Here is a 72,089-nt window from a genome sequence, read left to right as displayed (position 1 = left end):
GTAATCAGATTGCTTTGTCAAATGGGTTTCATGGGTAAAATATGCTTTAACCATAAACTTTAATCTGAAGTGAAAATGATCCAAAAATTAAACTTTCTGAATGAAAAAAAAAAAAATCCTATTTATAAAATCTTGAGAGACGACGATTTGAAAATATTAAATATACATCCCACTCAAATCTTGAGAATGGACAATGATAGGATTTGAATATTATAAGAACTAGATATTGTCCCGTGCCATACACGGCCATATATAATAGAGTTGCATTATATTATGAATAAATCTTACATATTGTTCATGACATCATATAAAAACATACATAATTTTAAAAAATAGAATAATATAAAAATAGTTAAATTATACTAATCATGTAATCTAAATTAGATAAACATGTACATTGAGTAACAAACGTAATGTTTGAATTAAAAAAAAAAAAAAAAAAAAAAAAAAAAAAAAAAACTAAGCAATACTAAAAATCTTTTTGTAAACAACATTAGTATATGAAAGCTTTAAATATTGAAGTTATTTTATAATACTAAAATTAGTATTGTAAATAAATTTCATGTGTAAATATGATATGAAAGCTTTATTCATTTATAAATTTTTTTTATGTAATAACTCTGTTGAATAGTTACGATAATATATATATATATATATATATATATATATATATATATATATATATATGAAATTCAATTAAAGATTGAGATTTCACTTGACTAATTAGTTAAAATAATAAACATTATTAAGACTTGAGTAAAATTTATTTAAAAATATAAATTATTAAAAACTTCTTGGTAAATCACATTAGTAGGAAATATAAATTCAATCCAAGTCACTACAAATCAATATTTTAAGACCCCCATATTTTAAGACCCTCGGAATTGTTAACTCTAGATGTAGCAACATATAATTGATCATGGACAAAAACCGATTTCTTCAATAATAATCCAATATTTGAGAGTGTTTGTCATTAACTCTCGTTGATAGTCATTGCATATGAAATCATTAATAACTGGAATTGTTTTCTTTGAAATTTGAAATATTTAAATTATGCTATGTAATTAAAAATTATTAATGTTATTAAATTTCTTATATAAAAATAAGATATGACATTTATTTTTTTCCGAATCCCCAACCCAAATAGCCCACACCCTACCTAATAGAGTATTTGAAAGAGAATGTAAATCACAGTGACTCAATAGTCCAACTGAGATTTATCCAAAGGACAAGTATATATACTGGAGAAAGATAACTACCTTCCATGTGTATTACTATGTTAATGGGCAAGTGGCGGTAATTAAGGATCATGCATGCAAGGTGGAGAGTTATCATGCGGACAAGAAATAGTCCATCACATGAAATTAGGAGATGAAAACCATAAGCTAAAAAATAAAATGTGAGGTCAACATTGGAAATGAAAGCATTCTTCTATTAATGTTTTCCAACAATCCCCCACACATTTATAGAGAAAGCTTAAACAACTTCGTCTGAGCAACACACAAAGTTGGTCTTAATGTCAGTGATTTAAAATCTTGAACTGACACGCAGTGACACTGAGTAATTTTCCTCCCGAGAGTGAACCAAGTCTTGAACTCTTCGTTTGGACAAATTTTGAACTCAAATGCACACACCAATTTTTATTTTAATACACGAGGATCAACGCCTTGACCACCGAACTTTATTCTGTCAAGTCTACCTCAGTATAGACCACTCTTTTAGAGCTACAGAATGAACAGGACTATCATTTCATTTATGTGAGTCTTTCCATGACCTCGTCATGAATTCCTCACCTCACCGAACTCAAGCCCATTTCCTTTGACGTCTCAAGAATGGCTTTTCGGTTTAGTCCTTTTGTGAGAGGATCTGCAATATTCTTCTCAGACTTTACATATTCCATCGTAATTACCCCGGTCGTAATTAACTGTCGTACAGACTCATGTCTGACCCTTATATGCATTCTTTTCCCATTGTAGGCACTATTCTTTGCAACACAAATGGCCGTTTGTGAATCACAATGCAACGGCACAGAAGGCGTCGGACACCCCCACAATGGTATGTCTGCCAACAAGTTCCTTAGCCATTCTGCTTCTTGACTTGCTAGATCAAGAGCTATGAACTCAGCTTCCATAGTTGATCTAGCTATGCATGACTGTTTAGTTGACTTCCATGACACTGCTGCTCCGCACATAGTGAACACGTAACCACTAGTGGAGCTAGCATCGTCACCTTCATTTACCCAGTTCGCATCACAGAACCCTTCCATCACTGCTGGGAATCCTACATAGTCAAGACCCCAGTCCATGGAGCCTCTGAGGTATTGCAATACCCTATTGAGTGCATCCCAATGTGAGTTACCTGGGTTGTGAGTATAACGACTGAGTCTATTCACTGCAAAGGCAATATCAGGCCTAGTATAATTCATTAGGAACATTAAACTTCCAATGATTTTGGCATATTCTCCATGAGATATACTTTCTTCCTTGTTTTTAAACAGTTTGATACTCGGATCATAAGGGGTTTTGGCCGGGGTCACATCAAAGCTATTGAACTTCTTTAATAGTTTTTCAGTGTAATGGCTTTGAGCCAGATGATAACCTTTAGTGGTTTTTGTAACTTTTACCCCAAGAATCACGTCGGCTTCCCCTAGATCCTTCATATCAAATTTAGTACTCAAGGTCCTTTTAGTCTCAATGATTGTGTCAATATTTGAACTAAATATCAACATATCATCTACATAGAAACATATAATCACAACTGTAGACTTAATCTCCTTCGAATATAAACAAGCATCTGACCGGTTAGCAGAGTAACCTAGGTCTAATAAGGTATTGTGAAACTTTTCGTACCACTGTTTAGGAGCTTGCTTCAACCCGTATAAAGACTTTTTGAGTCTACATACCTTTCCTTCTTGACCAGGTTCGGCACACCCAGGAGGTTGCTCCATGTAAATTTCTTCTTCCAAGTCACCATTAAGGAATGCAGTTTTGACGTCCATCTGGTGGACTAGCAACCTGTGCATTGAGGCTAACGCAAACAAAACACGAATGGTTGCTATTTTTGTTACTGGTGAATAGGTATCAAAGTAATCTTCACCAAACCTCTGAGTATAGCCTTTGGCTACAAGTCTGGCTTTAAACCTTTCAATAGACCCATCTGGTCTTAACTTCCTTTTAAAGATCCACTTGCAACCCACTGGTTTACACCCTTTTGGGAGATCTACTAATTCCCAAGTGAGATTTGACTTAATTGAGTCTAACTCACTTTTGATTGCTTCTTTCCACAGTGTGCAATCAATAGATCTCATGGCTTCGTCAACATTTTTCGGCTCTTCTTCTAAAACTAACTGACAAATAAAATGATCACAGATTTCATTTATATCTTGCACGTCAGTCATGTAAGTAATGAAATCTGAACCAAAGCTTTTCTCAGTTCTTGACCTTTTGCTTCTTCTAGGTTCACAAGAATCATCTAAAGCATTAGTAAAAGGAAACCATGCAGGTTCACCAAGTTGATGGCTATTTTCCGTTAGGCTGAGAGCATTTTTCAACGGAAATATGTTCTCGAAAAACACAGCATCTCGAGATTCACATATAGAACGGTCCTTTAAACACAGAAATCTATAGGCGGCGCTGTTTTCAGCATAGCCTACAAGGATGGCATCTAAAGTTTTAGACCCTATGTTGGGTCTTTTGAAGGATGGAAATCCCACTTTGGCTAGGCACCCCCACACTTTGAGATATTTTAAGTTGGGGGCATGCCCTTTCCACAACTCATAATGGGTTTTCTCAAACCCTTTATGAGGAACCCTGTTCAGAATGTGATTAGCTGTTAACACAGCTTCCCCCCACAGGGAGTCTGGAGCACCTGCACTGATTAGCATTGCATTGAGCATTTCTTTCAGAGTTCTATTTTTTCTTTCTGCTATTCCATTTTGTTGTGGGGTGTATGGAGCAGTTACTTCATGAATAATTCCAGACTTTTCACACAAGTTTTTCAAAAAATTTGTTTCATATTCACCTCCCCTATCAGAACGAAACCTTTTGATTTTCTTGTCTAATTGATTTTCTACTTCTGATTTCAAAATCTTGAATTTTTGTTCTGCTTCGTCTTTTGTTCTTAACAAAAAAACTTTTGTAAAGCGAGAAAAATCATCAATGAAAGTTATATAATACTGCTTGCCGCCTCTACTTTCAGTACTTTTAAAGTCAGCCAGATCAGAATGTATCAATTCTAAAACTGAAGTAGAACGTGAGTTTACAGCAGAAAAAGATTTTCTAGTAAACTTAGCTTCAACACATACTTCACATTGGGAATATGAATCAGTACATACATTTGGCAATAAATTCATACTTTTTAGTCTATTTAAGCAGTTTAAGCCAATATGACCTAGTCTACCATGCCAAACATTTACTGAAACAGACAAGTAAGCAGAAGAAACATTATTATTATTTGGGCCATGCCAATTAACAACATCATGATTCGGTTCAGACTTAACTACGTTTACATCCAACACAAAGAGGCCATTACGTAGATATCCCTTCCCAAGGTATTTTCCCCCTCGAGTCATAACCAAACGATTAGACTCAAAAACTAACTTAATCCCAGCCTTATTCAACAAGGCTCCAGAGATTAAATTTCTACGAAGGGTAGGAACAAATAACACATTTTGTAAGAGCAGTTTCTTCCCAGAGAATAACATAAATTCTACTGTTCCACTACCCCTTACCTCAGAAACGCTGGAGTTTCCCATGAAAACTTGTTCTCCTTCAGTTGACACGAACTCCTTGAACATGTCTTTGTTGGTGCAGAAGTGACGGGAGGCGCCAGTGTCTACCACCCATTCTTCTTGATTTTGCACTATGTTGGCTTCGGTGATTACAGCTGCAATTACCTCGGTATCTTCGGCGTTCTCGAGTAAATTAACTTGATTTCTTGGTTCAGCATTATTCGCCTTTTGTGAACTCTGATTTTGAATTCCTTTGCAACGATAGCATTGTGCTGCACGATGGCCCTGTTTCCCGCAAACGAAACATCCACCACTTCCTTTTTTCTGGATTTTGTCATTTTTGAAGCGGTGATCATTGTTGCTGGGCTTATTGTTCTTTCTATTATTATTATTTTTTTTTTTGACCTTCGTGTTTCACCCTGTTCTGATTGAAACTAGATTCAACAATATTAGCTTTAAAGTTTCCAGGATAGGTAACCGACCTGTTTTCGCGAATTGAGGCTTCAATATTAATTGATTTCACCAATTCCTCCAACGTAGTTGATTTTGAGCTATGCCTCATCTTGTTTTGGAAACTTTCCCAAGATTCAGGTAATTTCTCTATTAAAGCATCACACAGAAATGTATCATTTACCTGGGTACCTTCTGAGAGCATATCTGTGATCAAATTTTCATATTCATGGACCTGCTCCAACATTGGCTTTGAGTCTGTCATTTTGAAGTTGAGCCAACGTGCAACAGCATATTTGCGACGCCCGGCATCTTCCGAACCATATTTGTTTTGTAGGAGGTCCCAAATGATTTTTGCGTACCTTTGTTTGGAGTAAAGATCAAAAATGGAGTCTACCATGTTTTGCAGTATTGTTGCACGAACATATTTGTTATCCTTGTCATATTTCATGCGAGTTTCTTCGGTGATTGCCGCTTCTTCTGTAGAGGATGCGACAGTAGTAGTGCTATTATCCAAAGCAGCGGTTTCTGACTCTGAAGGCTTAAGAGGAGTAGACGCGGACTGCTTTGTTGAAGCTGATGAAGTCTGGACGAGATATGGCGCAGGATCTTGGAGCAGCACGTAGTCCATTTCAGTCTGCTCGAAATGCATGAAAATCTTTGCTGACCATCTGCGAAAGTTGAGGCCATTGAGAGGCTCAAGCTTGGTGAGATCAACAACAGGTTTGGTTATAAGTGAAGACATTGCCATCGGGTATTGCTTTTAACTGTTGTATTTTGGATATGAACAATGTCTGCAACCGGGAATTCTAGCTGTTGGGTCTTTTGGTAGATATAGGTGAACGAATATTGCACTGTGTCGTGTTCGTACGAACACTGCCTTAAAAGCAATTCCCGACTTCCCACCGGTGCTTTCGACCGGTAGCACAGGCACGCTCAGTTTGCACTCAACAAACTAGTAACAAAGCTCAGACGTATAGCTATGGCAGCAAATAGGGATCAGAATTTTGGTGTGTTATTTGCTGTCCAAAGGACAAGTATATATATTGGAGAAAGATAACTACCTTCCATGTGTATTACTATGTTAATGGGCAAGTGGCGGTAATTAAGGATCATGCATGCAAGGTGGAGACCTATCATGCGGACAAGAAATAGTCCATCACATGAAATTAGGAGATGAAAACCACAAGCTAAAAAATAAAATGTGCGGTCACCCCGCCATCCTCTGGCCCTGCACCCACCACCCCATCTGTCCCTTCCGTAGATTCTCCGCCGCCGCCTAGCACCGCCGCACCTTCTATGGCTATTGCGGCCTTGCCACTCACTTTTTTGTCGGTTGCCTTAGCTTTCTTTTATTAGATTAGACCATTTCTAAGGTTTACAATTTATGACTTTTTTGTGAGATTCAATATTTTACATGAGTATATATTTTCCCACTATATACAGATTTGATTTGATTTGTAATAAACATTTTTTCGGCCATGAATTGTTTTTGTCTCCATAGTACATAAGCAAATAATTATCCTTATTGAATTCATAATTCATTGTAATCAGATTGCTTTGTCAAATGGGTTTCATGGGTAAAATATACTTTAACCATAAACTTTAATCTGAAGTGAAAATGATCCAAAAATTAAACTTTCTGAATGAAAAAAAAAAAAATCCTATTTATAAAATCTTGAGAGACGACGATTTGAAAATATTAAATATACATCCCACTCAAATCTTGAGAATGGACAATGATAGGATTTGAATATTATAAGAACTAGATATTGTCCCGTGCCATACACGGCCATATATAATAGAGTTGCATTATATTATGAATAAATCTTACATATTGTTCATGACATCATATAAAAACATACATAATTTTAAAAAATAGAATAATATAAAAATAGTTAAATTATACTAATCATGTAATCTAAATTAGATAAACATGTACATTGAGTAACAAACGTAATGTTTGAATTAAAAAAAAAAAAAAAAAAAAAAAAAAAAAAAAAAAAAAAAAAAAAAACTAAGCAATACTAAAAATCTTTTTGTAAACAACATTAGTATGCCTCCCGTGCAATGCACGGACTAAAGATTATAAATATTAAAGTTATTTTATAATACTAAAATTAGTATTGTAAATAAATTTCATGTGTAAATATGATATGAAAGCTTTATTCATTTATATTTTTTATTTTATTTTTTTTAAGTAAAGTGTAATAATCATTAGTGTAAACACGTGCCGTTAGCCCTCTCTAGATTCTCTCTAGGGATTTTGTGTTTCCTACTAGGGTTTTCCTAGGTTTTCAACGGTGATCGTTTTCTTCTGTCCGGACGATGGCCAGAGACGTTGCTATGGATGACGAATTGATTGAGCGTGGGGAGGAGACATGCGCTGCAGATATGCGGACCGGTGGAGGGCAGTCGGATGGACCTGGTTTGTGCCGAACGGGGGAGGGGATGTGGCGAGCTGGCGTAGGGAGTTCGGCTGGGAGGAACATCGGTTGTAGCGAAGGGATTTTTATGGAGAAAATGCAGCTTGGGGAAGAAGGAGGGGGTAAGGGCGGTGGGCGAGTTAGGCAGGACGCACTAGTTGGAGAAGTTGGTAGAGTGGCGGGTGATGATGTAGGCAGTTTAGGTGGAAGGGGGACGGGCAGTAGGCAGCGAGGGAGGGAGGAGGGGGCGGCAGTACGACAGCCGAGGGTGGGGCGGGTGTGGCGGAGTTGATGGATAGGTGGGCGGATTGGGCACTGCTGGAGGAGGAGGGTGCAGTGTTTATGCCGGGAGGGGAGGAGGATGGGGCTGAGGGAGGCGGGAAAGGTGAGGAAGAGACATGGAGGGTGGTCGGACGCTTTTTGACTCAAAAGTTAATTAAACTAGATTTTATGAGGCAGGTGTTAGCGTCAGTTTGGCAGCCAGTGCGTGGGGTACAGGTAACGGAGATTCAGAGGGGCTTGTTCTTGTTTGTTTTTTTCCACAAAACGGATATGGACTATGTGCTGAATGGGGGCCCCTGGGCTTTTGAGAATAATGCTCTTATGTGTCGGGAGGTGTTGGACGGGGTGAATCCTGTGGATGTGAAGCTGGACATGATTGATATGTGGGTACAGCTGCATGACATGCCTAAGGGGTACACATCTCACGCAATTCTGGAACAGGCAGGGAATTTTCTGGGCTCTTTTGTTAAGCATGATGAGCGATTTGAAGGGGCACCGTGGTTAAATTTTCATCGTATTTGGGTGTCAATTCCGGTTGATAGGCCTCTTTGGAGGAGGATGAGATTAATGAAGAGAGACAAGACTACAACGTGGGTTAATTTCAGGTACGAGCGGTTGCATAAGTTTTGCTACTTTTGTGGGTATATGGGTCACTTGCATACTTTCTGCCTCCAGGCTAGGGAGGCGGAAATTCCAGTGGAAAGGTACCTGTACGGTCCGGATATGCGGGCTGGTGAGTCCCGGAGCGCTCCTAGAGCAGTTGGGGATAGCTGGCTCGTGCCGGTAGGCGAGAAACCACATCCATTGGTAGCAAAGCCACGAATGATTGAGGCAGTAGACGGGGGTCGGGGAGGTGGGGGAGTCACACCCACGAGTATGTCTGAGGATGAGGTGGTGGTGGCTACAGCAAAGCGTCGTAGGCATGGGACGGTGGGATGGTGGGAATGATGAGGTAACAAACACTGCTGGTTCAAAAAACTTGTCCATGGCGGGAGCTGGTGTCTAGCCCCGCCCATCATCATGAGTACGATAAGCTGGAACTGTCGTGGCTTGCGCAATCCATGCATAGTTCGAGAAGTAGTGGACTTGGTGTCCCGTAAGAAGCCAGAGTTTGTGTTTTTTATGGAAACTAAGGTGGCACGGAGTCATGCGGAGAGAGTCCATGTTAGGCTTGGTTATGAGGGTTTGTTTTATGTCAATAATGAAGGCCTGAGTGGGGGTATGGCACTCCTTTGGAAGAGGAACAACACGGCTAAATTGTTGAGTTACTCGCTCAACCATATTGATATTGAGGTTATTATGATTGGAAAGTTATGGCGTATGACATGTTTATATGGATGTCCGGATCGAAATAGAAGACAGGAAATCTGGGAGCTGCTGAGTATGTTGAAGAGTATATCTGGGTTACCCTGGATACATGAGAGGCTTGATAAGGTGCTTATTATGGAGGAGTGGGGTGGTATGAATGAGAATGCATGGGTGGAGAATTTGCAGACTAGAGAGTCAGATCACTCGGCTCTGTTTCTCAATATAAATGCTCTCAGTATACGTAGAGTAAGAGGACCGAGGGGGTTTAGATTTGAAAATGCATGGTTATTGGATGAGGGGTGCAAGGATGTGGTGGAGACAGGTTTATATGGATGTCCGGATCGAAATAGAAGACAGGAAATCTAGGAGCTGCTGAGTATGTTGAAGAGTAGATCTGGGTTACCCTGGGTGGTGATAGGGGATTTTAATAATCTTCTCTATCAACATGAAAAGAGGGGGGGGGGGGGGGGGAACCCATACCCGAATAGCCTCTTACGAGGGTTTGGGGAAACCATTGATGAGTGTGGTTTGGTGCAAATGCCGATGCGGGGACGTCAGTTTACATGGGATAAGAGTAAAGGCACAGTGAACTGGATACAGGAGATGCTTGATAAGGTGCTTATTACGGAGGAGTGGGGTGGTATGAATGAGAATGCATGGGTGGAGAATTTGCAGACTAGAGAGTCAGATCACTCGGCTCTGTTTCTCAATATAAATGCTCTCAGTATACGTAGAGTAAGAGGACCGAGGGGGTTTAGATTTGAAAATGCATGGTTATTGGATGAGGGGTGCAAGGATGTGGTGGAGACAGCCTGGCAGGAAGGGAGGTCGGAGGGCTTGTTGCACTGTCAGCACTTTTGTGGTATGAAGTTGATGAGATGGGGGGGGGGGGGGGGGGGGGGGGGGGGGGGGGACCAATTCCATAAATTTGGCCACCGAATAGGGCAGTTGCGGAAGCAGCAAGAGAGGTTCTGTGATATAACGAATCCGGTCGCATTGGCCAAATTCCAACAGAATGAGAATCAGTTAAAACAATTGGAGGCCCAGGAGGATGTATTTTGGAGACAGCGTGCGAAACAACACTGGCTCAGGGGTGCAGATGCTAACACCAAGTTCTATCACAGGTATGCTTCTGCCCGTAGAAAGAAGAATTTTATTGCTAATATTAAGAATGAGGGTGGGGATTGGGTGGAGGATACAGATATGCATTCGGTGATTCTGGATTATTTTAAGAGAATATTTGCTTCTAATAATTTGAGCTATAATGATCCCCTCTTTAATGATTTTGCCCCCCGTGTGTCGAATGAGAATAATGAGATGTTGATCAGCCTTTTTCGAAAGAAGAGGTAAAAACCGCACTCTTTTCTATGTTCCCGGATAAAGCACCAGGCCCAGATGGAATGAATCCGGGTTTCTATCAGCACTTTTGGTCTATTGTGGGGGATGATGTGTCTGATTTTATATTGCATGCTTTGAACTCTGGGGTGTTTCCAGAAGGTCTGAATGATGCTAACCTAGTATTGATTCCTAAAAAAGAGGTCCCGGAGACTGTTGCGGATTTGAGACCGATTGCGTTAAGTAATGTCATATATAGGATAATGGCAAAGATGTTGGCAAACAGAATGAAAGTTTTGATGGGAGATATCATCTCGGAATCCCAAAGTGCATTTATTCCTGACAGGTTGATTACAGATAATATCTTGGTGGCTGCTGAGGTGGGTCACTACTTGAACAGGAAGCAGTGTGGTGTAGTAGGCTGGAGTGCACTGAAGTTGGACATGTCAAAAGCATACGATAGAATGGAATGGGGTTTTCTGGAAAAGATGTTGACGGTGCTAGGTTTTAGTGATAAATGGGTGAATCTAATAATGTTGTGTGTGACAACAGTGAGCTATACTGTAATGGTGAATGGAGAGGTGGGGGGACAAGTCAAACCGACTCGTGGACTCAGACAGGGAGATCCTCTTTCTCCTTATTATTCATTATCTGTGCTGAGGCACTTTCGGTGTTGTTGCAGAAGGAACAGATGGCAGGATCTATACATGGATGTAGAGTGGGCAGGGGTGCTCCCCCGGTGTCTCATTTATTCTTTGCAGATGACAGCCTGCTTTTCTTTAAAGCGAATATTCATGAGGCTACGATGATTAAAGAATGTTTGATGAGGTATGAGAAACTATCTGGACAGGTGGTGAATTATAACAAGTCAAATATATGTTTTAGCCGAAATACCCACCACATGGTCAGAACGCAGGTGGCAGACTGTCTTGCGGTAGTGCAGGCAAGTAATTTTGGGAAATATCTGGGCCTCCCATCCTTTGTGGGCAGAAATAAAAGAGCAGTTTTTTCCTATGTGGAGGAAAAGATCAGGCAGAGGATTGGATCGTGGAGCACAAAATTATTATCTCAGGCTGGTAAGGAAGTTTTATTGAAAAGTGTGGCTCAATCTATGCCAACTTTTTCAATGAGTGTTTTTTTGTTGCCTGAAACAGTTTGTCAATCCATTGAGAGAGCCATGAATAGATACTGGTGGGGAAGTGGCAGAGATAAGGGGATTCACTGGAAGGCATGGGATAAGTTATGTATCCCGAAGAAGTTTGGTGGTTTGGGTTTCAAGGAATTAAGGGCTTTTAATCTAGCTAGGCTGGGCAAGCAGGCATGGCGTTTTTTGACAAACCCAGAGTCTCTGGTGGCAAGAATATATAAAGCCAGGTATTACCCCATTCTAGTTTTGTTGATGCTACTATTGGTAATTGCCCAAGTTTTTGTTGGAGAAGTATAATTGGCAGCACATCCAATAGTGGTAGCTGGGATAAGACGCAGGATTGGAAATGGTGAGACAACTCTAATTTGGGGACACCCATGGCTACAGGATAACCCAAGTCCATTGGTACAAACAATTATGCCTGAGGAGTTAAGAGAGGCACGAGTAGCAGGTTTGATTGACCCACAAACACAAACATGGGATCCACATATTTTATCTGATTTATTTATCCCTGAGGATGTGAGCAGAATAGTTATGATTCCTGTTAGCCCTGATTATGATGACTCATGGTACTGGATAGGTGACCCAAAAGGAATTTATTCAGTAAAGAATGCTTACAGGCATATTGTTGGTGATTATGAGAATAACCCAGGTGATTTTGATAAATGGGTTAAGATGTGGAAATTGAAAGTACCACCAAAATGGAAGATTTTTTTTATGGAGAGCAGTATGTGATATTTTACCCACTACCACGAATCTAATTAATAAGAGGGTGGAGATTGACCCGACATGTCCTATGTGCAGATTTAATAATGAAGATGTGTTGCATGCATTAATTTATTGTGAATATTCTGCATTAGTTTGGAATATAACACAATTACCTGTCACGAATATTATTACAGATTCGTTTGCAGCATGGTTAACTGGGGCGATGGCGATTCTAATCGAGGAACAAAAACAGCTTTTGGTGGGAGTTCTATACAATATTTGGAGAAGCCGCAATGCGGCCGTGTGGGAAGGGGCCATGTCACGGCCGCAGGCTGTTGTGAAGGGGGCGGCAACATTATTGAAAGCCTATGGTGCGGTACACGGCCGTTCTACGCGAGAAGATGTGCAGCCACAATCCGAACCAGTGTTGTCCAACAATCACATGCGATGCTATATAGATGCGGGGTATCGGCAGGAAACCGGGGAGGCTACGTATGGAATTGTGTTAGTAGAGCCCGGTGGCTCGTTTGTGGCAGCTAAGAATGGCAGATCACCCGTTTGTTTTTCACCACTCATGGCGGAGGCTATGGCTTTTAAAGAGGCACTGTCCTGGTTAGTTGAAAGGAGTATTAATTCGGCCAATCTGCTCACGGATTGTATGGTTCTACGATCCACCATACATCACCAAAATACACTCATTCACTCGTATGCTGGGTTGATAATTGACCAGTGCAAGACAATGATGTCTTTATTTAATTTTATTTCGTTAAGCTATGTGCCTAGACAGATTAATTTACATGCTCATACTTTAGCTTCGTTAGCTTTTACTCAGGAACATTCTATATATTGGGATTCTATCCCTCCTGACGCTATTATAGCTTTCATCCATTAATACAATCGACAGATTGATTTTTCAAAAAATATTTGTTTTTATGTAATAACTATGTTGAATAGTTACGATAATATATATATATATATATATATATATATATATATATATATATATATATATATATATATATATATATATATATATATATATAGAGAGAGAGAGAGAGAGAGAGAGAGAGAGAGAGATATGAAATTCAATTAGGCTAATTAGTTAAAATAATAAACATTATTAAGACTTGATTAAAACTTATTTAAAAATAAAAATTATTAAAAACTTCTTGGTAAATCACATTAGTATGCGTAGTTGAAATATAAATCCAATCCAAGTCACTACAAATCAATATTTTAAGACCCCCATATTTTAAGGCCCTCGGACAAAAATTGATTTCTTCAATAATAATCCAACATTTGAGAGTGTTTGTCATTAACTCTCGTTGATAGTCATTGCATATGAAAGCATTAATAACTGGAATTGTTTTCTTTGAAATTTGAAATATTTAAATTATGCTATGTAATTAAAAATTATTAATGTTATTAAATTTCATATATAAAAGGAGATATGAGATTTATTTTTTTCCCAAACAGTCGAATCCCCAACCCAAATAGCCCTCACACACTACCTAATAGAGTATTTGAGAGAATGTAAATCACAGTGACTCAATAGTCTAACTGAGATTTATCCATTCTTATATATAGTTTTGTTATGTAATAAGTATGTTGATTTGATACCAGGATTGTGTGGTCTATTGGTACCCAGGTTGGACTTTCATTTCGAAGGTTGTGAGTTTGAGCCTCAGTAGAGGTGTATGAACAGATACTACAATGTAATAGAGCTAGTAGCATTCAAAAAATATGAATATAGATATTTACAATTAAATAAGAATTACTATTTAAAATGGGTAATTAGCTAAAATAATAAATTTTTAATACAATGTATTTAAAATTAAAAATTATTAAAAGCATCTTATACAATCTTAAAAATTAGTTAAAATTGTCTAAATAATATTAAAAACATCTTATACAATCCCGGTCTTATGAGGCTCGGGATCAAGGACACACCGATCATCCTGACTGGTCGCCCATCGGCATTGTCTCCTAGGGCCCGCTTGGGGACGCGCCGGCTGGCAGGCCGACTGCTTGATAAGTGCATAGTAGACTTCGGGGACGTCTGTTATCATGACCGGGAGGTTCTTAGTAGTCTCCTCTTTCCCTCTCAGTCAGCTCCGGCTCGGCTCCCTTATCTGGTCTCCTGCCCAGGCGGCTAATTTGGGGTATCTATCACCAGTCCCTCACTATTTTAGGTTTTAGGTGAGCCGTTAACCTGAAAAAGTAAATAATAGAAAGCACAAGTTCCCCAAAGATGTCTTAGCCGCCTAGCTTATCAGTCTGTCTGAATTTTGTTGATCGCCTAGGCGAGTCCCAAGCTGGTACAGTCGCTATAGGCGTAATGATGGCTATTCTGCTAATTCCACCGGTGCTTGCCTTCTCGCAGCCGTCATCTCAAGTGTCACGTCAACGATCACGTCCTTCCGGCTAGAGACAGGTGTCACGCTCTCTTCGCCTCTTCGTCCTTATAAATACTCCCGATCTTTCTTGCTCTCCTCACTCTCACGCCTCCTTTTCTCCGGCTCATCCCATGGCAGCCGGTATTCCTTGCTCTCCCGCGTTAGGGTGCCGTCCCCTCCGGCGAGCTGACTGCCTGCGCGCCTCTGATGATCCTCATAAACTGTCGAGTCCCTCAGTGGGCAAGGTTGGCTGCCTACGAGTCCTGCCCTTTCGGCCGTTGTGGTGCGACCATCGCTGCGCCACGATGCGGTCTCATATGCTAGTGTAGAGTCTGAGGGGCGCTCCTCTAATGGAACCAGCGCCGGCCCGAGAGGGGGTGCTCCTCCTTTTGTAGAAGATCCACCGTCTCTCCCTAGCAACGGGGTAGGCCGGAAAGTATATCGGACTCTGGCAACCCCTCTGCCGTTATCCATGTAACAACCCAAAATTTTATTTTTATAAATCCAATTTTAAGAAATTCCAAAATAGCCATTTTCACTCCATTAAAATTTTTTGCTATCAATTGGTGCTTGAATAAATTATTTTAGTCACATTTTAAATTAATTCAACACCAAAACTTATTCTATTTCAAAATCCTAAATTTTCGGGTACTTTGTGTACCAAGTTTCAAATTGAGAAACCAATCTGAGTGAAACTGGGGGAATTCAAAGAGACTTTAAACAAGGGTTCATCTAGAAAATTTTTTGAGGAAATTCATTTTCAACCCCAAAGTATTTAAAATAGCATTTCTAGCCCATGGTACATGAAGCATGGTAGACCACAAACCATCCAAAACTTGTGTGATTCCATCTTCTAGCCTAACTATTTACCCTTTTGCCCTCCACCAATCATGAGCATTTCTCCTAAGGTTTTGGAACCCATATAACACCACTTTTGCTTTGTGTTTTTCTTGATCTCCTCCCTCACCTCTCCATTCTTGACCTCTGTTGAAAGATAGAAGCAAACACAGTAAGTTTTAGCATTCATTTCCTCCATTCATTTTCCATCCTAAGGTTCCCTTTCCTGTTACATATCAACCTCTGAGTTTTTAGGCATGGCTTGTGTTGTTGTTTGAGGTGTCTATGTGGTGAATGGATTGGTGTATGAGTAGAGAGGAGGCTTAGATTCAAGCAAGAAGAATAAGCTACAAGAGGTATAACCCCATGGACTCCCTCTTTGATTTTGGCTCTGTGAAGCCTTGTTATTGAGTAGAAATTAAGAGATTTTGTTGTGTTTATGCTTAGAAGTGATCTAGTATTTGCCTTTGAGTTGTTGAGAATGTTTTGGACTTGTTAGGTTTGAAATTGCAGATGAAAATGCCATCTGGTGCACACACAGAGTGCACTAGATCAGACCAGCGGCCTTTGCCGCGGCCCATCAGGAAGGCCGCCGGCTAGAGCCGGGGTTACACGGGACTAGGGCACGGCCCTAGAAGAGGGTCGCCGCCTAGTCCCAGTGTTGTAACGGGGCACATGGGGCGGCTCATGAGGAGTCCCTCCCCAGGTCCCTGAGTATTGATCTGGGAAGAAATTGTGCAGTGGCCGGGCCCTTGTGGCTCGGCACTTCGGGATCGTCTCGACGCACATTTTGGCTTTGATTTCGTTGTTTTTGGATAAAAAATGAGTATGATATGAAGGATTTATTGAAGAATTGCTACACAGTTCATATAATTGTTAGTTCACTGTGTATGAGAAATGCTTGACTATGTGATCTGATGATATTTTTTTATTGAGTAGAAAAGCATGATTCTTTGAGAATATGATTTATTATGAAAGCATGACTAGATTGTGATATTTGATCAATGAGAAATGAAGCATATTTTGTTGATAGAATGTATAGAATTTGCTATGTTGTAAACCGAGCATGATATTATATTCTTGAATATTTCATGGTTTTTTTACATGGTTTAGAAGCATGTTATATAGTATTTTGGCATCTCACATATGTCATATTTCAAAAATGCATAAGGGGCCAACGTGAGCCCAAGTATTACTTTCAAAAAGCCATAAGCATGTGATATGTCATTCTTTGATGCATTGAGAAACAGTAGAGTTGTTGCATGCATGAGATTGATGCATGAGAGATATATCTATTTATTATCTATATCGGTGAGGTTTAGGAGGATACAGTTTGGACTATGTCCTCTCGAGAGATATTTATGGACATTGCGGTCCCAGTACATGTAACGCGGCGTATTCTCACGTTACGAGGTTGGAAACTGCTCGCCAGGCTTGGAATCCTGGTTAGGGGGTGTGCACACTTAAAGTTCGATACCTGATTCCACAGCGCGAGAACCACGAGATTGGTTCCGTAGACGGTAGGAGATATTGGGTCGGATTTACTCCGTTCCCGATGGGGCAATGCACGCTTCGGTGAAACCCTGAGCCGTCTACGAGCGAGAAGAAAAGAAAGTGAGTCAATAGAGACTCAAGAGAAAAGAAAGTGAGTCAATAGAGACTCAAGAGAAAAGAAAGTGAGTCAAGAGAGACTCAAGAGAAAAGAAAGCGAGTCATTTATGACTTAAAGAAACCTCCACAGAACATGCTCTATTTTTACAACGAGTGTACATGAGTATATATGTCTATAGTATTGCACGAGATTGCATATGAGCATGAGTATAGCATTGCACGAGATTGCGTATGAGTATGACTTTAGTATTGCACGAGATTGCATATGAGTATGAGTATAGTATTTCACGAGATTGCATATGAGTATGATATATAGTATTGCACGAGATTACATATGAGTATGAGTATAGTATTGCACGAGATTGCATATGAGTATGAGTATAGTATTGCACAAGATTGCATATGAGTATGACTTTAGTATTGCACGAGATTGCATATGAGTATGATGTATAGTATTGCACAAGATTGCATATGAGCATGAGTATAGTATTGCACAAGATTGCATATGAGTATGACTTTAGTATTGCACGAGATTGCATATGAGTATGAGTATAGTATTGCACAAGATTGCATATGAGTATGACTTTAGTATTGCACAAGATTGCATATGAGTATGATGTATAGTATTGCATGAGATTGCATATGAGTATGACTTTAGTATTGCACGAGATTGCATGCGATTATAGTATTGCACAAGATTGCATTTGAGTAGAATGTTGTATGTGATTGTATAATGAAAATGTTGATTTAAGATGGTACATCTAGCATGATCGAATAGTTATATTTGAAGCCTTGTATATTCAGTTCATGTGATGAGAAGTTGACAGCATGAGAATACCTATTGTATAGATTATTAGCATGTTATTACTTGTAAGCATGAGTTGCTTGTTAAGTTTATTCTGATGTATTCATGTTGAAGTATCTAGATTTGTAAAGTCATATGTTTTGAAGTATGTTTGTTGATTTTATAGGTTGCAAGCATCTAGAAAGTATATGATAGATCTAAAGATGTTTATGAGATGAGTTTGTTGTTTACAAGAGAAATCAAATGTTTTCAAAGTATATGCTACAATACTTTACATGGTTGTACTTAGCTTCGTGCTAACGAGTGTTTTCCTATTTGTCTATGTGTTGCTTGCAAAACTCCTTTCAGGTGGACCCAGCAGTGAGAAGTGATCGAGCTAGATTAGTCTCGTAGTTTGAGATGTATAAACTCTTATGTTATGTTGATGACTTTGTTATTCATGTTTTAGACTTATGATGAATTTTAGACGATGATGATGTAGACTTTTGGGGTGACCTTTTTCCCCCTTATGATATCAGTTTATTTTATGGATGTTAGATATTTATTTTGTTTCTAGTTCTACCCCTTAGCCTGTGCAATTACCACAGAGTGGTGGTTGTGGCGGTGACATTCCCACTAGTTATCTTTTAACTTTTAATTTCGCTGCTTAGTTTATGATAATTGTGGTTTAGATTTGTGATTAAGAGATAGAAAAGTTGGGTGTTACAATCCGTCACGGAGAGGGTGGATGTCCCCCCAGTTTTCGTCCGGCCACGCGAGCTTGCAGGAAAACGCGAACAGAATGTGTGCCTTTGTCACGTTACTCATATTGAAGCTCGAGCTCATTAGGAAGACGTTCCCGTCAGACTAGCTTGGGGGGGGGGGGGTTAACTTAGAATAGACTAGCTGTTCATCTCTCATTTTCTCAATTTTTAAAATGTAGTCTGTTCTTCAGGGCCCCTTTGAATGCATTTCTCGCCCGCCGGGCTTTTGTTCACCAATTGCTTTCTTTATCTTCTGGCCTATTTATTATGTGTGCGCGCACTGCTCGCCGTCCATCAACCTCAAACAATCATTCGAGAATTCGCTAAGTCTCTCAGCGGGCGAGGTCGGCTACCTACGAGCCCCCAAGGAACCTCTCATCTGCCAAGTCCCTCAGTGGGTGAGGCTGGCTGCCTACGAGCCGCCGAGGAACCTCCAATCTGCCAAGTCCCTCAGTGGGCGAGGTTGACTGCCTGCGAGCCCCCAAGGAACCTCTCAAAACTGCAAAGTCCCTCAGTAGGCAAGGCTGGCTGCCTATGAGCCCCCGAGGAACCTCCAAACTGCCAAGTCCCTCAGTGGGCAAGGATGGCTACCTACAAGCCCCCCAGGAACCTTCCCGTGGCGTGGGCGCCTTCGCCTGAGCAGACGGTATCAGCCATCCTCGCAGAGAGGAGGTGATCTTCCTCGCAGTGTGGCCGCCTTCGTCTGAGCAGGCGGTATCAGTCATCCTCGCAGAGAGGATGTGATCTTTCTCGCGGCGTGGCCGCTTTTGCCTGAGCAGGTGGTATCAGCCATCCTCGCAGGGAGGAGTGATCTTCCTTGCGGTGTGGCTGCCTTCGCCTGAGCCGGCGGTATCAGTCATCCTCGCAGAGAGGAGGTGATCTTCCTCGCGGCGTGGCCGCCATCGCCTGAGCAAATGGTATCAACCATCCTCGCAGAGAGGAGGAGATCTTCCGCATGCTGTTGCTGCTATCGCCTGAGCAGGCGGTATCAACCATCCTCGCAGAGAGGATGTGATCTTCTTCGCAACGTGGTCACCTTCGCCTAAGCAGGCGGTATCAGTCATCCTCGCAGAGAGGAAGTGATCTTCCTCGCGGCGTGGCCGCCTTCGCCTGAGCAGGCAGTATCAGCCGTCCTAGCAGAGAGGACGTGATCTTCCTCGCGGCGTGGGCGCCTTCGCCTGAGCAGGTAGTATCAGCCAATCTCGCAGAGAGGACGTGATCTTCCTCGCGACGTGGCCGCCTTCGCCTGAGCAGGCGGTATCAGCCGTCCTCGCAGAGAGGAGGTGATCTTCCTCGCGATGTGGCAGACATCCTCGTAGAGAGGAGATGATCTTCCTCGCGGCGTGGCTGCCCTCGCCTGAGCAGGCGGTATCAGCTATTGTCACAAAGAGGAGGTGATCTTCCTCGCGATGTGGCAGACATCCTCGTAGAGAGGAGGTGATCTTCCTCGCGGCGTGGCTGCCCTCGCCTGAGCAGGCGGTATCAGCTATTGTCACAAAGAGGAGGTGATCTTCCTCGCGGCGTGGCCGCCTTCGCCTGAGCAGGCGGTACAGCCATCCTCGCAGAGAGTGGGAGATCTTCCTCATGCCGTGGCCGCCATCGCCTGAGCAGGCGGTATCAGCCATCCTCGCAGAGAGGAGATGATCTTACTCGCGTCTTGGCCGCCTTCGCCTGAGCAGACGGTATCAGCCGTCCTCCCAGAGAGGAGGTGATCTTTCTCGCGGCGTGGCCGCCTTCGCCTGAGTAGGCGGTATCATCCATCCTCGTAGAGAGGATGTGATCTTCCTCGCGGCATGGTCGCCTTCGCCTGAGCAGGAAGAATCAGCCGTCCTCGCAGAGAGAAGGTGATCATCCTCGCGGCGTGGCCGCCTTCGCCTGAGCAGGCGGTATCAACCATCATCGCAGAGAGGAGGTGATATTCCTCGCGACATGGCCGCCTTCGCCTGAGCAGGCGGTATCAGCTATCCTCGTAGAGAGTAGATGATCTTACTCGCGGTGTGGCCGCCTTCGCCTGAGCAGGCGGTATCAGCCATCCTGGCAGAGAGGTGGAGATCTTCCTCACCGCGTGGCTACCTTCGCCTGAGCAAGCGGTATCAGCCGTCCTCGCAGAGAGGAGGTGATCTTCCTCGCGGCGTGGCCGCCTTCGCTTGAGCAGGCGGTATCAGCCATACTCGTAGAGAGGAGGTGATCTTCCTCGCATCCATGTAGGGCTGATAAAGAACTTCTCTCCTTTCCGCATCAATAGTCATTTTGAGCACCAATAATAACGTTAATGACCTGATTGTCCCCAAGAATCATGAATAAAGTCAGATAGCTCCCTCAACTCGTTGATCGTAATGACCTGATTGTCCCCAAGAATAAAGTCAGATAACTCCCACCCCTTTCAATTTGAGCACCAATAATAACGTTAACACATAAAGTACATTATTCTAACTTATAAAATACATTATTCTAACACAAAAGGTACATTATTCTAACTCATAAAATACAATACATTATCTTACCCCAGAAATTTTGTTATTCTAACACATATAAAGTACATTATTCTAACTCATAAATATATGATTTTATCCCAAAATGTTCATTGTTCTAAACAATCACTATACCATAAACCATGATTTATCATGTAAGGTGAACCATTGACCTAATGTACATTTTTAATGATGTAAATGTTCAATTTTTGAATGTTCATTATTTGAGTACTAAAGAATCATTATTTGGTGTCAAATAATAAATCTTTATTATTTGATCAAACTGAATATTTTTCTTTTTGATGTTATTTTCATTGAATACCCAACACAAAATAATTTGAAAAATGACTTTCGGGAATCATTTTTCTAGTTTCTAAACAAACACTAAACTGACGCTCCACAATTAGCCCTTTCAATTTGAGCACCAATAATGGGGTTAACATATAAAGTATATTATTCTAACACATAAAGTACATTATTCTAACTCATAAAATATATTATCTAACCCAAAAATTTTATTATTCTAACACGTGTATGAAACAAAAATTTTATATTTAAACACCAAAACAACGTCGTTTGAACCGTGTTCCACACAATTGTAATAATTTTGCCATTTCAGCACATATCCAATTTCGAATGAGTTTGTTGGGCTATTGACTAAGGACTTAGTCAATGGTTCTTGGCTCAAAGGTCAAAGGGGTTACTGGGATTCGCAACAGTAGAAGGCTTCACGCGGATGCGGCGGTCAAAAGTTCTCGATATCTCAATCACAGCCAATCAGGGCCCTCCAACCCCTTTCACATTAACCCTTTCAACGCTTTGATCAGATTGGTAAGCACACCACGCCTGACTCTCGCAATTCAATTATTTTTGTTTAATTTACAGTTTTTTTTTTTTTTTTTTTTGAGAAGCCAGTTCAAGATTTTTTAACAGGACACCTAGAAATGGCACGTCCTCTACTGTATAAATACAAACTTTAGTTCATGACATTGCCACCACCACCATCATCTTCACCACACCTCTTCTTTATCACTTCACATAAAGAATCAAGAATCAAACACACACACATATATATATATATAAAGAGAGAGAAGAGAGAGCTCATCAGAGATTCAGAGAGAGAGAGAGAGAGACCTGCGACCATATTTTTGAAAATTAAACACAATTTGGTGGCAGAAATGGCAAACAAGTTGAGCATGGCTTTGGTTATAACATTGGTTGCAACTGCTGCCATGTTGCATGGATCATCTGCACAAACCACCCATGTTGTGGGTGATACCACCGGCTGGACTATTCCCACCAACGGCGGCGCCTCCACATACTCCACCTGGGCTAGCCGGAACACCTTCACCGTCGGCGATATTCTTGGTAAGCAAGAACACAACAAACTAATTTTCATCTAGCTAGCTTTCAGTTGCTTTTGACGACTAAACTTCTCTTGTTTCACATGCAGTTTTTAGATTCCCCACAGGAGCCCATGACGTGACTCAAGTATCGAGGGCTGGTTTTGATGGATGCAATGCCACAAACCCAATTTCTCAGAACACTAATGGCCCAGCAAATATAACCCTCACAACTGCTGGCCAGCACTATTACATCTGCTCCTTTCCAGGCCACTGTGGAATTGGCCAAAAGTTGGCTATAAATGTCTCCGCCGCCGCTTCAACTGCTCCGGCAACTCAGCCATCCGCCGCCGCCTCTCCACCGCGTGCCACCCCCGCACCGGTGCCTTCTCCTAGGGCTCCAGCATCAACCCCAGCGGCCACTCCTGCCTCCCCGCCATCCTCTGGCCCTGCACCCACCACCCCATCTGTCCCTTCCGTAGATTCTCCGCCGCCGCCTAGCACCGCCGCACCTTCTATGGCTATTGCGGCCTTGCCACTCACTTTTTTGTCGGTTGCCTTAGCTTTCTTTTATTAGATTAGACCATTTCTAAGGTTTACAATTTATGACTTTTTTGTGAGATTCAATATTTTACATGAGTATATATTTTCCCACTATATACAGATTTGATTTGATTTGTAATAAACATTTTTTCGGCCATGAATTGTTTTTGTCTCCATAGTACATAAGCAAATAATTATCCTTATTGAATTCATAATTCATTGTAATCAGATTGCTTTGTCAAATGGGTTTCATGGGTAAAATATGCTTTAACCATAAACTTTAATCTGAAGTGAAAATGATCCAAAAATTAAACTTTCTGAATGAAAAAAAAAAAAATCCTATTTATAAAATCTTGAGAGACGACGATTTGAAAATATTAAATATACATCCCACTCAAATCTTGAGAATGGACAATGATAGGATTTGAATATTATAAGAACTAGATATTGTCCCGTGCCATACACGGCCATATATAATAGAGTTGCATTATATTATGAATAAATCTTACATATTGTTCATGACATCATATAAAAACATACATAATTTTAAAAAATAGAATAATATAAAAATAGTTAAATTATACTAATCATGTAATCTAAATTAGATAAACATGTACATTGAGTAACAAACGTAATGTTTGAATTAAAAAAAAAAAAAAAAAAAAAAAAAAAAAAAAAAAAAAAACTAAGCAATACTAAAAATCTTTTTGTAAACAACATTAGTATATGAAAGCTTTAAATATTGAAGTTATTTTATAATACTAAAATTAGTATTGTAAATAAATTTCATGTGTAAATATGATATGAAAGCTTTATTCATTTATAAATTTTTTTTATGTAATAACTCTGTTGAATAGTTACGATAATATATATATATATATATATATATATATATATATATATATATGAAATTCAATTAAAGATTGAGATTTCACTTGACTAATTAGTTAAAATAATAAACATTATTAAGACTTGAGTAAAATTTATTTAAAAATATAAATTATTAAAAACTTCTTGGTAAATCACATTAGTAGGAAATATAAATCCAATCCAAGTCACTACAAATCAATATTTTAAGACCCCCATATTTTAAGACCCTCGGAATTGTTAACTCTAGATGTAGCAACATATAATTGATCATGGACAAAAACCGATTTCTTCAATAATAATCCAATATTTGAGAGTGTTTGTCATTAACTCTCGTTGATAGTCATTGCATATGAAATCATTAATAACTGGAATTGTTTTCTTTGAAATTTGAAATATTTAAATTATGCTATGTAATTAAAAATTATTAATGTTATTAAATTTCATATATAAAAAGAAGATATGACATTTATTTTTTTCCGAATCCCCAACCCAAATAGCCCCCACACCCTACCTAATAGAGTATTTGAAAGAGAATGTAAATCACAGTGACTCAATAGTCCAACTGAGATTTATCCATTCTTATATATAGTTTTGTTATTTAATAAGTATGTTGATTTGATATTAAAAAAATATGAATATAGATATTTACAATTAAATAAGAATTACTATTTAAAATGGGTAATTAGCTAAAATAATAAATTTTTAATACAATGTATTTAAAATTAAAAATTATTAAAAACATCTTATACAATCTTCAATTGTCTAAATTCATCTAAAAAATAAAAAAATAAAAAAATCTCATCTATACCATCTTCAACACAATAAAATTAAAAAGAATATGATAATTGTTAATTCGTCCAATGTAAACTCATCAATACAATTTTCTTATTCCAAAGGGCCACTTTCTTCACTAAACATACACCCAAGATCCTTCACTTTAAAAACTCAAACAAAAAAAATAATAAACATTATTCTTAAAAATGGGTTAACATGGTAAATTCATAACTTACTCATGCACTGACAAAACTATTCAAAACTTACTCATGCAACAAAACTAAGGCAAGTAATTAATAAATATAAGAGTGAATCCATTTTTGGTCTTACTGTTATAGGAACGTTTTCAATTTTAGTCCACCTTAATTTTTTTTGCCACTTTATAACCACTATTATTGAATGTGTTCCATTTTTAGTCCCACCGTTAGTATTTTCATCAAGAGGCTGTGTAATCTAGGGGTATTTTGATCTTTCTTCTCATCCAAGACTATGTTTGACTAAATAAATGAGAACATTAAATATAAAACCTAAGAAACCTCGCCGGCCCATGTTGGAACGAACGAAACGATGTAGCTTTGGCTTCCCATTCTCGTTGTTCGAAGAGCCATCTTCGAATATCGGAGGAGGAGGACGAAGCGCCTGGATTAAAAGAGAAGAGACAAACATAAAAAGACCAAAATACCCTTTGATTATACGGCCTCTTCACGAAAATATTAACGGTGGACTAAAAGTGGAACACATTCAATAACAGTGGTTGTAAAGTGGCAAAAAAATTAAAGTGGACTGAAATTGGAAACGCCCCTATAACAGTAGGACCAAAAATGGAATTCACTCTAAATATAATATACAAACAACTTGTTATAGGAGTTTTGAATCCAATTAAACTCTCTCTCTCTCTCTCTCTCTCTCTCTCTCTCTCTCTATATATATATATATATATATATATATATATATATATATATATATATATATATATATATATATATATTTTTTTTGAAGATGCCAAATGAGCCAAGGATCATGTTTTCAATACTGGAGATTGATTCACCGGATTAGCCTTTCTGCATATTCATCATTTTGCATGTTCTTGTATCCACCAAGTCAAGATTTTGTAATACAATACAAGTTGTTCTAGGGGTTACTACTATTTGCAAATTTTAAAATGGCATCATGCAAGTTCTCATCTACAATGATTGGCAACCATGGTTGAAACCCTTCAAGGTTGACAAAAGAGATAGAGACAAACATCGAAACAAATAATGATAAAAACATCAATCACAAACAATAAAATTAAAAAAGCAACATAAAATTATATTTTACAATAAAGATATATACCTTTTCACCTTCAAAATGGATCAAATAGCATAGTGATTCTCTATGGTACTACACAGCAAAGGAAAAATCTTTACTCACAGAGATTGAACTATTTAAGAATACCAGTTTTAAAGGAAAAAATCTTTATTCACAAAGATTGAACTATAATACTACTGGTTATATTAGAGTTTTACAATATTCCTTAATAGCATTTTGGAAAGAATGAAATCATTAGGGGTACCAAAGAAGAAATATATACCACTATTCATTTTGATATCAGACAGCATACTACCGGTCTCCAAAGCCTTGCAAGCAGATGCCACAGCGCGGTTTATATCTTCCGCTTCACCCTCTGCTACATTGCATGTGCAATACATTCTTCAGTTCTGGGATCCAAGGTTGGGAATGTTTTCCTAGTCACCAAAACAGAAAAATGAATTGTTTTGTCCTGAACAGAGAGTAATTAAAGAACCATGGTCTTAAGTGTTACCAGAAGCTGAATCCACAAATTTGCCATTGATTATATGCTGAGTGTATTTAACTTCCACAGCCGGAGAAACCATCTCCTCAACGGCGGCTGCAGTGCTCATCCCTGCCCTATACCTTCGGATCTTCTCTCTTTCCGTTGCAAATGGCCTCATGCTCAGCGTCAGCAACCTCTGATCCTCTTATCTCCCGCTCTCCACCTGCTAACTCGTCTCTGTTCTCTTTCTCTCTGCCATTATCGCGAGGCAAAGAACCCTTCATTAATATCAAATTTCTTCCAATTAAAGAAAAAAAATAAAATCAAATATCAACCACATCCAAGGAAGTCAAATCAACATATTCCTTAACAGCCTTGGGCAGTTCAATATAAATATGGCAAAAAAAGAACCCCAAAGAAAAAAAAAAAAAAAGATTAACTCAGAATGTAAAAGAACAAACCTGATCAAGTATGCATTATCTCTCTTCTCTATTTTGTTTAATTCTTCCTCTAGCTCACGACCAAAACGCCTCTCAGTCCTCACTGTAGCCTACACATATAGCAGTGCTGCATAGCTAAGCTTCCTCGTAATTGCCATTCAAATTCCTGTGAAAATGTTTGCCGTTTAAATTCCTGTGAAAATGTTGTTGTCGGAGCTCCAGCCGTCGACGGTCCGTCCCTATGTTTTGGTGGCTCCTGAATCAAATAGTACGATGGCAGGAATGGTGTGCACGAGGAAGGTTCCGGTGACTACGTCGTTGTCTCCGACTCGGGCTCTACTCATGACAAGGATCCTTCCCTGGGTGATTTTCGCCCCCTCCTCTGGGACCTGCGCCATTGTCTTCTCCCGACCTTAGGGTGGGGTGGCCCTGGCAACCTTTAATCTCTGTGGAGGGGTTGCGTGGCTTCCCTCGAGTTTTCTTTTGTGTCCCTCGTGTGTCCCCCGTGGATTGCGTAGTACCTGTTAGAGCTTGTTTGCCTTAGCATAGGCTTTCTCGAGTGTGTTTGGCTTGTTCGTAGTCAAGGCCTTTCGGCTTTCGAAGTTGAGCCCGGAAATGAACCTTTCCACTCTGAAGGCTTTTGTAGGGACCAACTCGCTGGCGAAGCGGGTCAGCTCGGAGGAACTTCTTATGGTATTCCTCTACTGTGGCGTTTTCCTGTCTCAGGTGTAGGAATTCTTTGCTTTTGGCCGTACGGATGCGTTGTGGATAGAAATGTTCTCTCAGTTTGGTTTGCAAGGCCGGCCAGCTCATGCCTGGTTCTGTCTGTGCCCACCATACGTCGGCATCATGCCGAAGGTAGAATGAAGCTATCTTGGCTTGTCGTTCCCCTGGACAATCCGTCACCTCGAAGATCTTATTGAAAGTCCGAATCCATTCCTCGAGTGTCTCAGGGTTCTCTTCGCCGGCGAACGAAGGGGGGTTGTATTCCCTGATTCGGCGTACTAAGTCGTGGTCTCCACCTATTGGGGCTGGATCATTATTGGTGTCTAAGGCATGGTTCAGTCTTTGAACGATCTGGGTCAATCGTTGCAGGTTCTGAGTCAGGAGATCGTGCATGTGGGGTTCTGGTTGTTCTCCTGATGGTGCTATCCCGGTTGTCTATAGATTTAATACCGGGTGTGGGCGTGAGTTAGGGGTTTGCGTCATTGTCTGCAAGAATTTCCTATGCTAAGCACAGAGTATATATTTGTAGATACAGGTTAAGGGGAATTAAGCATAAGACGGAAAATAAACTCACTGCCTCACCGCGCGTCCTAAGTTTTCTAGATCCTATGTACTCAAGCACATAGAGTCCGAACTTAATGTCCTAAAGTTTCGTCTTAGGGGTCTTATCCTAGGGTCGAACTTAGGCTCTGATACCAACTGTAACACCCCAAAATTTTAAAATATTTAAAACTTATGGAATAAAGGCAAATCTATTATTAATTCCCAAACAGAGCATAAACTAAGCATGATAGTCGGGGTGCTATACCACACCTGAGCTAGAGAACTCAGATGCACAGGCTAAACTAACTAACAAAGTGTAATTAATACCCAAATATAAACCAAGGCACGTAGACCATCTTATCAAAGCTGGAATTATCTAAAACTAAGTCCACGAATCCAACTAGCGCGCTCCGAAGCTATTCAACTGTTCCTGAAAAACATTCAGTGTAACAACCGTCAACGAATAATGCTGGTAACCCACTCAAACGCGTTATGTACAATATAGGTAGATATAAGAAACTCATTTTGAAACTGGAATACATATATACTTACGAGACTCTAATTTAAATCCAAGATCAAGACTCAAGATACAATGACATACTCAGTAGTATAGAATAATCATAAGGACTAATATGCATCCTAAGAATGCAATACAAGGCATAACAGACAGATAAGCATATAAATAACAATTAGAGGCAACGAAGGCATTCAAGACAATCAATTAACAAGTAGTCATCAAAGCACACAATCCATCTTCCAACCTTATACCAAGTTCCAACCTTGTAGCTCCCCTCCGTCCTTATATTAGTTCCAACCTATACCTCTAGGCCACCCTTATATCACCACCCCTTATTCCTCCGGGCAACTACATGCCCCCACCGACAAACCACCTATCAACCACCAACATATCAAGATGGTGCTGCAGTGCCATTCACATGATCCGCACCTCTAGTCCCAATATCAAGGGGTCAGCGCGTATAGCTCTGACATGACACCGCAACACTTATAACTTGACCCATGCTCAAGGGCAAGCTAGTCAAATGTGGGGTTGTGCCTTTAGCACAGTAACCGCTAAGGCCTGTACCTTTAGTACAATGACCGGGCACAAGTGGTGCCAACCGCCAAAAATTCATTTCCATCGATCACAATCTCATCATCATCATCATCATCATCATCATCATCATCATCATCATCATCACCATCATCATCATTCACACCGGCCATTACGCAATGACAACGATACTCATCAACATTCAATCAATCGACACATAATCAAATAACAATCAAGACAAAACAACAACGACACGTATTACACATAAATTCCTAGAACGATACCCAAAACACCAAACGAGACTCATGCACGACAAACGAGGTACAACGGGACACGGGAAAATAACAGACGGGGAAAAATGCCACGCCCTACACCAAGATTCTAGCTGGTGGGCGGCGGGTGGAGAACCATCCGCCGACGGCGGGCGTACTTTCCAGCGGGTGCCCGGCGGGCAGTCGCCTGCCCGCCGGCTGCTCGCTGGAAAGGGGGCAACGGGGCAGCGGGTAGGTGGCGGGCACCCCTGCCTCCACCTACCCCCCACTGACTCACATGAAACTTTCGGTCCCGGGATCTCTCGTGGAACCCAAAATCTTGTCCAAACACATAACGACAACACCACTATTCAATTAACGGGATTAAACCATGAATCATACCAAATATGTTCTAACACGACTCCTAAACATACCAAGACCCCACATAAATCATATAACGGTTCAGGAGCATCCGGAACCACAAGAATATCAAGAAACCTATATACAAAGTCCTAGGCTAGACTCAACACCCGATCATGCATAATCCCACCCAATTATACCAAGAACGTCATAACACGAAATTCATGATATAAACCTTAGGGCTCTAGACATAATCAAAATACAAGATCATTCATATAATCGATCACAATATCAAGAACATCAAGATTATCACATAAACACAATATAAACCCTAGTCAAAGCTCTATCAAGACTCAAACACAGAATCACATATCAAAGGAGCCAATGAATAAGATATAGAAAGGAAAATAGGTTTTGTAAGACATGGGTTACCTCTTAGCCCTAACCAATATCCCCGGCTACTAAGGTTCTTCTCTAAGATTCTTCTTCTAATTGATCTTCTTAGGCTTGCTGGCGGGGGATTTCCGCGGCTAGGGTTCTTGCGAGTGATTTTGTGTGAGAGAAGGGAGAGGAACGGTTCCATCTGTTTCCTAATCCCCTATTTATATGTTTAAGGGAAACCTATTCAAGGTCTGAGTAATAAGACCCGCTTTCCCTATTCCCTATGGGTTTAAGGTTCCTGGTACAGGTAAGGGTTCACGATTCATCGTGGACCACCCGGGTTAATTAAGGGAATTATAATTGGATTAAATCCATTTTAATTATTTTAATTAGCGGAATTAATTTAATAATTAATTCGGACTCGAAGGTCATAACACGGGGTGTTACAGGAATTGTTACTTATGGTCTATGAATAAGGAAGTCAGTGTCTAGAGATTTACATGCTTTTTCTGATTATGGTTGGGCTGGTTGTCTTGAGGATCGTAAGCCAACTAGTGGTTATGCTATTTTTCTTGGTTCCAATCTTATATCATGGGTATGTAAGAAACAAAGAACTATTGCTAGATCATCTACTGAGGCTGAATATAAAGCTCTAGCAGATGTCTGTGCTGAGGTAATTTGGATTCTCTCTCTGCTGCGTGAAATTGGCATGACCAGTGTGTTTACTCCCATGCTATGGTGTGATAATCTTGGTGCTAGATACATGTAGAAATTGATTATCAGTTTGTTAGCTAGAGACAGAGTTGCAAATGGAAATATACAGGTTAATTTTATTTCGACTAAGGATCAACTGGTAGATATCTTTACTAAAGCTCTACCTGGCCCTAGATTTTATTAATTTATTTTCTTAGAGACAAGTTACAAGTCACTACTGTACCTTAGCTTGTGCTTGAGGGGGAGTATTAGGACTCTATGTATTTGAGTTAGATTATGATTCCCTATCCAATCTCCCCTCTTTATATATACCTGTAATCTATATATTTGTAATTACATTACTTAATACAATTCATTCAGTTCTCATCATACCATTATAGACTTGCTCAAATTTAGATTCAAGCTTGATAAGGGTAAGTACAACAAAGAACTTGTCACATTGGGTGAGTTTGTCTTCTGGTGATCCTCCAATAGGCATGAGCTTATTGAATTTATCCATAAATCCTTGATTTCCCCCAGGAATTTTTCCATTGACATCTCTGACTTTTTGATATTTAGTATCTGACTAACAATGTAGTAAAAATGAGAGATATCATTTGTATAAAGGGATTGGGCTTGTTTCCATATTTAGAAATACCGAAATAGATTTTTAATGGATTAAACATAAGAATCGAATCGGGAGCAAGAGATATCCATGATAGACTACATAGTTGGGCATCAACTCTCTCTTAAACATTCCTTTCATGCTAAATTTCTTCTGTTGTGGTAGTAAGATGATCAACAACTCCTTGACCCTTAAACCACAGTTCCAATGTTGATGCCCAATCTAGATAATTTAGGGACTCAATGAGTTTTTCATTGGTGATGATTAAGCTCCTTGAGAGATTTGGAACATAGATTTTAGGTTGGACAGGAGGAAAAAGGATCTAGGACATGCACTATTTAAAACTTCTTCTTCTACCATTATTATCAAAAAAAAATGTGAGAAAAACATCGTAGGGTCACAAAGAAGAGACAGATTGATCTGAAAAATTTGGGTAGAAATGAACACCAGAAAAATGCTGATGCGCCGATGCGTGCCGTCGAAGGTCAGGATGTATGGTGGCACATGTGAAGTTTATAGGTGACTGGAAAAGATGATCACAATTGTTGATGCTTCTTTTGAAGGTTTTTTTTGCACCAACTCGTGAAGAAAGCTCCCAATAATGGATAATCTAAAAAATGTTACGTTGATGAACACAGTTCATTTATCGGAAGTTAAGGAACTCTCAGGCCCCAAAAAGAAGGCTCTAATACCATGTTAAAAGGCTGTTTTAGAAGAACAGAACAATGTTTCATTCATTTGTATTACTCTAGATTACATATCAATATATCGGCATGAAAGAAGCATTTGGAAGAGGCATAATAAAAACTAGATTGCCCAAAAAACTACTCTTTTCCTCAAGACTCTAATTGCTTGAATAAATAAGGTTGCAAGAAAGCACTGCCCAAAACAGATATTTTCTAACATTTCCAACAATTTCTATTAATTCATTACACTACTAAAGTTATTATTAAATTCATTTTTTTCTGTTATTTCTTAAATGTTTTCTTCATTTTTTTTCTTTAGAACCTCTTCATTTCGTTTAATGTTGTCATTTTACGTTATCTTGACATTTATATATCATACTAGTATTTTTCATGCGCGATGCGCAAAACATAGATGTCCAAAATTAGTACTTTATATTAAAATTTTAAATTTATTTAGATTTTAAATATTTAAATTATTATAAATAATAATAACAATAATGTAAAACATTTTTATGAATTTGATATATATATATATATATATATATATATATATATATATATATATATATATATATATATAGAATTAGGTTCTGGTGCGGTTAGAGTGCCCAGGTGCGGTTGTGCGGTTTAATCTGGACCATTCATCTCGCTTAAATCAACGTTCAGAATTGTCAAAGTTTAAAAAAAAAAATACGGTGGCAATTTTTTAATTTTTGCATGTAGGTCAAAATTAAGGTGAGCGGATTTGTGATTAATGTGCGTGAGGTTGTGCTTAATGTGTGTGGGGTTTGTACTTAATGTGCGTGAGGTTGTGCTTAATGTCAATAGTTGTTGAAACTTAAAATCTGTGAGTTAATATATTAAAGTGCGTGAGATTTGTGCTTAATGTGCGTGATGTTGTACTCAATGTGTGTGGGGTTTGTACTTAATGTGCGTGAGGTTGTGCTTAATGTCAATAGTTGTTGAAACTTAAAATCTGTGAGTTAATATTTAAAGTGCGTGGGATTTGTGCTTAATGTGCGTGAGGCTGTGCTTAATGTGTGTGGGGTTTGTACTTAATGTGCGTGAGGTTGTGCAGACACTATCGTTTGTGTAGACGCTACTCATTTGTGTAGACGCTATGTGTAGATGCTAACATTTGTGTAGACGCTACTCATTTGTGTAGACGCTATGTGTAGACGCTAACATTTGTGTAGACGCTATGTGTAGATGCTAACATTTGTGTAGACGCTAACATTTGTGTAGACGCTATCTTCTTCAATTCCCGACACGCGTTTTTTTTTTTTTTAATTTTTATTGATTTGAGCCGTTGATCTAAATTTGAAACAGCTCAGATCTAACCGCACAACCGCACGGGAAGCTATACCCGCACCTGAACCCTTCCCTATATATATATATAATGTGTATATATTATTATTATTATTGAAGAAGATAAGAAAATATATGGTAGATGCATGTACATGATAACAATAGTGGAAAAAATAACGGAAGTTATAACAGCAAAAGTATATTTGTCCAAAATATTGTAAAGTACAACTTTTATAGCATAATGTATAAAAAAAAAAACTTAACGGAAAAACGGACATAAATGAAGGTTATAACATTCATCCACACTTATTATATTTTTATATCAGATTAGATATGTTTTTAGATATATCCTAAGTATGAAATAAGCTTTTGGTGCTTTATAAAAGGCTTTGCACTTTCTGCCACTTTTTCTCTCTTCCTTTCCACCTTTTCCTTAGGCAAGTAGCAGAGAACCAGTTAAAAGGCTTTCTTCAGCCATTTGGACACTGAATCTTGTAACTTAATAAAGAGAAAGGGGTTTGATTGGTGTTTTATCCATATTTCTCCATTCATCATCTCTTCCCAAAAAAGCTAAGCAAAATGGAGTTTAACTTGAACATGCATATTGGATTATGCCGTGGTGAATAATCCTCAAGAAGTTGGATACAAGATTTTGGGAATCTTGAACTAAAGTAGCAAAAAGAAGATAGTTAAGAAATTAAAAAGCAAAATCAGTATATATGGTACTTAAGATGTGGAAAATTTTGCTCCTATATATCAGACTATCCAAGAAAAATGTTATCCTGGCCTGCAGTAGAATCAGTAATTACAGGGAAAGAATCATATGGCATGGAATAGAGATGAATGAATGGTATGATCGAATATATATTTGGTGATGGAGTGTGTGTGTTCCAGTCCTATGCCCCATATCTTTGCAGCCTTTGAATGTAAGCTGGGATAATAGTGTTATCAAATCTTTGGCTCTGAGGATTCTCTGCATAAGCAATGTAATATGCTGAAATGCAAGCCTGCAGCAACGCCATTGTCACTCTACTCATTAGATATCCGATGAGGAAAGCGTATAGTGAAATTTCTGTTGCATAAGTCTTATGCATTGCAAATGCCCAGGATCCCCCCAGAAGTGAGCAAGCTGCTCCCCCTGCAATTCCACAGAAGAAGCAGATTGAGGCGGTGAGATCGGAGTTGATGAGCTGTTCCATTCCTGCTCTTCTGAACATCTCCCATGTTTCAGATGATGCCTGCACAATCCCCTTGTTGTGAACCCCCACGCGCAGAAAGCCCCACCGGTTCCCATATGCCACCAGGCACGAGGCGATGCCTGAAGAGCAGCTGGAGCAGGAGAACAAGAACTCATCCACATCTCCTGAAACCTGGCTCACTGCTCGGGCCGTGCCCCGGATTACAGTGAGGATAGGGACAAGGATTGAGGCGAAACAGATGGTCCCCATTGAATTCTTGGCAGTGTAGTTCAAGAACACTTCCTTGGCATCAAGCTGTATTGCCGCTGCAAATTCGTAATATTTGATGTGAGATACTGTGACTTGCAGTGTGTTCTTGATTACTTGCAGGGTCCATATGAAGCTGAGAATGATGGCGACGATGAAGACGAAATCAAGGCGAGTTGCTGTTGCCCTGGCTCCTCCAATCCCAGCTATGGCAACGCTGGAGTAAAGGGTACTAATTGCGATTGACAACAAAACCATACAAGAATAATTAAAACTAGCTCGTGAAGATGATGTGGAAATGGATATAACCCGAGCGGCATACTCAATCCTGGGATTAACCCAGCATGAATACAGGGATTGAACGAATGCAGAGATGAGAGCCAATGCCCCTGCTACCGAGCTTCCTGTAGTGCCTATATAGATGAGTAAAATGGCGACTCCAAGACTGAGGAGAGGACTCAGCCACAGCACAGCCATGATTCCTCGCGAAGGGCTGCGGAAAACGATGGCCGGCCATGCGAGAGCAACAATTCCACCGCAAGCTGTTGAAGCAAGGATCGGCGAGTACCATTCCCGGGGGCGGAAACTACGGTGCTTATTATTGGCAGCAGAAATCATTCCCCTCACTGTCAGAAAGATGGTCAACACAGTAACCAAGAAAAGGTGCAAGTAGAACAAGAACACGAAAATCTTCCTCAAGAAGATGATGCTGCTGCCTTCATCCCCACTCGTCATATCTGTGTTGCTGACCTCTTGAGCCTGCTGCGATATGATTAGAAATCAACCATTCATCCTTCAATCTACATGTTAATTAGGAATACAAATAGAGAGAGAGAGAGAGAGAGAGAGAGAGAGAGAGAGAGAGAGAGAGAGGAGGGTTACCTTGTTGTTTCGTGAAGTGGAGGTGGCCTGCCTTGGATCTGGCAAATATTGCGGGTGAGAGACTTGTGAAGCATTCAAGTCTCTGTTAATGGCCATATTGTTAGACTATTGATGATCTGAAATCTTGACAGTGATTATAAAATTTCTGGGTTTCTTCACTCTGACTTTCTTCAGTTTCTTGGCTCTCACGAATCACCAATTATGCGTATATATAATCAAACACCGAAGACTTTGAGCCAATAAGTCTTCTTGAATTGAAGGCATTCTTACAAAAGCTGTGGGTGTATCTAACCAGTACCCAGTCCTAATTAATCCTCATTCAAAATTCCAAATTTAAAAAATTTTGACTGTCGGGTGAGGTGGCAAGATGACGTGGAAGATATTGGGGATGAGCAGAGGTGGCGTGATGAACTTGGTGTGGAGCTCGTGAATGGATGGATTCAGTATTTTTGTTTCTTAACTTCCGTTTGGGATTTCCCTCAAAAACAACTTCCGTTTGGGATTCAATCAGATAAAGGGAAAAGCATGAAAAGAGTAGAGAAAGATGAAAAGTTGGTGAGTATTTAGTTTTTCGCATCGGGGTATCAGGTATGGGGTTGGTTTCTTTTTTGAAGCCGGGGTTGGTTTCTTTATTTTCACCTAATAAAACTTTGTTTCCTATCCTTGCACGACTCCCCACCCTATCCACAAAACATTTTACATTCCTTTATTTGCATAATCATTTAGAAATTATTTTCGTTTTATTTTTAAAATCTTGAAATCAATATTTAGAATCAAGGTAATTGATGAATTTAAATATACTAGATATTGAAATTAGTGGGTAATTTTATTATGGACTAGAGTTCATATTGCATCAATTATGAGTGCATATTCATTATAATTGATAGGTTAAGTAATGACGGCCTCACATTCTATTTCGGCCCAAGTGGTTACTTTGGTCTAGATTCACACTACTACAAAAATAGCATATCACGTCGATGACGTTGTTAATAATTACGATTTTTTTATTTAAAAATGGGGTATGGACCCTAGTGTGTTGAAGGCCCAAAAGGAAGATAAACAAATGGGCTGGGCTTCAAGAATTGCACCTAAACATATACTCCATCCGTAGGCAAATTATATCATACACCATGGTGCATGATCAATTATGCACCGCGTCTCAGACACTACAGTATGTCTAAACTGACACTGTCAAAATAACGTCGTTTTATTTAATGAAAAGAAATAAAATCTTAGCAAAAAATAACTATGTTCTTCAGTTTTATTTTGTATATACTGCAGTTTCAGTTCAACACAACTACAGTTTCATTTCGATATAACTACAGTTTCATTCAATATTTATACACTCAAATATGTGAAAATGTTATTTAATTTTATTTTATATACACTATAATTTCATTAAAACACAACTACATGATCATTTCAATATAATTACAGATTCATTGTACAATATACACTCAAATATGTGAAATGTTATTCAGTTTCATTTTATATATACTGTAGTTTCATTTCACCACAACTACAGTATCATTTTGATAATATAAAAATAATATGTGAGATAGTGTCGATTTAGACACACTGTAGTGTCTGACGCGCGGTGCATGATTGATCATGCACCAAGGTGCACGATATAACGACCCCCTCCGTCCCTAATTGATTGTCTCATTTACTTTTTGCACAGTTTTTAATACAATATAACAAATGTTACTAACTTTTCAATTTTGCCCCTCAAAAGTAGGTGTTATTTGTACAAAGTACAATTGTACTTACCTCTAGAAATTTGAAAAGTCAAAAGGGTAAATTGAGAAATGTTGAGTGATAGTTATGTTCAATTTTGGAAAGATGACACTATTTTGAGACAAACAAAAAAGGAAAGTAAGACAGGTAAAATGGGACAGAGGTAGTATATGTTTATAATTTAATTGCCCCAAAATCTGTCGATAACACTCCCAACCCATACCTTGTTGGAAAAAATAGCTTAAAATGGCATATTAAGTGGCTATTTTGTGGTACAATTATCAGTGGGGTCCACTTCTGATTTGGGTCGGTTCAAAGTGGATTCAGGTTCTTCGTAGTGAGACGAAGAGATTGATATATTGTACGCTCAAAACGGATAATGGGTGAATGAGATATTGATTCTCAAAGTAGACCCATTTGAGTTGGAAAATGAAGGGAAAAAATGAGCTTTTGTCCCACATTGGTTTGGGAAGAGGATTTGCTCCACTATTTATACATGAGCTCTTTTTAAACTTATTGAATTGTATAGCATAGAGGCTCTCTCTCGTGCGCAGGGGGGGGGGGGGGGTGCAAATCAAATCCCAGAATGAGATCAAAAAGCCTTAGATCAAGCAAACTTTGCAAACTGGATTTAATTCCAATTTTATTTTGAATTAAAACCCATGTTAATGGTTGCTGTTACAGGAGTTGTAGGGATGCCCCTAAATGCCATAATAAAGGCTATTCACTCCTCATTCCCTATATAAGAAGGAAAACTGGATTTAATTCCAATTTTATTTTGAATTAAAACATGTTAATGGTTGCTGTTACAGGAGTTGTAGGGATGCCCCTAAATGCCATAATAAAGGCTATTCACTCCTCATTCCCTATATAAGAAGGAGTTGAGCAGTAGCATTTTCAACACACAAGAAAAATAATTTTTCCAGCCTCAAAATACTTCTGCTTCTACTCCATTCTTGAAGCTGTGTTTTGCCCGTGCTCTTGTTCGCCGGGTTCGTTCGTTTGGGTGCTCAAACGTCGAACCGTTGTACGTTTTATCCTGGGAAACCTAGGCCACAACGCTCCTAGCACTTTTGGGAGGTGGCAAATAAGATTTTAAGGAAAGAAAGACACTCGCCTAACTCGTACATTTCTTTCTTCCTTCTCCTTCTTTCTTGTGTGGATTATGCTTTTAAGCAAAAATCCGTTCTCCCTCTTTTGATATATTAGTTGGATTGAACTTATAATCTGAGGATTATTAGTTTCAATTTTGGTTGATATATATTGGTATATCTTTTTCGTAGATATACATGTATATATAACCTTTGTTTCCGTTTTATATATATTTGTGTGTATATATATAGTTCGGATATATATCCAATAATATTTTATATACTTGTGTGTGTATATATAAATATTATTTTTGGGATATTAAATCGATTGTGGTTCATTATCACCAACAATCTTAAAACCTTATATTTTTTGATAATGAACAAGTCGATGGACTCCAAGAGTATTGGATCCGTGAATGTTGCCGGAGGTGCACATTCAAATGGTCGGAAAGGCAACGATGTTGCACATTCCGTGATGCCGGTTGACGGCAGCAACGTTGGAAATAATATTTCCATGGGAGTTGCAAAAACACACGATGGTGCTCCGGAGAACGTTGGTTCACGAACCGGTAGACCCGTGGCTAATGACACACAATTGGTACCTACTGTGTTGCCTAGTGGATCGGTTAAAAGCCACGAAGGATCCTATGATGGTGTGACCACTACATTGTCTGAGGACTACGGTAGTGTGACCAATGACTTCAACCGTAATCAAAGGAAACTTAAGCGGAAGCTTAGGGCCCGTTTACTAACAGAAAATTGTTCTCTGTTTTCTATTCTCTGTTTTTGAAAATTCTCTGTTTTCTATTCTCTGTTTTTGAAAACTGAAATTGAAAACTTGTTTACCTGTACTTATTTTCAAAATCCATTCTCCACTTACTAAATTAAATATGTACTAGATACATATATTTATAAGTTATTTCGTGACAAATTAAAAGGTCATTACAAAACATTGATTGCAATAATTTAAAATAAGTTGTTTCGTGACGAAGTGTGATTACAAAACATTGCAAATAAAATTGAGTACACCATCAATGATTATAATTTGTTCATAGTGCATTTGCCAAAAAACCGGGTGCATTTGGGTAATCACCTTCAATAACGTAGTAATAACATATTCAATTGAGAAAAAAAACATACTCAAGAAGTACTAAATTACGCCAAGTTAAATAATTGAAATTAATAGGCCTCCCACGATCATTGGCATGAGAGAAGTGAGAACATATATTTACTGGAAGGTTACCCAATCATTATTGTGTGGACCATGGTCCGTACAAGTTGTGTGGACCATATTTTGTCTACTGTAAAATAATGTACATTCAGTACAAAAATAATGTACATTCAGTATAAAAATAATGTACATTGTATTCAGGGAATGTACATTATTTTTGTTCTGAGTTTACATTATATTGTATAATGTACATTCAGTACAAAAGTACTGACATTTAGTATATTAAAAATATACTTTTTGTTATGATTCACATAACATTGTGTGGACCATGGTCCACACAATAATTTGCCCATCTAAAATCTTGAAAATGTAGTAATTTGTTTTGGATTTACAAAAATAGACGCCATATTTGTTTCTGTATTTTTGCTAAATAGACGCCATATTGGATTTACAATCATAATGTATTTAGAAGAAAGAAGAAAAGGAAGAAAGAAGAAAAAGAGTCTGCCAGGATTCGATAGTACTGGGTACTGTTCACCCGTTAGTTTTCAATTTTGAAAACACATTTTCATTGTATCTCTAAACTATTGCAAAAAGAGAAAATAATTCTCAGTTTTGAAAATGAGAAAAAAGCATAGTAAACACCTCAGCTTGTTTTCAATTTTCAGTTTTCGAAAATTCTTGAAAATTTCCTGTTAGTAAACGCCCTCTTAACTTTCAAGAAGATTATGAGAAGAAGGAGAAATGTCACTACGAAGCGAACCATCATCCTGGTGAAAAGGTTGAGGACAATTTCGCTATGTTTAAAACATGTGGATGGTTGGACGAGTGAGGTCACAACCGAGGTACCCCCGATGTGCCCTATGGACCACCCTTGGTGGGTGGACGGTTGGAAAATGGAACAAGGCACACGGGTTGAAGGATTACTACGAGATAGGAATACGGAAATGTGTTTCCAATGTAATTTTCCTATTTATTTATTTTGAATAAATGTTTTAGTATCCTTGTGATACATTTTATTGTTGAATAAAATGAATTGTTCCATTTGTGTGTATTGAACTTTGTATATTTTAAAATATTCTTGTGTGATATTTTTAATATATATAAGATTCAATAAGGGTGCGTAGAGCATCACGAAGCATTATGTGGAAAATGCTAAAATGGCTTAACGGCCGGAGTGAAATGTAACAAGTGTGTTACATGTTTGAAATCCCGTAAAAGGACTTCGGTTCTAGTTCATGTTGAACGATACAGATTTCAAAGTAGGATCATTTTGTAAAAAATTGGAATAACTATATAATCATGAGCGCCACAGCTCGTGTGTTGAATATTTAAATAATATTCTGAGAACGATTATATGAGTTTGATTCAACTAGTCGGAAATTTGGTTGATTTGTTCTTGTTAATTGTGTTATAATTAACTTGATCAAAATTCTAAATTATACTAGTATGAAATGTAATTTGAGACAAATTGTTGGGACGTCAAATTAAGCTAGTTGAGCTTTTGATTTGTTGCACCCGAAATTAAGCTTGATTAGGCTTAATATGGTTGATTAAGTGTTGAGGCTTAATAAAGCCTAATTGCTTAATGTGTAGCACGAAATTTCCTTTGGAATTAGAATTACTCAATTCAGTGAGTTGAATTGAGATTAGGACCTAAAGTGCTAAGTAACTAGCATTGCCTAGATTCGTGTTACTTTAGTGCTTGACAGCACTAACGAAAGTATGCTTGGCTAATTTTGGAATTAGCTAATAAGCAATGAAATTGTAAACTAAGCAACGAAAGATTGTTGTGGGTTTATAATTTAAAGCAATGGAAGATTGCTTTGAGGTCAGCCCTTTAAGTTGCAGCAATGAATCGTGCTTTGTGTAGCATGTTTCGTGCTTCATACTAAGCACTGATTCGTGCTTCAATTTCGGAAGCACTGATTCGGGTTTATGGTATTTCGGTCAAAACTGAATGGATTCGTAAGTGCTGATCTGTTCGCACCTACGAGATGTGCTAACGTGTAGCACATGTCTATTCTTTATAAGAATAAAAGGATAACCAAATTAATTGTGGATTAATGCGGTTATGAACGATCAATGTGGTGAACGTGAAACACCTATTGGTGATTTCGGCGCAAGCGTTGGTATTGTACTCGAGAGTACGGCACGGTATTCACCTCAATCGAACGTTGTTGCCGAACATAAATATCAAGACATAGATGAGTTCCGGTCTACCTCAAAGTATGTGAGGTGAGACAATACTTTGGACAAGTAAGTACCTTTTAAATAAGGTTATCCGCATGAAACTCTTACGAATTGTGGGTACGTAGGAAATTTTCCTACTAACGCCTGAAATGTGGGGGTGTCTTGCCAAAGGTGTGTATTGGTTCTTAGTACACGAGTCCTATAGTTTGGATGTACGTAAGAACACAATAAATTGAATCAAGTAATTCATCGTTCTTTGAAGATGTATCTTTGTGAAGGTTCAATAAAGGACATAGCACGTTGAAAGGAACTTTCGGCGTAACTATGGTTGAAGGGTATGAAAGATAACCCGAGCTCAAAGCTAGACGTAGCAAGAGAGCTAGGATTAAAAAATCCCGTGGTCCAGATTTTCTGACGTACATGCTAGAATGTGACGCGCATATTCTAACTTGTTTACTAGAAAATAAATTGGATTTTCTGACATGTTGTTAGGAAAGGAGCCTCGAACGTATGTAGAAGCGTTGACTTATACAGGTGGACCAACCCGAGAGAGGCTACCGAGAGTAAAGTAGATTCTATCTTAGAGAATCATACTTGGAACTAGTTGTTCTTCCTTTAGGTTGTAAAACCTCATGATCCTAAACAGATCACTAGTCGGAAGATAAAACCGGTTGGTTATATTGAAGTAAAATGGCCGGGCTTGTAATTGTAGATTACATGCAACGCGAGTGCCACGGTTACTTCGATATAAATATTCTCTCGTGATGAGAATAAAATCAATTAGTATGATACTTTCCATAGCCGTTTGGCGAGACTTGGAAGTTCATCAAAATGGATATATCGCTTTCTTAGTACACATGGAACGACCTGAGGGTTTGTGGTTCCACGATGTGAAAAGAAAGTGTGTAATTGGTGAGATCATTGTATGATTCGAAACAATTGCCTTAGTATTTAGCATGTAAGTTTTGATCATACAATGATGAGTAATGAGTTTAGTATAAACAAAGGTGACAACTGTCTACGTAATGCGTACAATAGACGGTGATATCACTATCTGTTTATACACGATAAACTCATCGTGGGTAGTAACGATCAGTTGATCAAATATACCCGGAACATGTTAAATTTCAGATTTGACATGAAGGATATGGGGTTGGCATATTTAATCTTCGGGATTAAAATCGTGAGAAGACCGTATGGTCTCATGGTAAGCCAATCTCGTTGTGTTGATTGTATAATCAAGTGGCTTGGACACCGTTAGATACTAACGTATAACTAGCCGATAATCACGGAAATTGTATTTCTCACGGAGAATACATTCAGATTATTGGTAGTTTAATTGTATCAAATGGGTTGTACTAGGCTAGATATTGCCTTTGCGGTTAACGAACTCGGTAGACATATGAGTAGCCCTAGTGTTGCGCACTAGAAGGCAATAGAAGTTATGAGATACTTAAGGTATGCTCGTGACGTTGGACTGCACAACGTGGGATATCTGGCCGTACTTGGAAAGTATAGCACGGATATCAAAGGACGCTAAGTCCATCAAAGGCTACGCCTTTACGTAGGCCAGTGCAGTCGGTTGGACGGAAATTCTCGAAATTAATTTGTGATAGCTAAGATCCGACGGGATCAAAGCTGAGATCCTTACACTCGTGTCGCGAGCGAGTAGGCCGAATGGCTATGCCATTATATTGAGAATGTTCCTAGTGGTAAACTCGTACCTCCAATTTGTGTGCATTGCGATGGTCAAGCCAAAATTGGTTAAGTACAGAGTTAGATGTAGAATGGTAAGTCTAGACTTATAAGTCGTTGACATAATACCATTAAACAATTTCTCACAACAGGGGTTATCTCTATTGACTACGTGATGTCAAAAGATAACGTAGCGGCCGCTAACTCGCTAACCCGAGGGTAAGCAAATGGTTGTGGAGAAATTGGAACGAGGAATGGGTCTAAAGCCCTTGGACTAAAAGTTCTATAGTGGATACCCAACCTAGCTGGCACCTAGGTTCAATGGGACAACTAAATTATGGAACGGAGCGTGTCACTGTGGGGGTCTCGGACTTCCTACCACTTCTCGTTAGAAACAGTGGCTCCCGCGCAAGGTTAGCATGTTGATGCTTTAATGATTCGAATTTCGGTTGACATGTGTGAGTATGCGGGATACTCGGAAAAGAATCACCTATGTGAGAGAGAAGTGAGGGTCGCTTCAAAGGAGAATTGATGGGCACAATTCTTCACAAACTCTCTTGCAGAACCAGGACGGTGACCCACGACCAAAATGAGCACACTCATGAGAACAGAGCATGGTTGGGAGGTTCCTGTGTGAGATATGTCATCATCTGCACAAACGGCAGTCGGTTCAAAGACATCGCGTTCTACCATACCGTCAGTAGAGTAAACCTGTCTTCACAAGGGAAGGTTCAAAGGGTATAGTGATCCCTACCTATCCTATGCAGGGATCGACCGTTGAACACAGTATGTTTCCGATTTCAAAATACCACGAAAATCAATTTTTCATTCATGTGGGGGATTGTTGGAAAAAATAGCTTAAAATGGCATATTAAGTGGCTATTTTGTGGTACAATTATCAGTGGGGTCCACTTCCGATTTGGGTTGGGTCAAAGTGGATTCGGGTTCTTCGTAGTGAGACGAAGAGATTGATATATTGTACGCTCAAAACGAATAATGGGTGAATGAGATATTGATTCTCAAAGTAGACCCATTTGAGTTGGAAAATGAAGGGAAAAAATGAGCTTTTGTTCCACATTGGTTTGGGAAGAGGATTTGCTTCACTATTTATACATGAGCTCTTTTTAAGCTTATTGAATTGTATAGCATAGAGGCTCTCTCTCGCGCGCAGGGGGGGGGGGGGGGGGTTGCAAATTAAATCCCAGAATGAGATCGAAAAGGCTTAGATCAAGCCTAATCTCGTGTGCGTCGGCACCTGCGGGCAATGCAGTGGTCAGGGTTCTAATTCATCAGCTGTTACTGGATTTAATTTTAATTAATTCCAATTTTATTTTGAATTAAAACCCATGTTAATGGTTGCTGTTACAGGAGTTGTAGGGATGCCCCTAAATGCCATAATAAAGGCTATTCACTCCTCATTCCCTATATAAGAAGGAGTTGAGCAGTAGCATTTTCAACACACAAGAAAAATAATTTTTCCAGCCTCAAAATACTTCTGCTTCTACTCCATTCTTGAAGCTGTGTTTTGCCCGTGCTCTTGTTCGCCGGGTTCGTTCGTTTGGGTGCTCAAACGTCGAACCGTTGTACGTTTTATCCTGGGAAACCTAGGCCACAACGCTCCTAGCACTTTTGGAAGGTGGCAAATAAGGTTTTAAGGAAAGAAAGGCACTCGCCTAACTCGTACATTTCTTCCTTCCTTCTCCTTCTTTCTTGTGTGGATTATGCTTTTAAGCAAAAATCCGTTCTCCCTCTTTTGATATATTAGTTGGATTGAACTTATAATCTGAGGATTATTAGTTTTAATTTTGGTTGATATATATTGGTATATCTTTTTCGTAGATATACATGTATATATAATCTTTGGATCCGTTTTATATATATATTTGTGTGTATATATATAGTTCAGATAAATATCCAATAATTTTTTATATACTTGTGTGTGTATATATAAATATTATTTTTGAGATATTAAATCCATTGTGGTTCATTATCACTAACATACCTAACCCTAAACCTAGGTATAAAAGGAAGCGAAGGTTTCGTCTACCTCGTTCGTCCGAAATCTAGATCGGATGCGCCCCTCAATTTGCTCTCTTCTCTCTTCTGAAATAGCGATCGCGTGCTTCTCTCTTCAAAAGTCGCGATTGACTGCTTCTCTCTTCCGTGCATCGCCGTTCGCCTTCTACTCTCTTTTCAAATCACGATCGTCTGTTTGTCTCTTCCGATGTCGCGATCGCCTTCGTCTGTTTTCCGAAGTCGCTAGCGATTTCGAAAAATTTTCCTTCTTTAGTTCACCGAATATAAATGCATGCAAATTCTTCGATAATCTATGTCAAGATCGTTCATAGGTATGTTTCTTGAAGTTCAAGTTCTACTTCTCTACTGTTTTTTTTTTTTCCTGAATCTCTATGTATAAAATAAAAAGACAAATAATAATAAGATGAATTGCAAAGCAAAGACAATATACTTGAAATGAATAATTGAATAAGAATAGTATACATGTGTTACATGAAACAAATTGTGAATAAACTCAAAACTATATATTTGAAAACAGTTTATATTATGAAATAATACAGAAAGAATATATTGAAATGTGCTTACATTAATTCATTTTTGATGTTGCACTGTGCATCAGTAAGAATGTATTGAAATGAATGCTTATTTGAATTCCTGTGACCAACAGAATTGATCTTCAACAAAATCTCTTAATTACCAAGTAAGTAGTTTGACCTTCAAAAATAACATTAAACTTCAGTCTTTCAAAAAACAACATTAATTCGAACAGTCCTCGAACAATGCTTAATTTCTCCTTTTTGAAAATGAGAAATTTTCCCTTTTTTCTTATATTTGAAAACTCATCAAGACTATCTGTAGAGTTATTATTGTTATTATCAAGTAAATAAACAAGTTATGAAAATAAAACAAGATGTACTATTCAAAAACCTTATATAAATATAATAAATATTAATATTTTATTTAATACTTCTACATGAAACATGTATGAATCTTTTATATTATCTTTTATTCATATACTTATATATTTAAATAAACAAATTCGACCTTCAATTACTTATGTATGAACTTCTCATGATATATAATCTTGCATTGATGTACTCTCAAATACTTATTTAGTTATAAACAATACATTAACTCATTCGCGCAATGTGCGTGTCAAATTAGTAATGACTATAGTCGAACATTTACTGAAAATGGTAATAAGATGAATAATATTACTATTCAAAAAAAGATGAATAACCCATAACAATTCAACAAAGATGTTTCGATGAATTGTTATGGGTTATTCATCTTTGTTGAATAGTAATATTATTCATCTTACTACCATTTACAGTAAATGTTCGACTGTAGTTGATATATACCCAAAATCAGTCGCCTAAACGGGAGGACAGATTAGGCAGACGGATCTACAAGCGATGCATTACTTGATAGGAGGAAGATTCCCAGAGACCTCCCGGACACGGTACAGGACGCCCCATAGTGACATCGACTCACCTCCTAACAGCCAGCCCGCCAGCCGGCGCGTCCCCGTGCGGGCTCTCAGAAGTGATGCGATTGGGCGACCAGCTACTATGGTCAGCGTGTCCCCGGCCAAACACCCCCACAGGGTTCGGTTGGGTGCCAGGCCACAAGGGCGGTGCGTCCCCGACCGTGTGCCTTTCCGGGACCCAGCCGGGCGACCAGGCTTTGCGGATAGGGTGTCATGGACTGGGGGCAAGGACCCAGGAAGGCTCCCCCGCGCAGTTGGGACCATTCCTGACCGGATGCACACCCAGAGACGCGTATCAGCGGATTCTACGGAAGCAATCTTTGCTTGTTAAGCAGTTTCCTTAGTTAATTCAGACGGAAAAGGAAGTTAATCAACGGTTGCATCAGCCCTTACGCTAGCCCTACACACCATGTAAAACCCCACATCTATGTATAAATATTCCCATGGGATCATCATGTAAGGGATCGGCATTTTTTAGGGTAAAAACCCTAGAGAAGTAAGACTCCATTATTCTCTCTCTCATTGAGATCTTGGTCCTCGTTTTCATCACCTCCAAAAAGTAACAAATATCCGGTAGTGTTGGCCTGCCGGATAGCCATCGAGGCTGTGAAAACCAACATTGGCGCCGTCTGTTGGGGATCGAAACTAAAGGTCCCGTTCCTAAGCTTTACTGATGGCACGTACCAGACATAGCAATCGCAACACCGGTCCCAACTAGTGCTGTCAATACGGGCTGGCGGGGCGGGGCGGGCCAAAGCCCGGCGGGCCACGGGCCTAAACGGGGCGGGCTAAAAAAGCCCGCTCCTAAACGGTCCTGGGTTTTATAGGCCCGGACCGTCCCGCTAGTGGCCTGCGGGCTAGGCGGGCCCCCGCCAAAACCCTTTTTTTTTAAAAAAAAAAAATTGTTTATCAAACAACTAACTAATTAAAATAAATTGATAATAAGTCATAACTCACATAAAACATAATAATCAAACATTAAATATTACATTAAGTTCAAAGTTCATAGTTTATCAAACATCAAACTAGTCACAACTACAAAGTCCAAAAATATTACACATAAAAATAATTTTAAAGAGCATATTTTATATAAAAATAATTTATTTAAAATAAAATAAAATAATGGCGGGTAGCCCGCGGGCCTAAACGGGGCGGGCCAAAAAAGCCCGCTCCTAAACGGGCCTCTATTTTCAAAACCCGCCCCCTACCTAAATAGGGGCGGGGCGGGCCAGCCCGGCGGGCTAAGCCCGTTTTGACAGCTCTAGTCCCAATGCTGCTGCCCTGCCGGCTAATGAGCATGTAACAGTTATCGCGAACCCGCCAAAGCCGCCCGCAGATAGCCGCGTATCCGTTGGTGACCTGAGGGAGCAGCTAAATCACCACGCCACTGGGGAAAAATTTGTAAAAACCCAAAATTTTATTTTATAAATCCAATTTTAAGAAATTCTAAAATAGCCATTTTCACTCCATTAAAATTTTTTGCGATCAATTAGTGTTTGAATAAATTATTTTGGACTCATTTTAAATTAATTCAACACCAAAACTTATTTTATTCCAAAATCCTAAATCTTCGGGTACTTCGCGTACCAAGTTTTAAATTGAGAAACCAATCTGAGTGAAACCGGGAAAATTCAAAGAAACTTTAAACAAGTGTTCATCTAGAAAACTTTTTGAAAAAATTCATTTTCAACCCCAAAGTATTTAAAATAGCATTTCTAGCCCTTGGTCCATGGACCATGGTGGACAACTAGACATCCAAAACCCTTTCCTGCATCATCTCTTAGCCAATGAAAATTACACGTTTGCCCTCCACCAAACATTGTTGATTTTCCTAGGGTTTAGAGCCCTATAAAATGGAATGTTATCAGACTTTGCGTCTTTGATTCTCTTCCTTGTCTTTCCCAAGCCAACTTTGCAAGAAAACTCAGTAAGTTCCATTTCTTCATTCTTCACCTAGCTTCTTTGGTTTCTACCTTCCATCTCTAAGAAATTAGCTCTTAAGGCTTGTTGTTTTGGTTGGTTGTCTTGTCTAGGAGGTGAAGGAGGGTGTAGCTAGTTGGGAAGAAGGAGAAATCCCAACAAAAAAAGAGGAATCTACAAAGGTATAACCCCATGGACTCCCTATCCGGTTTTGGCTCTGTGAAGCCTATTATATTGAGTAGAAATGAGTAGAAATTGTGAAATTTTGTTGTGTTTGAGCTTGGAAGTGATCTAGTATTTGTCTTTGAAGTGTTGATAATGTTTTGGATGTTTTGGACATGGTTGGAATGATTTTTGTATATGAAAACACCTATCTGGTGCACACACAGTGTGCACCAGACCAGAGCAGCGGCCCTAGCCGCGGCCCATCAGGAGGGCAGTCGGCTAGAGCCCGGGCCAACCGAGCCTAGGGCACGGCCCTAGGAGAGGGCCGTTGCCTAGGCCTGGCCATGTAACGGCCTACATGTGGCGGCTCATGAGGATTCCCGCCCTAGGTCCCTGAGTATTGATCTGAGAGGATTTTATGCAGTGGCTGGGCCCTTGTGGCTCAGTTACATGTCGTTTCAGGCCAGGTGTGTAACACCCCGTGTTACGACCCCTAAGATCAATTAAATCATTTAATCAATTACCCAAAAGAAAGAATTAAATCACAGTAATTAATTAGGAAGGCCCACCATAGTCCACGGGCCCTTACCCCTAAACCCAATCCTTAGTCCCAAAAGAAATAGAACTAGCAAGCCCATAATATTAGTTCCTAACTAGGACACCTAAATATATAAATAGGGGACTTAAGAGGCACCTAGAAACCCCCACAAGAATAACGCCCCACCTCCCCGAAGAGCTCCAAGAATCCCCCTAGAAGAAATCAAGAAAGCAAGAAAGCTTAAAGAAAGACCCTTCATAGCCAAGGAATTAATTAAGGCTAAGAGGTAACCCATGTCTCAACAAAACCTATTTTCATAGTTATGATTCCCCCTTAGGGTTTCCCCATATTATTGTGTATCAATGACTTGTGATGATTATGATTGATGATTGATGTGATGATCCCATGGGGGATCTTGATAATCTTGATATTGGGAGATTCTTGATAATTATGATGTTCTTGATGATTATATGGAGTTCTTGATGATTATGTGTTGTTCTTGATAATTGTGTGATGCCCTTGATGCTTATGTGTTATTCTTACCGAATCTTGCAATTAGAAGGCGAATCGTATTCTTGTTGATATAAAAGTGATTAGAACCCTAGGTTGTATCGTATGATATTATTCTTGGATTATCGGGTGGGGTAATCGCATGTTTGGATGTTGATTATGGTTAGAAAAGCATGATAGGTTATGTGCCGTTCGTTTCTCGTATTTGATCCGTTAATTGTCTACGTGTTGTCGTTGATTGCGTTGTAAAGTGTCTAAGCATGATTTTGGGTTCCACAATGGTTCTCGGGGCGAAATTGTGTGATAAGAGTCAGTGGGGGGGTAGGTTGGGGGTAGGGGACCCGCCACCTACCCACGGCCGGAATGGTGATCCCGGCAGCGGGCAGCCGGTGGGCGGGCAGCTGCCCGCCGGCGACCCGCTGCCCGGAATAGTGAATCCGGCGGGCAGCCGGCGGGTGGCCCCCACCCACCGGCTACCCGCTGGAATTTTCCCCATCTTGGGTTCCCGGCTTTCCCGTTTGATGTTTCCCCGTCCCCCGTGGTGTCCCAACGGACTCCGTTTATCGTGCCTATGACTAGTTTGATATTTCGGGTACCGTTCGTAGGTTTATGAGTCTATTATATTGCATGCTAGTTGAATTGGTATCCCGTTGACCTAGGTGGAAGAAGTATGAACCCCTTAGGACTATTCTTAGTATGTGATGGATCACGCATAGGTTTTGTTATACGTTTTCTCCCCCTTCCCAATGTGTTAATGTGGGCTGCATGTACTTGCTATGTGTTATGTGTGCATGTAACCCCGAGTTGGTTAAGATCAATCGGGCTATACGGGCATTCGGGTGGGTTGAGAACCATACCGGCTGTTAACCAGGCTGGTAGAGACCGGTCAGGTATATAAATATTATATAGGACTAAGTTCCACTATACGGGCAGTCGGATGGGCTGAGAACCATACCGGCTGTTAACCAGGCTGGTAAAGACCGGTCAGGTATATAAATATTATATAGGACAAAGGTCCACTATACGGGCAGTTGAATGGGCTGAGAACCATCTCAACTGTTAACCAGGCTGGTAAAGACCGGTTAGGTATATAAATATTATGTAGGACAAAGGTCCATCAGCCGGTTGCGATCGGCTCCTCCGTAATGTGAGACGGGGCAGGGTGCTGCGGGGCCGTGTCAGAGCTATATGCACTGACCCTCATGTATGGGCATGCGATTGGTCCTGTGGCGCCAACAAAGTGTGCTATTTGATGAGATATAGATGAGTTGTGTTTATGAGTATATTGGGGGATTTGACTATGGGATTTATCCCAGGGATTGTGTATGATGGGTTATGATTATTATTCGTGATCAGGTTTATCTGTCTTGCCTGTTGTGGATTGTATACACTTGATTATAACTTTTGCTTGTGTCTAGCCTTATCTGTCGAGTCATTCCCGGTCTTAAAAGCTAGAGTCTCGTAGGATATATCTTCATGCTTCAAAATGATTTTCATATATCTATATATATATATATCTCTATATGTATTGTATTTCAACGCGTTGGAGTGGGTTACCAGCATCTCTCGCTGAACAGATATATTTGGCTTTCAGGCACAGAAGAATAAGTCACTGGAGCGCGCTAGAACTTGGAGCGTAGAAGTAGATAGTTTCCCTTCCGGCCTGCGTGCCATGTTTATGCATTTACATTACTAAGGATATTAGATAGTTAGCCTGTGCACCTGAGTTCTCTAGCTCAGGTGTGGCATAGCACCCCGCACTCTTGTATTATGTTTTGGGATTTAATGGGATTTCACCTTTATTTTATAAGTTTTAAGTATCTTGAAAATCTGGGGTGTTACAGTTGGTATCAGAGCCTAAGTTTGACCCTAGGATAAGACTCTTAAGACCGGACTTTAGGACATTAAGCTTGAACTCTAGGTATTATGAAACATAGGATTCAGGAATCTTAGGACGCGCGGTGAGATTGTGAAACCTACACATAACCCCCCTCCTTACTTTATCCCTCTCTAACTTAAAGGAACTCTCCCCTTCACTTATTGCATCACGGTAAGAACACAAAATAACATCGACCTATGAACTCCAGGATGGCACCGAGGAGAAGACAGGTAGGAACGCCAAAACTCCCCACGGAGGAATTCCTGATTCAGAATCTGCAACGCCTGGCCCAAATTGCCCAGGCACTAAGTACTACCGTACCCCAGCCTTTACTGAACGAGAACATGGAAATCCAACACCAAGTCTCGTCACACCAACCACCCACCCTCTCAGGAAACGAAGACCGCACGACCCTCGAGGAGTGGATCGGGACTTTCGACAAGATATTCAGGGCAACTAAATGCCCCGAGGGCCACCAAGTAAGAATGGCCTCCTTCTACTTCAGACACGAGGCCGACACCTGGTGGGCTCACGAAGGACCCACCCTTGAACAAGACCCCGGATTCAGCTGGGAAACCCTAAAAACGCGGCTACGAGAACAATTCTATCCCAGCCACCTAAGAGCCACCATATACGAAGAATTCCTCCACCTAAAACAAGGTGCAACCTCGGTCACGGAATACTACCAACAATTCCACCGACTGGCTCGCCTCATCCCCGAGCTAGTACCCACCGAGAGGGTCAAGACCGAAAGGTTCATAACGGGCCTTGACCCCGAATATCAAAAAGCCTTAGCCACACAAGAGCCAGGAACCCTCAGGGAAGCCTATGCCAAGGCATCCCAGCTACAACAAGTGCCAAACCAACCCCGGGAAACACGCCTGGGAAACAAAAGGAAATCAGAAGGAAATCACATGAACCCCACCCGCAGCCTTAAAAGCCCCAGGGCCGCCTCACCCCACTTAGTCACAACGCCAACCGCTCAAGGAAGAATCCTCACTCTAAGCAAAGCCAAAATTGGGGATAGCAACATAGTCTCCGGAACCTTCCTAGTACACGCCACCCCCGCCACAGTGTTATTTGACTCAGGGGCTACCAACTCATTTATAGCAACCGAGTTTGCCACTCGGCTCGGCCTCAATACCAGCACCAAGGTCCGACTCCAAGTCAAAGTGGCCTCTGGCGAAATCCTAGAATGCGACCGCATGTACAAGGATACAATGATCACCATACAAGGGATGGAATTTCCCAGCAACTTAATCCGATTCAAACTGGATGGGGTACAAGTGATTTTGGGCATGGATTGGCTAGGAAAATACCAAGCACAAATCCTATGCGGAGAACAAAAAGTGGTCCTACGAGGAACAAACGGTAAGAGGGTATCTTACCATGGAACCCACCAGGAAGCCGGGATCAAAGTGGTGAACATGATGAAAATGAAGAGATATCTAAACAAGGGAGGCGAGGCCTTCCTATGTTCGGTCGAGGACCTCAGCACCAAAACCCCCGAACCACAAACCATCCTAGTGGTAAGCGAATTCACCGACGTCTTCCCGGACGAAATCCCCGGGGCACCCCCAGTCAGAGAAGTCGAGTTCACCATAGATCTCGTACCGGGCGCTGCCCCAATTTCTAAACCTCCCTACCGATTAGCACCAAAAGAAATGAAGGAACTAAAAACGCAACTGCAAGAATTGCTAGACAAGGACTACATCCGTCCTAGCACCTCCCCATGGGGAGCGCCAGTGTTGTTTGTTAAAAAGAAGGACGGGAGCATGCGCCTATGCATCGACTACAGGGAACTTAACCAAGTCACGATAAAGAATAAGTACCCCCTTCCCCGAATCGACGACTTGTTCGACCAACTTAAAGGGGCAGGGGTATTCTCAAAAATTGATCTAAGATCCGGGTATCACCAAATACAGGTGGCCAAACCGGACATTCAGAAAACAGCCTTCCGGACACGTTACGGTCACTATGAATTCACCGTAATGCCCTTCGGACTCACCAACGCGCCTGCCATATTCATGGACCTCATGAACTGAGTGTTCCGACCCCACTTGGATGACTTCGTCATTGTATTCATTGATGACATCCTAGTCTACTCCCGAAACAAGGAAGAACACGAAAGACACCTCCGCATAACCCTGCAAACCCTAAGAGAGCATCAACTATACGCCAAGTTCTCTAAATGCGAATTTTGGAAGGACAACGTGGCCTTCCTAGGTCACGTGATAACCAAGGAAGGGATTAAGGTGGACCCCGCCAAGATCCGTGTCGTTAAAGAATGGACCACACCAAGCTCACTCACCGAAGTCCGAAGCTTCCTAGGCTTGGCGGGCTACTACAGGAGATTTGTACCCGACTTCACCAGGATAGCCCAACCCCTCAACAAACTCATGAAAAAGGAAACCCCCTTCCAATGGGACAACGACTACGTCACGGCCTTTCAAGAATTGAAGGATAAGTTAACCACGGCACCCGTACTCGCCATCCCCTCCGGGGAGGAAGGATTCGAGGTCTTCAGTGACGCATCCAAGAAGGGGTTGGGGTGCGTGCTAATGCAAAAAGGCCGAGTAATAGCCTACGCATCCAGGCAGCTCAAAACCCATGAGGAAAACTACCCCACCCACGACCTCGAGCTAGCCGCCATCGTGTTCGCACTAAAAATTTGGAGGCATTACTTGTACGGGGTGCAATGCAAGATTTACACAGACCATAAGAGCCTAAAGTACATCTTCACCCAAAAAGACCTAAACATGAGACAACGGAGGTGGTTAGAACTCATAAAGGATTACGACCTGGACATCCAATACCACGAGGGAAAAGCTAACATGGTGGCAGATGCACTAAGCAGGAAGACTAACCACTCCCTCAACACCACTTGGGTCCTACCGGACCAACTGTACAGGGATTTCCAAAGACTGAATTTGGAAATAATAAAACAAGGTCAAAACCACCCCGGCACCCACATATTCAACACACGAGTCGTGCCTACGCTCTTCGAAGAAATCAAGATAGGGTAACAGCAGGATCCGGAACTAGATAAAATCTGCCTCGACCTAACCCAGGGGAAGGAAGGACCCTTCAAAATACACGAAGACGGCAGTCTCCGTTACCAAGGTAGGTGGTGCGTGCCCTCGACGCACCCCCACTTGAAGCAACAAATCCTGGAGGAAGGACACAACACCCCATACTCGATTCACCCAGGGGGTGACAAACTATACCAAGATGTAAAAAGGTCGTTTTGGTGGCCCAACATGAAAAAGGAAATCGCGGATTTCGTGGCCAGGTGTCTGAATTGCCAAAGGGTGAAGGCCGAACGATGCAAGCCCAAGGGACTCGTACAACCCCTTGAGATACCACAAGGAAAGTGGGATTCCATATCCATGGATTTCGTCGGGGGACTACCCCCAACAAAGACCGGCAAAGATAAGATTTGGGTCATAGTGGACCGACTAACCAAAACAGCACGATTCATCACCATGAAGGAAACGTGGACAATGACACAACTGGCCCAAGCTTACTTGAGCCGAGTAGTGAAGTATCACGGAGTCCCCCGAAACATCGTATCCGATAGGGACTCCAGGTTCCTCTCGCAATTTTGGAAATCACTGCAAATGGCCTTGGGTACACAACTAAAACTAAGCACTGCTTTCCACCCCACCACGGACGGCCAAACCGAGAGGACCATTCAGACCCTCGAAGACATGCTAAGAGCCTGCGTGTTGGACTTTCAAGGGACATGGGAGGAACACCTAGACCTCATTGAATTCTCGTACAACAACAGCTACCATGCGAGCATTCGCATGGCGCCCTACGAAGCTCTATACGGACAAAAGTGCAGAACCCCCTTATGTTGGGAAGACATGGTCGACCCAATACCACTAGGGCCCCAACACCTACAGGACACAATCACCAAGGTCAAACACATCCGGGAAAGGATGAAAGCTGCCCAGGACCGCCAAAAGTCCTATGCCGACCTAAAAAGGAAACAAGCCGAATTCAACACTGGGGACAAAGTCTGGTTAAGAATCTCGCCCACACGAGGGGTAATGAGATTCGGAAAGAAAGGAAAGCTCAGCCCTCGATTTATCGGCCCCTATGAGATCATAGAAAAAGTTGGGAACCTAGCCTTTCGCCTCGCCCTACCCGTCGAACTAGAACGAGTACACAACGTATTCCACATATCCCAACTAAAGAAATACGTACACGACCCGAGTCACGTGCTTCAACCCGAGGTCGTGAACCTCGACGAGTCACTAGTATACGAAGAAAGACCCGTGAGGATCCTGGACACCAAGACAAGAAACAATCGTCGTCGAGCCATAGAAATGGTGAAAGTCCTCTGGACCAACCATGGGACCAAGGAAGCAACGTGGGAGCTCAAAGACACAATGAGGGAACGCTACCCCGAACTTTTCACACCAGGTAACTAAGAAAAAGTCACACGGCAAGGACCAAGCTTCGGGGACGAAGCTTCCCGATAAGGGGGGGAGAGTGTAACACCCCGTGTTACGACCCCTAAGATCAATTAAATCATTTAATCAATTACCCAAAAGAAAGAATTAAATCACAGTAATTAATTAGGAAGGCCCACCATAGTCCACGGGCCCTTACCCCTAAACCCAATCCTTAGTCCCAAAAGAAATAGAACTAGCAAGCCCATAATATTAGTTCCTAACTAGGACACCTAAATATATAAATAGGGGACTTAAGAGGCACCTAGAAACCCCCACAAGAATAACGCCCCACCTCCCCGAAGAGCTCCAAGAATCCCCCTAGAAGAAATCAAGAAAGCAAGAAAGCTTAAAAAAGACCCTTCATAGCCAAGGAATTAATTAAGGCTAAGAGGTAACCCATGTCTCAACAAAACCTATTTTCATAGTTATGATTCCCCCTTAGGGTTTCCCCATATTATTGTGTATCAATGACTTGTGATGATTATGATTGATGATTGATGTGATGATCCCATGGGGGATCTTGATAATCTTGATATTGGGAGATTCTTGATAATTATGATGTTCTTGATGATTATATGGAGTTCTTGATGATTATGTGTTGTTCTTGATAATTGTGTGATGCCCTTGATGCTTATGTGTTATTCTTACCGAATCTTGCAATTAGAAGGCGAATCGTATTCTTGTTGATATAAAAGTGATTAGAACCCTAGGTTGTATCGTATGATATTATTCTTGGATTATCGGGTGGGGTAATCGCATGTTTGGGTGTTGATTATGGTTAGAAAAGCATGATAGGTTATGTGTCGTTCGTTTCTCGTATTTGATCCGTTAATTGTCTACGTGTTGTCGTTGATTGCGTTGTAAAGTGTCTAAGCATGGTTTCGGGTTCCACAATGGTTCCCGGGGCGAAATTGTGTGATAAGAGTCAGTGGGGGGTAGGGGACCCGCCACCTACCCACGGCCGGAATGGTGATCCCGGCAGCGGGCAGCCGGCGGGCGGGCAGCTGCCCGCCGGCGACCCGCTGCCCGGAATAGTGAATCCGGCGGGAAACCGGCGGGTGGCCCCCCACCCACCGGCTACCCGCTGGAATTTTCCCCATCTTGGGTTCCCGGCTTCCCCGTTTGATGTTTCCCCGTCCCCCGTGGTGTCCCAACGGACTCCGTTTATCGTGCCTATGACTAGTTTGATATTTCGGGTACCGTTCGTAGGTTTATGAGTCTATTATATTGCATGCTAGTTGAATTGGTATCCCGTTGACCTAGGTGGAAGAAGTATGAACCCCTTAGGACTATTCTTAGTATGTGATGGATCACGCATAGGTTTTGTTATACGTTTTCTCCCCCTTCCCAATGTGTTAATGTGGGCTGCATGTACTTGCTATGTGTTATGTGTGCATGTAACCCCGAGTTGGTTAAGATCAATCGGGCTATACGGGCAGTCGGGTGGGCTGAGAACCATACCGGCTGTTAACCAGGCTGGTAGAGACCGGTCAGGTATATAAATATTATATAGGACTAAGTTCCACTATACGGGCAGTCGGATGGGCTGAGAACCATACCGGCTGTTAACCAGGCTGGTAGAGACCGGTCAGGTATATAAATATTATATAGGACAAAGGTCCACTATATGGGCAGTTGAATGGGCTGAGAACCATCTCAACTGTTAACCAGGCTGGTAAAGACCGGTCAGGTATATAAATATTATGTAGGACAAAGGTCCATCAGCTGGTTGCGATCGGCTCCTCCGTAATGTGAGACGGGGCAGGGTGCTGCGGGGTCGTGTCAGAGCTATATGCGCTGACCCTCATGTATGGGCATGCGATTGGTCCTGTGGCGCCAACAAAGTGTGCTATTTGATGAGATATGGATGAGTTGTGTTTATGAGTATATTGGGGGATTTGACTATGGGATTTATGCCAGGGATTGTGTATGATGGGTTATGATTATTATTCGTGATCAGGTTTATCTGTCTTGCCTGTTGTGGATTGTATACGCTTGATTATAACTGTTGCTTGTGTCTAGCCTTATCTGTCGAGTCATTCCCGGTCTTAAAAGCTAGAGTCTCGTAGGATATATCTTCATGCTTCAAAATGGTTTTCGTATATCTATATATATATATCTCTATATGTATTGTATTTCAACGCGTTGGAGTGGGTTACCAGCATCTCTCGCTGAACAGATATATTTGGCTTTCAGGCACAGAAGAATAAGTCACTGGAGCGCGCTAGAACTTGGAGCGTAGAAGTAGATAGTTTCCCTTCCGGCCTGCGTGCCATGTTTATGCATTTACATTACTAAGGATATTAGATAGTTAGCCTGTGCACCTGAGTTCTCTAGCTCAGGTGTGGCATAGCACCCCGCACTCTTGTATTATGTTTTGGGATTTAATGGGATTTCACCTTTATTTTATAAGTTTTAAGTATCTTGAAAATCTGGGGTGTTACAAGGTGTCACGGGCCCTTGTGGCTCGGTACCTCGGGGTCGTCTCGACGCACGTTTTGGCTTTGACTTCGTTGATTTTGGATTAAAAATGAGCATGTTATGATGGATTTAGTAATTGTTTTGCTACACAGTATGTGTATTTGAAGTTCACTATGAAAGAGAAATGTTTTGCTTTGTTATCTGATGTTATATTTGTATTGAGTAGAGAAGCATGATCACTTTGAAAATATGATTTATTATGAATGCATGACTAGAATGTGATATTTGATCAATGAGATTTGAAGCATATTTTGTTGATAGAAATATATAGAATTTGCTATGTTGCAAACCGAGTAAGATATTGTATCCTTGAGAATTTTATGGATTATGTACATGGTTTTGGAGCATGTTGTAGAGTATTTTGCATCTCACATATATCATATTTCAAAAATGCATAAGGAGCCAACGTGAGCCCAAGTATTACTTTCAAAAATCCATAAGCATGTAGTATATCATTATTTGATGCATTGAGAAGTTGTTGAGTTGTTGCATGCATAAGATTGATGCATGAGAGATATATTTATGTATTATCTATATCGGTGAGGTTTTGGAGGACCCCGTTTGGACTATGTACTCTCGGATGATTTTATGGAAATTGCGGTCCCAGTATATGTAACACGGTGTATTCCCACGTTACGAGGTTGGAAACTGCCTGCCAGGCTTGGAATCATGGTCAGGGGGTGTGCACGCTAATAGTTCGATACCTGATTCCACAGAGTTTGAGCATATAACCAAGAGAGTGGTTTGATGGACGAGCAGAGTATTAGGTCGGCTAGACGCCGTGCCCGGATAGGTTCACTCACGCTATGGTGAAATTCCTACCTCGTCCATTTAAAGAGAAAGAATGAGTCATTGCGACTCTAAGAAAGAAAGAAGTGAGTCATTGCGACTCTAAGAAAGAAAGAAATGAGTCATTACGACTCTAACAAAAGAAATTAAGAAAGCAAGTCATTTATGACTCAATGAGACCTCCACATAAAGTATTCTATTTTACAAATGAGTGTATGGGTATATTTATAGTATTGCACGAGATTGCATATGAGTATAGTATTGCACGAGATTGCATATGAGTATAGTATTGCACGAGGTTGCATATGAGTATATCTATAGTATTGCACGAGATTGCATATGAGTATAGTATTGCATGAGATTGCATATGAGTATATTTACAGTATTGCACGAGATTGCCTTTGAGTAGGGTATTGCATGAGCTTGCATAATGAGAATGATGATTCAAGTTTGTATTTCGAGCATGATTGTTTTGTTACATTTTGAATTCTTGTATATCCAGTTTACATGAAGAGAACTTGAGAGCATAAAGATAACTTTCGTATGGTTTATTAGCATGAAATTACTTGTAAGCATGAGTTGCTTGATAAGTTTGTTGTAATGTTTACATGTTGAGATATCTATGTTGTTAAGTCTTTTGTTTTGAAGCATGGCAGTTGATTTTATAGGTTGCAAGTATATAGAAAGAATGTGGTGTGATTATAGTTGCCTATGAGATGAGATTGTTGTTTATGAATGTTATCAAATGTTTTCCAAAGTATATTCTATAGTACTTTACAGGGTTGAGTGTAGTTATACTTAGCTTCGTGCTAATGGGTGTTTTCCTATTTGTCTATGTGTTGCTTGTAAAACCCCTTTCAGGTGGGGCGAACTTGCGAAGTGATCGAGTTAGACTAGTCTATTAGTTTAGAAGTCTAAACCCTTTATGTTTTGCTTATGTTTTTATCTACCGGATTTTAGACTCATGATGTTTGGAAGTGTTTTGATGATGTAGACATCGGGGTGTGTTTATTCCCCTTATGATTAAATTAAGTTTGATGGACTGTAACACCCCAGATTTTCAGGACGTTTAAAACTTATAAAATAAAGGTGAAATCTTATTAATTCAAAACGTAACATAAAGAGTACGGGGTGCTATGACACACCTGAGCTAAAGAACTCACGTGCACAGGCCAACTAACTAATATCCTTAACAAAGTAAATGCATATCATGGCACGTAGGCCGAAAGGGAACTATCTACTTCTACGTTCCAAGATCTAGCGCGCTCCAGTGACTTATTCTTCTGTGCCTGAAAGCCAAATATATCTGTTCAGCGAGAGATGCTGGTAACCCACTCCAACGCGTTGAAATACAATACATATATATATATATATATATATATATATATATATATATATATATATATATATATATATATATATATATATATATATATATATATATATATATATATATACGAAAAGTCATTTCGAAGCATGAAGATTTATCCTAAGAGACTCTAGCTTTCAAATCAGGGAACCGACTCGACAAATAGGGATACACACAATCTACAATCATAACCAAGTATATACGATTCTCGACATAGGGCACAGTTATAGATAAACACAATTAAACATGTATAGTTTACTAGCAAGAATCCTATGGTCACATTTTCCATAACAGTCACAATATCAATTCTTCTTATCTCATCATATAGCACACTTTGTTGGCACCACAAGACCAATCGCATGCCCATACATGAAGGTCAGCGCATATAGCTCTGACACGGCCCCGCAGCACCCTGCCCCGTCTCACAATACGGAGGGGTCGATCGCAACCGACCGATGAGCCGCAACTCTATATAATATTTATATACCTGACCGGTCTTTACCAGCCTGGTTAACAGTTGGGATGGTTCTCAACCCATTCAACTGCCCGTATAGTGGACCTTTGTCCTATATAATATTTATATACCTGACTGGTCTCTACCAGCCTGGTTAATAGTTGGGATGGTTCTCAACCCATTCAACTGCCCGTATAGTGGACCTCAGTCCTATAATATTTATATACCTGACCGGTCTCTACCAGCCTAGTTAACAGCCGGTATGGTTCTCAGCCCATCCGACTGCCCGTATAGCCCGATTGATCTCTACCAAATCGGGGTAACATGCACACATAACACATAGCAAGCACATGCAACCCACATTAACACGTTGGGAAGGGGGAGAAAACGTATAACAAAATCTATGTGTGATCCTTCACATACTAAGAATATTCCTAAGGGGTTCGTACTTCTTTCACCTAGGTCAACGGGATACCAATTCAACTTGCATGCAATATATAAGACTCATACGACCTACGAACGGTACCCAGAAATCAAACTAGACATAGGCACGATAGACGGAGTCCGTTGGGACACCACGAGGGTCGGGGGAACATCAAACGGGGATGCCGGGATCCCGAAGTGGGGTACAAACCAGCGGGTAGCCGGTGGGTGAGGGGTCACCCGCCGGCTGCCCGCCGGCGTTTTACTATTCCGGGCAGCGGGTGCCTGGCGGGCAGCTGCCCGCTGCCGGCGTTGCCCGACTAGGCCGCGGGTAGGTGGCGGGTCCCCTACCTCCACCTACCCCCCACTGACTCTTTTTCACCAAAAATGCCTCGGGAACCTTTGTGGAACCCGAAACCATGCTTAGACAATTTCAAACGCAATTGATAGCACACGTAGACAATTAATGGATCAAAATCAAGAAACATACGACACATAACCTATCATGCTTTTCTAAACGTAATCAACACCCAATCATGCGAATTCCCACCCAATATACCAAGAATAATACCATACGGATTCCACGACATAACCTAGGGTTCTAATTATTTTAAAATCAACAAGAACACAATTCATCTTTCAAAATCAAGATTCGGTGGGAATATCATATAACTATCAAGAACCTCATATAATCGTTAAGAACATCAAGAACACCATATCATTATCAAGAACGTCATATAATCATCAAGAACATCATAATTATCATCAAGATCACCCATGGAATCATCCCAATAATAATATTATCACAAATCATCAATACACAATAATATGGGGAAATCCTAAGAGGGGAATCATAGCTATGAAAATAGGTTTTGTTGAGACATGGGTTACCTCTTAGCCTTAATTAATTCCTTGGCTATGAAGGGTCTTTCTTTAAGCTTTCTTGCTTTCTTGATTTCTTCTAAGGGGATTCTTGGAGCTCTTTGGGTGGTGAGAGATTATTGTGGTGGGGGTTCTAGGTGCCTCTTAAGTCCCCTATTTATATATTTAGGAGTCCTAATTAGGAACTAATATTATAGGCTTGCTAAGTCTATTCCTTTTGGGAATAAGGATTGGGTTTAGGGATAAGGGCCCATGGACTATGGTGGGCCTTTCCTAATTAATTATTGTGATTTAATTCTTTCTTTTGGGTAATTGGTTAAATGATTAATTGGTTTTAGGGATCGTAACACGGGGTGTTACATGGACTGTTAGTTATTTATTTATTTTCTAGTTCTATCCTTAGCCTGTGCGATCACCATGGGATGGTGATTATGGCGGTGATACTCCCACTAGCTTTCTTAATAAGTTATTTATCCGCTGTTTAGTTATGTTATTTATGGTTTAGAATTGTAATTAAGTTTTAGAAAAAGTGGGGTGTTACACAATCGGCTGCACATACTGCGCGTACTGTCGCACCGACCCCTGAGCCATCGAGAGGGAACCCACCAGCACCTATCGCTCAGGCCCATGCCAACTTCGCGGAGTTGTTGGCGCAAGCCTTTGAAGCATACGTGCGGGGGCGAGGACCGGAGCTCCCGGGCGAGATCCAGAGGCCCGCGCGATCGGTTCCTCCGGAGGCCCAGTGTGGAGTATCCAGGCATTCGGAACACTCGGGGATTAACCCGCTGGCTGGTCAGCTCAGCGCACTCTAGGCTCGAACCCGTAGCCCCGATGCAGTTGGTCATGGAGCGCCTCGGTGGACGGGGCGAACAGCAACCGCCTGCCCAGTCAACCGGTGAGCAACCGCGGACCATCATTCAGAGGAGAGTGGCTGCCCGATGATGTAGCAAAAATGAGTGATGGTGAGTGTACGGGTGTGAAATGTCGTCCTCAGGGGATTGGGGGATATGGCAGACAATATGCAATCTAAATAAACTAGGCACTAGCATAAGGAAATCAACAAGAAGCTAAGCAAACTACAAGTTTAAGGAAATGGTAGCTAAACAAAGTAACACAAACACATATTAACAAGATGTAAACACGAAACAAAGAAATAGGACTCAAGCTAGGGAGCATTATCATCTAGATGCTTTAACAACCTAAGGGATTAGGGAGAACAAGTAACCAAGGAATCAAGCGGGAATGCACGTAGGTATCCAAGTCTATGAGCCATTCTCGTGATTAATAAACAAGGATTAGAACAAGGAATTGCCCCACTTTCGTGGTGAATCAATTCCAAGTCCATTAAGCACACAAAGCATCTAAACCCCTAGTTTCCCCTAATTTCGTAGGAAGAAATCGGGTCTATGCAAGGGGTGGCTTGGATTCATCACCCAACTCTCGTTGAGGAAAGGAATCCTCCAAAAACAAGCTAATGAAAGTGTACATCAAACATTAACAAGATATAAATACAAAACCTTCATAAACACATGAACCCTAGGTAGTGTTCTTCCCCTTTCTGCAATAATCACAAACTAAGCATCAAGATAGAAATACAACCCTAACTCAAGTCCATAAACTAACTACTCACGATTCAATAGCATAAAGAACACAAAAACATAAATGTAAAGCATAAACATTGCAAGATAAAGAGATAAAAGGGAGAAGAAAACTTCACTAAGAAATAGATGGTAAATCTTGGAATCCAAGTGTTGAATCCTTGATTACAAGCTTGAAATATGTTAAGAAACCTAAATCTAAACCTAATCTAACACTACAATATGAAAGGAAGTGAAAGATAAAAGCTAGGGCACAACCATGGGCCAAAACCGAGTTGAAATGACCCAAAAACCCGCCTAAATAGAGCAGAGCATAGTGGGATGCCCTCAGGGATGGGCGTACGCCAGGCAGTATCATTTTGGGTGCATTTCCAGTGAACACTGGAATGGTCGTACTGGCATGCGTACGGGCGTACGGCAGGGCGTACGCCACCTGCTTCTTTTTTTCAGATCTTGGATGGGCTGATGGATGGGTGTACGGGAGGCAGTACGGTACTCTTGAAATTCCTAAATGCATTCCAAACTCTTTGATTGATCTCTTGGTCCAAGAATTGTTAGGATCTTTCCAAAAATCATTGAATTTCTCACTTGTTGTGAATGATTGCACCTTGAAATAAAACCAACATAACTTAGTCACAATTCACACAAGTTTTTAAGCAATTCACAAATAAAATGGGTTCAAGAAGTGTAAAAATATAGACAAAAACGCACTTATCACCCGACAAAGGCGAGAATCCGCAGAAAGCATTGGAGAGTCGTCCGCGCAACCTGGCCAGAATAAGCCAAAAATGGCCGGCCTATTCGCTGCCGTGCAGGAGCTGCGGCAGATAGTCGATGTAACACCCCGTGTTACGGCCTCAAACCCGGGCTAATTACTTAATGAATTACCATTAATAATAAGTAGAAAGGATTTAGTTGAGTTTGGATCCCCTTTAATTAATTAAGGGTGGCCCACCATGAAACAAGGACCCTTATCCTTAAAGCCAAATCCTTAATCCTATAAGGAATAGGATAAATGGATCCGTACCATTCAGACCCTAGTTAGGACTCCTAAATATATATATATATATATATATATATATATATATATATATATATATATATATATATATATATATATATATATATATAAGGACTTAGGAAGCATTTAGAAATCCTACCACAATTGATTCTACCACACAAGATATCCCCAGGAATTCCCCTGTCACCAAACGTAGGAGAACCCATGAGAAGAAGATCTTAGAGAAAGAACCTTAGTAGCCAAGGATACTAATTAAGGCTAAGAGGTAACCCATGTCTCATCAAAACCTATTTTCCTCGCTATATCTTATTCATTGGCTCCTTTGATATATGATTCTGTGCTTGAGTCTTGATAGAGCTTTGCCTAGGGTTTGTATTGTGTTTATGTGATAATCTTGATGTTTGTGTTAATCTTGATGCTTATATGATAATCTTGATGTTCTTGATACTATGATGAATTATATGAACGGTTTTGTAGTTTGATTATGTCTAGAGCCCTAGGGTAATAACGTGGATTTCGTATTGTGTTATTCTTGGTATGTTTGGGTGGGATTTTGCATGATCGGCTGTTGATTCTTGGCATGTTTAGGGATCGTGTTAGGGTGTATTTGGTGTGATTCTTGGTTTAATTTCGTTAATTGAATACGTGGTGTTGTCATTATGTGTTTGAATGTGTTTGGACATGGTTTCGGGTTCCAAGAGGGATCCCGGGACCATAAAGTTGCCTGTGTATCAGTGGGGGGTAGGTGGGGGACTGACCTCCCGCCACCTACCCGCTGCCCGCCTCTACTGTTCCAGCGGGCAGCCGGCGGGCGGTGGACTGCCCGCCGGCCACCCGCTGGAATAGTACCCGCCACCTACCCGCTGGAATCCCGGCGTGGTTCGTGGTGTTTTTCCCCGTTTGATGTTTCCCCATATCCCATTGTACCCCGTTTGTTGTGTGCGAGTCTAGTTTGATGTATCGGGTACCGTTCTTAGGATAAAAGAGTTCTGTCTATTACATGCTAGTTGAATTGGCATCCTGTTGGCCTAGGAGGAAGGTGTATGATCCCGTAGGAGTGTCATGGGTGGGTTAATGTAGTTTGTTACGTATGTGTTATGTTGGGTTAAGTGTTCCCCGATGATTCCCCCCTCGTTATGTGTTAATGTGGGTTGCATGTAGTTTGGCTTCTATATTGTTGTGCATGATTGTAACACCCCGTGTTACGGCCTTCAATCCCGAATTAATTATTTAATTAATCCCGTTAATAATAATTAAATATGATTTAATTCGGTTAGGTTTCCTTTAAGTAATTAATAAGGTCCACCATGAACTGTGGACCCTTGCCTAAATTAGAGTCCTAAGCCTATTAGGAATAAAGAAAGTAAACTCTTTACCATTCAGATTCTAATTAGGAATTCTAGACCTAGTTATCTATTAGGAATAAAGGAAGTAGGCCTTTTACTATTCAGACTACGATTAGGATTCCCTTTAATTAATTAATATGGTCCACTATGGACCATGGACCCTTATCCCTAAAATAAGCCCTTAGTCCTATAAGGAATAGAATTAGTAAACCCATACCATTCATACCCTAATTAGGAGTCTTAAATATATAAATAGGGATATAGGAGGCACCTAGATCTTTCACCACCATAATCTCTCACCACACAAGAAGTTCCAAGAATCCCCTTAGGAGAAATCAAGAAAGAAGAAGGCTTAAAGAAAGACCCTTCATAGCCAAGGAATTAATTAAGGCTAACAGGTAACCCATGTCTCAACAAAACCTATTTTCATAGCTATGATTCCCCTCTTAGGATTTCCCCATATTATTGTGTATTGATGATTTGTGGTATTATTATTGATGATTGATGGGATGATTCCATGGGTGATCTTGACGATGAAAGGTTCTTGATAATTATGGTGTTCTTGATGATTATATGACGTTCTTGATGATTATACGATGTTCTTGATAATTGTAGGATGTTCTTGATGTTTATGTGATATTCTTACCGAATCTGGATATTAAAAGATGAATTGTGTCCTTGTTGATTTAAAAATAATTAGAACCCTAGGTTGTATCGTATGGAATTATTCTTGGTATATTGGGTGGGAATTCGCATGATTGGGTGTTGATTATGTTTAGAAAAGCATGATAGGTTATGTGCCATATGTTTCTCGATCTTTGATCCGTTAATTGTCTACGTGTGTAATCAATTGCGTTTGAAAGTGTCTAAGCATGGTTTCGGGTTCCACAAAGGTTCCCGGGGCGTTTTTGGTGAAAGGAGTCAGTGGGGGGTAGGGGACCCGCTGCCTACCCGCAGCCAAAAAGAGGAGCTCCGGCAGCGGGCAGCCGGCGGGCGGGCAGCTGCCCGCCGGGTACCCGCTGCCCGGAACAGTAAATACCGGCGGGCAGCCGGCGGGTGAACCCCCACCCACCGGCTACCCGCTGGAAATTCCCACCCGTTGGGACCCCGGCTTCCCCGTTTGATGTTCCCCCGACCCCCGTGGTGTCCCAACGGACTCCGTCTATCGTGCCTATGTCTAGTTTGATTTTCGGGTACCGTTCATAGGTCGTACGAGTCTTGTATATTGCATGCTAGTTGAATTGGTATCCCGTTGGCCTAGGTGAAAGAAGTATGAACCCCTTAGGACTATTCTTAGTATGTGAAGGATCACGCATAGGTTTTGTTATACGTTTTCCCCCCTTCCCAATGTGTTAATGTGGGTTGCATGTGCTTGCTATGTGTTATGTGTGCATGTTACCCCGATTTGGTTGAGATCAATCGGGCTATACGGGCAGTCGGGTGGGCTGAGAACCATACCGGCTATTAACCAGGCTGGTAAAGACCGGTCAGGTATATAAATATTATATAGGACTAAGGTCCACTATACGGGCAGTTGAATGGGTTGAGAACCATCCCAATTGTTAACCAGGCTGGTAAAGACCGGTCAGGTATATAAATATTATATAGAGCTGCGGCTCATCGGTCGGTTGCGATCGACCCCTCCGTAGTGTGAGACGGGGCAGGGTGCTGCGGGGCCGTGTCAGAGCTATATGCGCTGACCCTCATGTATGGGCATGCGATTGGTCCTGTGGCGCCAACAAAGTGTGCTTATGTGATGAGATATGGATGAGTTGTTGTTATGAGTGCCTTGGGGTGTGACTATGGGATTTATGCTAGGGATTCGTATATGTTGGGTTAGGGATATTTATTGTGCTCATCTTTATCTGCCGTGCCTGTTTGTAAAACTGTATATGCTTGGTATAATTGTCGTCTGTGCTAAGCTGTATCTGTTGAGTCTATCCCCGTTTTAAAAGCTAGAGTCTCGTAGGATATATCTTCATGCTTCATAATGGTTTTCTTATATCTATATATATCTCTATATGTAATGTATTTCAACGCGTTGGAGTGGGTTACCAGCATCTCTCGCTGAACAGATATATTTGGCTTTCAGGCACTGACACCAGAGCGCGCTAGAGATTCGAGGCATAGTGTAGATAGTTTCCCTTTCGGCCTGCGTGCCATTTACATTATTACGTAATTTAGTTAGTTAGCCTGTGCATCTGAGTTCTCCAGCTCAGGTGTGGCATAGCACCCCGTACCTTTATGTTTAACGATGCTCTGTTTGGGATTTAATAAGAGAATACCTTTATTATATAAGTCTTTAAAAGTTTTAAAATTTCGGGGTGTTACAGTTGGTATCAGAGCCTAAGTTTGACCCTAGGATAAGACTCTTAAGACAAAACTTTAGGACATTAGGCTTGAACTCTAGGTATTTAGGAATCTTAGGACGCGCGGTGAGATTGTGAGCCTACTTATCATCACATAACCTCCCCTCACTTTATCCCTCTCTAACTTAAAATAACTTCCCCCTACGCTTACCACACCAAGGTAAGGGTGCAGCACACTAACTCATCGATACAATAAATATTGACCCTGAAAACCAGCAGCATGGCGCCCACAAGAAGACAGTCAAGGATCCCACACTCCTCGAAGAATGAACCCGAACCTTCAACAAAGTCCTCGGGTTAGTGGAATACCCAGAGGAATGCCGCGTAGAGATAGCCTCATTCCACATCAAGACACGAGGCTGATCTTTGATAAATCCACGAAGAACCCACTTATGGGCAACAACCATGGGTTCAACTAGGAGTGCCTAGGGGCACGGCTACGGGGACGATTCCACCCCGCACCGGTAAGGGCAATCACGTACGAGGAAAATCCTCCACCTAAAACAAGGGATGACCACCATCGGGGAATACCACAAACGATCCCTCCAGCTGGCTCGTTTCGCGCCTGAATTAGATCCTACAGAGACAACCAAGATAAAGAAGTCTGTGACAGACCACAACTACGAAAACCAGAAGGCCCTAATTGTAAGCAAACCCCGCATACCCAACGAAGCCTACACCAGTAATGCCAACTTCTACCAAACGCGGAATTTAGGGACAAACACGAAAGAAGGAGTAACGGAAGTAGGAGACCGCTCCCTCCAGCATGAGCGAACCCTTCCGGAACTGGTTAAGAATGGGCGCAACTATCCCAGCTTGGAGACCGGGAACGCCAATTAAATGCAAGAAAGAAAAGTAGTACATAAACAACGTCTTTTCTCAATCGTTAGCACGAATTGTCGAAAAGGACTCGATATGACAAGAAGAGGCAATAGACGCATAGAAAGTATCATACAACTAGAGCCTCCCGGCAATAAGGGTCTTACCTAGGAACAAGGACCTTGATGGTTTTATGACACCGTAAGAAGTACATGTAAACACACAAAATCGCCAAAACACCATGCGACATTAAAGGCAGTCAATCAATGCATTCCAAGGAAGAGAAATGCATCACCAAGCACTTGGTCACCAAAGGACTGAACAAAGAACGAGCGACAAGCCTAACCCCAAGAAAAACCAAGAAGGCTTATCATTAATCAAGCAAGGCAAAGACAAAGTTGGGTTATAACCAACTACCCCGTGAAGGTGACGAGGTTGCTAATTGGAAACCTGACCCGACCTACTGAGCAAAAAGAACATGCGAGAGTCTTGACTCATCTATAAACTCGTACCTAAGGATCAATAAAACTATACGATGGGCCACCCTATGTATTCAAGTCCCTTCTATTGTGCACATGGACATGGGGCTTGTCAGGACTTGACTCTGTGCATTCTTGGGATTTTCCCCGAAGGAATTCACTCTTCCTAGTCACCTTCCCGCGGGTCCCCAACGGGACCATGACGGGTCCCCAACAGGAGCTTGGCAGGCGGACGACCGCCCACCTCGCGCCCACTGGTACAATGTGCTGATTTCTTAACTCCTCACTTTATTGATTCATGGCGCACTTGTGTGCCTCGATTGATTAACGCGAGTCTTGGGTAAAGAACCATGGGTCGCCCAAACATGGTGTCATTGGTAAAAGACCTTGACACACAAGACACCATCGGAAAAGCACAACAAATTGCATTACACGTGGGGTTGATGTTGGACTCTACGATACAACCGACTAGGGATGATTGGCATAAGGGATTGTGCAAACCAAGGAGGCGAGTTGGGAACTCGTGCTAAGGACTCAAAAAGACCTTAAAAGTCAAAATGCTAAAGATGGACCGGGACTCCTTCAAACCATGGATATCGTTCAAGCAAATCAGAGGACTCCTTACGAGTTGTATGGAATCAAGAACTACGTAGTCCGTGGTGCTAGGCAAAAAGTAAAAAAGCACATTTGTGCCAAGATCTCAAGGGTCATTAAGAACCCACAAGGAAATGAGATGACTCGTAAAGTCACCGAGTCATTCCACAACGAGGTTAGGTAACCAACTGCGCTTCAAAAAGAAAAAGAGCATGCAAGGACACCCTCACCATTAAAAGTAACACAAAAAGGCACAACTAGTCGAACCCCGGGGAAGATATGAAGTCTTACTAAGAATTTCATTCACTAAAGAGGAGATGAAATTCAATAAGAAGGGAAAATCAACCCAAAGTTTACCGACTCCCAAGAAACTTTGGGAAGTGCGCTCTAAGAGATTGGCTTGGTTGACCAAACTTGGTCAAGACCTTGGACGCATTAAAGAAGTAAGTGTTAAATCATCACGGGAGATTCCCTCAAGATAGGGGAGAAGGATGAAACCTTAGCTTGGGAAGCAAGGTCTAACAAGGATCTTAAAGTCAAGCAAGTGCCAACACCAAGGAAGAAGGATCATCAGTTCGTCAATACGTCGTGATCAAAGCATCAAACCAGAATAGTCACTGGAAGATCGAGAACCCTTAACCCATCCTAGCCG

The 72,089-nt window shown here is 40.8% G+C and overlaps 3 protein-coding genes and 2 long non-coding RNA genes across 7 annotated transcripts; 3 read left to right on the top strand and 2 right to left on the bottom strand.

The window, feature by feature from the left end:
- Window positions 1-7,896: 7,896 nt before the first annotated feature.
- Window positions 7,897-8,835, top strand: LOC109154031. Its single transcript, XM_019301914.1, has one exon. It carries the CDS (start codon window positions 7,897-7,899, stop codon window positions 8,833-8,835), a length of 939 nt encoding a protein of 312 aa, XP_019157459.1.
- Window positions 8,836-22,232: 13,397 nt separating this feature from the next.
- On the top strand, window positions 22,233-29,200 carry LOC109154089 (umecyanin-like). 2 transcript variants are annotated; one of them, XM_019301961.1, is made up of 4 exons: window positions 22,233-22,616; window positions 22,702-23,185; window positions 24,594-24,597; window positions 29,190-29,200. In XM_019301961.1, the coding sequence occupies exons 1-2, from the start codon at window positions 22,427-22,429 to the stop codon at window positions 23,166-23,168; spliced, it is 657 nt and encodes a 218-aa protein (XP_019157506.1). In that variant the 5' UTR covers window positions 22,233-22,426; the 3' UTR covers window positions 23,169-23,185; window positions 24,594-24,597; window positions 29,190-29,200. The 2 variants fall into 2 exon arrangements, with proteins under 2 accessions (XP_019157506.1, XP_019157507.1); XM_019301962.1 differs by lacking the exons at window positions 24,594-24,597; window positions 29,190-29,200 and having other exon boundaries at window positions 22,702-23,189.
- Window positions 25,959-26,390, bottom strand: LOC109154092. The gene is made up of 3 exons (XR_002049656.1): window positions 26,352-26,390; window positions 26,114-26,181; window positions 25,959-25,992 (listed from the first exon to the last, which is right to left on the bottom strand). It is a non-coding gene; the product is annotated as an uncharacterized LOC109154092 (long non-coding RNA).
- Window positions 29,201-34,269: 5,069 nt separating the features above from the next.
- LOC109154008 (protein PNS1-like) lies at window positions 34,270-36,176 on the bottom strand. 2 transcript variants are annotated; one of them, XM_019301893.1, is made up of 2 exons: window positions 35,947-36,176; window positions 34,270-35,826 (listed from the first exon to the last, which is right to left on the bottom strand). In XM_019301893.1, exons 1-2 carry the CDS (start codon window positions 36,040-36,042, stop codon window positions 34,516-34,518), a joined length of 1,407 nt encoding a protein of 468 aa, XP_019157438.1. In that variant the 5' UTR covers window positions 36,043-36,176; the 3' UTR covers window positions 34,270-34,515. The 2 variants fall into 2 exon arrangements, with proteins under 2 accessions (XP_019157438.1, XP_019157439.1); XM_019301894.1 differs by having other exon boundaries at window positions 34,270-35,823.
- Window positions 36,177-39,545: 3,369 nt separating this feature from the next.
- Window positions 39,546-61,073, top strand: LOC109154067. The gene is made up of 3 exons (XR_002049647.1): window positions 39,546-39,666; window positions 52,283-52,288; window positions 61,062-61,073. It is a non-coding gene; the product is annotated as an uncharacterized LOC109154067 (long non-coding RNA).
- Window positions 61,074-72,089: the final 11,016 nt, after the last annotated feature.

This window comes from Ipomoea nil, unplaced genomic scaffold (genome assembly GCF_001879475.1).
Source record: "Ipomoea nil cultivar Tokyo-kokei standard unplaced genomic scaffold, Asagao_1.1 scaffold2580, whole genome shotgun sequence".
NCBI classification, from domain to species: Eukaryota; Viridiplantae; Streptophyta; class Magnoliopsida; order Solanales; family Convolvulaceae; genus Ipomoea; species Ipomoea nil.
Note: the sequence above shows the minus strand (reverse complement) of the source record. Positions and strands in the feature narration are given on the sequence as shown.

Bases quoted from the DNA above. Each gene is read 5' to 3' on its own strand.
- LOC109154031 (XM_019301914.1), top strand. From the start codon at position 7,897: ATGGATAGGTGGGCGGATTGGGCACTGCTGGAGGAGGAGGGTGCAGTG.
- LOC109154089 (XM_019301961.1), top strand. From the start codon at position 22,427: ATGGCAAACAAGTTGAGCATGGCTTTGGTTATAACATTGGTTGCAACT. The intron at 22,617-22,701 runs GTAAGCAAGAAC...TTTCACATGCAG, and splicing joins CACCGTCGGCGATATTCTTG to TTTTTAGATTCCCCACAGGA.
- LOC109154008 (XM_019301893.1), bottom strand. From the start codon at position 36,042: ATGGCCATTAACAGAGACTTGAATGCTTCACAAGTCTCTCACCCGCAA. The intron at 35,827-35,946 runs GTAACCCTCCTC...ATCATATCGCAG, and splicing joins CCACTTCACGAAACAACAAG to CAGGCTCAAGAGGTCAGCAA.